Here is a 59,356-nt window from a genome sequence, read left to right as displayed (position 1 = left end):
AATTAGTTACTTTCAATATCCAGTCATCAATAGTAGGCAAAAAGTCCTTCTTCCAGTGTTGTGCTACCAACAATCTTGCTGCTGTTATCAAGTTCAAAATCAATTTAGTCTCTGCAACTGTACAATCCGTAGTTATACCCAGTAAGAACAACTGTGGAGTAAATTTCAGTCTCTTTTTAAGAATATTCTGCATCACCCACCAAATCTTTATCCAAAATGCTTTGATTTTTCTACAAGTCCACCATATATGATAATAAGTTGCATCATCACAGTCACATCTCCAACATTTAGCTTGAATGAAGGAAAATCTAGCTTTTGAGAGCATGTACTATATACCATGTGCACTAATAAAACAGGTGGTAAGGAAGTAGGGGAACTCAGGCACAAAACAGGTTATGCAGAAAGTAAACACATGGTCAATTAAAAGGGACTTAAATGTCTATACACAACACACAGAGTATGAGGAATAGGGTGAATTAGAAATGTAAGTAAATGAGGGCAGATATGATATTGGTGCAGTTACAAAAACTTAGAGGGATGTAACCCAGAAATGGAATACACAGCTAGAGGGATTTAAATTATTTAAAAGAAACAGACCAAATAACAGAGGAGGCAGAGTTGCACTAAGTATAAAAAATAACTAAATGTCTACAGAAATAAAACACAAGATATCCAGCATGCAAACATTAGTGAGCTGGTAGGAAAGGTAAGTGCATTTTACCCCTGATGCAGACCTAGGCTGCATCAATAGAGGGATGGGGTCAAATTGATAAAGGAGAATATTTGTAGCTCGGTGTTCAAGTGACGGTTTCTTGTAGCTTTCTGAGCTTGGTTATTTTCTTGCAGATGTTTCAATACCGAAATTAGGCAAGATCATGAGTGCTAGTAAGAAGTGTGGGGTATGCTCTCAATTTTATCTTCTAATGACTTGCCCTATAAGTGCTGGTGGAAATGGTCTTGGAGGTTTTTTGGTTGAGGTGTTTACTGTTAGTTTGTTTGGCAATTCCTTGATTGGGGTATTGTTTACTTCTTAATTGTTCATCTGATATTAATCAACATCAATTAACATCATTAATTATAGGTGCAAAATGAAAGCTACGGAAACTACAAACTCCCAAAATTGTGTCTGTAAGAACAGACAAAATTTCAACTAAAGACCTCTCAGCTTATACAACTGAGAAATGATATGAGGAACTTTGGTCTTCCTGTCTCTTGCACAACTGGGGAAGAAAGTAAAAAGATGGCTGCACAAAGAATCTGAAATATAAAATCAGAGAAAGATGTAGCAATCTTTAAAAACCTAAATATAATATGACCCTTTATTGGAACAATATACTGTCTGCACATGTGAGTTTAACTGCATTCAATTGTAGGAGTGATCGAGAAATATGATTTGCATTTTGATTGTTATTGTTTTTAGTTAATTTGTTTCTCATTTTCCATTTTTATCTAAAGTCTTCTTAATATTCTGTGTTTAATATTTTAAAAATGGCCAATGAACAAACTATTCTAAGATGTTTATCAAAGCAAAAAGTTGGATTTATTAAAAATTCATATTTTGGAGTTGCCTTCTTCATTGTTTTTCCAGATCAGTCAAAGAATTGTTTCAGAGACTCTGAGTGATAAAAGTAAATTCCCTTTTTTCCACCGGATGCTCTTCAAGGAAGGGTTTCAGTATTCAGCAATTGTCCGAGTGCTCCTGCACTTCAGATGGACTTTGATTGGTCTCCTTGCTCCAGACACAGAGGAGGGGGAGAATTTCCTGAGGACTTTTCCTCCTTTGCTTGTCAGGAATGGAATTTGTGTCGTTATATCACAACAATTCTCAACGAGTGGATATCCAGCACCCTTGAGGGATTCCAGCTTTTCTCAGTGGAAACAAGTCAATGTCTTTGTTCACTTCACAGAACATATTATTGTTTCAAACACATTTCATATTTTTCATCTAACACTTGACATTTTGTCAGAACCCATCAGAGAGAAAATCTGGATCACCACAACTTTGGGATATTATATAATGACTCATCTTGGATATCACAAATACATCCATAGTATTTGGAGCTTTGAATTTCTGCAAAAACTAAGCCCAAAATATGGTGCTTTTGAACCCTTTTCCTTTTTAGACTCCCAGTATGAAAAGAAGAATTTTCACTGTTCTTTTTCAAAGCATGTTTTTTCTGTCAAAGGCCGGAAAAGATGCATCCAGAAAACTCCAGTGGAGACAGAAGATGATTTGAATGGGATATTCGTTGAAAACAGTGACTCTGTTTACATTATCTTTATGACTCTGGCCCACGTCTTGAAGGCTGCATATTCGTCCAGATCCTGGAGGAGAAGGAAGGAGGTCCAAGAGACACTGGAGGCTCCAAGGCTGCAGCCGTGGCAGGTATGGGGTCCCAACAAGGATCCAACTAAACTAAATTCCTATGGAGAAGGAATCCATTAGAGAAAGAGGGGAATCAGATCAACCTCCTTGTGCTACAAAAGTCAAGTAGATTTGGCCAATCTAGTTGCTGGGTTGTGGGTGATAATTTACCAAGGAGTTGGTAGCAGATATATGTTTGATATTAAACATTTCTTGTTTGCAATTTCTCACCACATATTAAGCATACTGGTAAACCAGTCTCGTCAGCAGTGAAAGCAAATGAATCTGCCCACATACCATTAAATGTTCTGTTTTCTTCTGAAACTTTTCTTTTCTTGGATTTATCCATGGTTGGCTTACTGGGGGGTGAAAAGCTCAATAAATCACAGGCTGGCCATTATTGCACATTTGGTGGTTGTGATGCATATTTTGAGTGACAGGTAGCCGCAACAGAAGGATGAAAGAGCCACATGTGGCTCCAGAGACATGATCTAGTCCAACCCCTGCCAAGTAGACCCTACACTATTTTTGATAGATGACAGTCCAGTCTCTTCTTGAAAGCTTCCAGTGATGAAGCTCCCACAACTTCTGAAGGCAACCTCTGTTCCATAGGTTGATTGTTCTCAACCTATGTTGATTGTTTCATCTTGTGATGAAACTTATCCTTATTTGTAGGTTGAATCTCTCCTTGATCAGTTTCCATCCATTATTCCTTGTCTGGCCTTCAGGTGCTTTGGGAAACAGCTTCACCCCCTCCTCTCTGTGGCAGCCCCTCAAATATTGGAACAGTGCTATCATGTCTCTCCTAGTCCTTCTCTTCAGTAGACTAGCCATGCCTAGTTCCTGCAACCATTCAGTATTAAGCATGTTTGCAATTTAAAAAAAAAAACTAGAAGAAGAATTCATACATGAAAATAGCAGGTGGGATAACAAACCATGGTTTCTGCTTTTAAAATTCCGGGATGTTTCCATTCTAGTTCCATCCCTTTCTGGAGAAGAATGACTTCTACAATCTTTCCCTCTGGAATCTTTACATGGACCATAATGGAGAAATAGCTGCAGATATGGACATTGAGTTCATGGTGATTTCGTCTGAGGGGGATTTGATGAAAAGGAAACTGGGGAGTATTGAAAGGCAGAGAATTATTATTAACGAAATTGCTCTTTCATGGATAAATCTGCTCAACAAGGTGGGTCAAATATTGCTGTGTTTTCTCCTTTTTTCTAAAGATTATGACCCATTTCAAGTAGGTTAATTCTAGTCACCATGGCGGATGATCCATACTGGGAATTGAATGTACAGAAGAGAACACTTAACCTTTTGTTAAGTTTTAAATGGATTCAGTCATTCAATATTGGATGCTGGGTGATTATTCTTTAGGATGGAGACCATGGATCAAGCAGGTGACAAATATTCAAATGCAGGGATTTGTGTTCCTAATAGCCTCAAGTTCTTTTAATCAATGTCTGCATTAAGGTTTGGACTGAATCAGATCAAATATAGTAATGACTGGTTAGAGTTCCCATTGGTCTTTGTGCGGAATAAGCCTCACCTTGTCCAGATTGAGGAATATCTGTCTTGAAAGGTCACTGATGTCCTATAATCTTTCAAGCAGCTCAAACCTGGCCAATACTTATCCATATCTCTCTTTCACCCCACTGGGATAAGCAATAGGCTTTCTGCTCCTCTGAAGAAGCTCCAAAGATGTTCATGTATCACATGAAATCATAAAGGCTGTTTTGATGTGAGATGATGCCCATAACCTGGAAAACTGAAGCAGTGAAACAAGACTTTGATCCAGAGAAAAGCCCTTCCTCGTTTTGGAAATAACAAGGGAGAATTTGAAATGAAATGCTACTTAGATTTGGGTTTTGGTTTGTAAGGGGTTAATTCATCTGAAAAACCTAGAATGCATTTTTTGCTACCTATGTTAAATCCCTCTGCCAAAAGGAGGATCCAAATTTAATTAATAAGAACTGTAGACTTCTCTTTCCATGCAAGTTGGAAAAAGACCCAGATACAGAGCTGGACACAAGTCTCCTACTTTTCTCCCACTTGTTAAAGATGAAAAGAACCCTTTTTTGAGGGAAAAGTTCTCATGACCTCTTCTGCATCTCATCTCACTCTAGTTCTAGGAACTAGGCAGCCAGTTTTAGTCTTGGTTGAGAGCCATGTGAATTGAGGAAAGAAACACACAAATAAAGAAAGCTATAATTTTTAAGGATTATTTTCTCTTTCTACCTAATTGGGGAATGGTTTTGGATTACTTTCAAAGGGAAGCAGTTTTGCAATGTTTTTTATACTCCTGAAGAAGCCTATCCAGATCCTATTGGTCCAAAGTTTCTTTCTTTATTACAGTTTTATTTTATTTAATAAATCTAATATAATAAAAAATTAATAAATCTTTTACAATAATTTCTTTTCCAAAATTTAATGCAAGATCATCGTACTGTACTTTAAAATCATGGTGATGTGAGGAATGGAAAAATGCATGTTAACAAGGCTAAGAGGAGGAACCAAACTGGTTGTCACTTAAGGCTGAAATATTTTCAATTCCATCCCTCCAGTCTTTCTTAAGTAGAAAAATCCTTTATTTCAATGTTAGAGGCCAAAAGCAAAGGGGAGTGAATAAATAAACTATCTGTCAGTGTTTATCTCTCTCCTAAATCTGATTGAAATGAGTCGAAGATTTCATATTTATCTAATTGAAGCCCAGGAACTATTTGGCTAATGTTAATGTCAACATCCATTTTCATCCATGCTTCATCCCAATGTATTTTCTTTGGCATTTCTTCTTCTTCTGCTTAGTCTCTGCCTCAGTCCCAGTGTGTGGAAAGTTGTCATCCTGGATTTGTCAAGCGGAAGCGAGAAGGAGAGCCTGCTTGCTGCTATGACTGCATTCCTTGTCCTGAGGGGACCATCTCCATCCATGAAGGTGGGGGACACCAAGGAAAAGGACAGGACTTATGGAAGTGGATTCACCTGAAACACTGTCACGAAAGTGCAAGTTAAAAGACAGATCAATAGTTTTTTTGTTTTTGTTAGCAGTTCAACAGTTTGATTCTCCCCAGCTCAGGGTTGATTCAGCCTTCCACCTTTCCAAGGTCGGTAAAATGAGGACCCAGATTGTTGGGGGCAATAGACTGACTCTAAACTGCTTAGAGAAAGCTGTAAAAGCACTGTGAAGTGGTATATAAGTCTAAGTGCTATTGCTATTATCTTCAAATTGCACAATTTCTTATCTAGAGGGAGGAATAGCAGAAAACCTTGAGGGAAGGCATAGGAAGAGATAGGGGGGTGTAGCAGATTAAACAAGCTTCCCCACTTCCAGGGGAAAAAAATATCTTCTGTTTTTTTTAGTTTGGAATCCAGATTATTTGCAGAACCAACTTTTTTTCTAGCTAATTAGATTTCAAAAAATAGGCATCCAGTCAATTATATTAAGAAATGCCATCTGTCAGGATCCAGGAAATGTGTCTAGAAAGATTAGTTGATTCATTATCTATTTCTAATAATATAGGTTCTGCTAATTACACAAGAAATCATTCAGTTTACAGAACTTCCAATTTCATAAACTATAAAAATATAGCTTTTTTTTTTTTTTTTTTTTTTTTTAGAAAATGATATTCTTCTTACCTTCTCTCTGTAGAGATTTTAAGCAATGCTTCTCAGAAAATGCTGCTGGTAACAAATTTTGTTCCAGGAAAGTATTTCTTGAAAGGTAAAATTACAGAATATATTTTAAAATGTTACTTTTTTGTTTTACTCAGATACAGAAAAATGCACCAAGTGTCCAGATGAAAAATATCCAAATGAGGACCGAATCCAATGTATCCCCAAAGTTATAACCTTCCTTTCTTATGAAGAACATCTGGGAATCATTCTGGTCTCTTTTGCCCTATTCTTGTTCTTAGCCACAGGACTTGTTTTAATCATATTCCTTAAACATCAGGAAACTCCCATTGTGAAAGCCAACAACCGAGACCTCTCTTACATCCTCCTGGCTTCCCTCCTGCTTTGCTTCTTGTCTCCTTTTCTCTTCATTGGTCAACCAAGGAAAGCCACCTGCCTTCTCCGACAAACAGTTTTCAGCATCATCTTCTCAGTTGCTGTTTCCTCTCTCTTGGCCAAAACCATCACAGTGGTGCTGGCTTTCCTGGCCACAAAACCAGGAAACCGAGTGAAGAGATGGTTGGGGAAGAGCTTGGCCAACTCCATCATCCTTTCTTGTTCTAGTGTCCAAATTATGATCTGCTCCATCTGGTTGGGAATTTCTCCCCCATTCTGTGACTCAGACTTTCACTCCCAGCCTGGAGAGATCATCCTGCAATGCAATGAAGGCTGTGTTTTCATGTTCTACATCACTCTCAGCTACATGGCCTTCCTGGCTGCCATTTGCTTCACAGTGGCTTTCCTGGCCAGGAATCTCCCTGGAGCCTTCAATGAAGCCAAGCTGATCACCTTCAGCATGCTGGTCTTCTGCAATGTCTGGATCTCCTTCCTGCCCACCTACTTGAGCACTAAGGGGAAATATATGGTGGCTGTGCAGGTCTTCTCCATCTTGGCCTCCAGTGCTGGTCTGCTGGTCTGCATCTTCATCCCCAAGTGCTACATTATCATTCTGAGGCCAGACGTGAATACAAAGGAGCATCTTACAACCAGAAGAAATGTATAAATGTGAGTTAGAGGAATTTCAACATTTTCCAACAGGCCAAGCATATAAATTGTTTCAAGCTGTTCCCCATACATAAGCTGGGGCAACAATTTTGAGCTGAAATAATCAAAAGGCAATCGGAAGATAGTGTTCTCCATCCATATCCAATATAATTGGAAGATCTGGATAATCTGGATTATCCATCTGGTCAAATTATGTAGAAATATAATAAGAGGGGAGCTGAAATACAGCCATATAAATTGGTTTGCAAAACAATTCATCAACAATTGATAGTATCCATATTTAAATATCCCATAAATGTCCTGTTAGGGAGAGAGGTACAACAATTTATCCATCTTATTCTTCTGATGGTGAACACTCCAGAGTTATTTTGGTCATGACTAATAGAATAACAAAGTTGGAAGGGATCTTGTCTAGTCCAACCATCTGCTCAGGCAGAAAACTTTCTACCATTTCAGAGAAATGGCTGCCCAATTATTATTTTTTTTTTAAAAAAAAAAAACAACCTCCAGTGTTGGAACACCCACAAGTTCTGGCGGCAAGTTGTTCCACTGATTATTATTCTGTCAGGAAATTTCTCCTTAGTTCTAGGTTGCTTCTCTTCTTGATTAGTTTCCATCTGTTGCTTCTTGTCCTGCCTTCTGGTGCTTTGGAGAATAGGTTGACTCCCTCTTCTTTGGGGCAGCCCCTCAAATATTGGAAGACTGCTATCATGTCACCCATAGAAGTAACCAATTCCAGCAATCATTTTTTATATGTTTTACCTCTAGTCCCCTAATCATCATTGTTGCTCTTCTCTGCCCTTTTTCTAGAGTCTCAACCTCTTTTTTACATCATAGTGACCAAAACGGGATACAGAATTCCAAGTGTGGTCTTACCAAGGCACTGAGAGATAAAGGTGGATCCTGACCTGATTCAGAAGACCTGTTCTTAACTTTTGGAACTGGAAGTTTGTAAGGACATCCCATTCAAAGAAGGAATTCCTCCTGAAATTATCACATAGTGTCTCAAATTTAGCAGAAAAGTATTTGGTTGGGTGTATCTCCCTTCTTGGCTTTATCATGGTTGTATTTTTCTAGCACCCAAAAAGTTCCAGCCTTCCTCATCCCTTCTTGGACCTGGATAAAGATGTAGCATTTAAGGACTGTGTCACAATCTGCACCTTTAACCAATGTGGAGAAAGTCTGTTTTTGCTGATGCACCTACAGAAACATGTAGTAACATGGTCAGGTTTTGTACCATGTCTTCTGTTATTCTGTTGATTTGGAGAGAAACTGTTAGTCATATACATGTGCCAATTTTCTTCAAACCATGAATGTGATTAACTAGTTTTAAAAGATTGGTGTTAAATGTCTTTTTTTATTTTGTTTAACTCTAATTGTTCATTTTTAAAATTTGTTTTTCTTCTCCGTGTTCTCCTTTGAATGATGTATTTTGTTGACAGCTGGTCTAAGACTAAATACTGTACATTTTTAATTTTTAATTTACAATCTTGCACAGAACAGTGGATTGAATTCAATTCCAGCAGGCCTCTTCCACATCTATGACTCTAGCTATAATAATTTTTTGTTTGCTTTATTGTATCCCTGGACTTTTTCTTACTTAAACAACATACCAATTTTGTGCATCGGTTGACCAATGTTTGCAAAAAATAGGTAGGGAGAAAGCAATAATCTTTTGCTGTTGTTGTTAGTTGTGAAGTCGTGTCCAACTCATCATGACCCTATGGACAATGTTCCTCCAGGCTTTCCTGTCTTCTACCATCCCCCGAAGTCCATTTAAGCTCATTCAGACTGCTTCAGTGACTCCATCCAGCCACCTCATTCTCTGTCGTCCCCTTCTTCTTTTGCCCTCAATTGTTCCCAGCATTAGGCTCTTCTCCAGTGAGTCTTTCCTTCTCATTAGGTGGCCAAAGTATTTGAGTTTCATCTTCAGGATCTGGCCTTCTAAAGAGCAGTCAGGGATGATCTCCTCTAGGACTGACTGGTTTGATCACCTTGCAGTCCAAGGGACTCGCAGGAGTCTTCCCCAGCAACATAGTTCAAAGGCCTCAATTCTTCTTTAGGAAATATTAAATAGTCTAAATTGTCAAATAATGTTATCAACAAATACCTTCCAATATTCTTCATAGCAGTTATAAATAGAATTATGTTTTAACCTCTCTCTTCCTAAGGTTACATTGCAACTCTTTTTATCTATACTTTCCTGTGTTTAAAAGCCATAAATCACAACTTCATTTTTACACAAAAAATCCATAATGGGTTTCCAGTTATCAATACATATAGGTATTGCCCTTTCTCTATTCAAAGTAGTCAGTTTGTGTTGAAGCGTAAATCAGCTTCGATACTCCCCTGGGGTAATTGCACTTAATTAGTGACGGATGGTTGCCTGGGACAAAACATGGTTGTAAAACATGGTCCTTAGGTGCCCAGTTCTTCTGACTGATATTATCCTATTACTCTGACCAGAACAATGCTTAGTAGGAAATTTTAGTCACTGTTTCCAGAAGAATGTAAGAGTAAAGTCTATTATCTTCCCAGAAAAACATTTTGACCCCCTTGAGGTCAAAATGGGGGAGGAAGACTATGGAGGAATAAACCCACTTCTTATATGAGTGGAATCAAATAAATCAAAATGGTATATAGAGATACAAAGCCAACCTTGCTTATGCAATTAGAACAATCCCATAGATTTGCAATAAGAAATGTTTTATTTTTGAATTTAACATTCTCAAACTAAGCCCTCCATTTGATTATGGGAGACGTTTCCCTCCCTATTTTATTTATTTAGTCTCCCTCCCTTCCTTTTAGGTTTCTGAAGGAAAACAGGTGCGGGAACTGAGTTCGCAAAGTTGATGTGTTTGAAGAAAGCTTCCAATTCCTGTGTTTTAATCTTGACCCATGTATCTCCAACATACCTATACCAACGAATGAGAGGAATTCCTGTGCAGGACTTTAGAGTTTGGTTTCTACTTCCTCCATGTTGAGCAGTAGTGGGTTTCAATTTTGTTTGCTACTGGTTTGCTCGCAGGTGCAGAAGCTTCTGCACATGCACAGAGACATCTGGACAGGTGGGCGGAGCCTACCGCCACCGCCTCTACCAGTTCGCCTGATCTTCGGCAAACCAGTAGCAATCCACCACCGATGTCGAGCTTCGCTACAATTGGGGACACAGGTGAGTCCATGGCACAGCTGTGATTTTGTCTGTAGAAACCTTCATTGTATTTAAAAATTCTCACAGTAGTGAAGAAACAACTGCTACAAGACAGCACATTAGGTGACAGAACCAACCTCAGCCCAGACCACACATGTGCCTTGCTAGATCTCTGCCTGATCACTATTTTAAATACAATGAAGATTTCTACTTCTCTTGGGGTCTTTTTTTCCCCAATCCATTTAATTCTGTTACTTTGCCTGGGTCGGTGTCACTCACCTGGCTTCAAGGTATTGCTCTCTCCTCTTCTCTCCAGCACGATCTTTTTCCCAGTCTGCTGTGGCTTTGCGAAAGCCGCCATGGCTGCCTACCCCCATCTCTGGCTTAGAGGATTTCCTCTGGCCTCCGAGGAACTTGCCTGTTACTCTTGGCCCAACGAGGTGCTCCTCTTCTCCCCCCATCCCTACAGGATGGGGTTGGTCAAAGACCGATCAGAGAATGGATCGTCAGTCGGGGTTTTCGCGGGCTCGTTAGAGCCCGCCATTCCCCCGACTGTGTCACCATGGTTCCAGACCGGAAGTCCACAATGAAGATTTCTACTTCTCATTTGGAGGCCAGTGGATCATGAGGCTTACTTGGATAAGAGACTAATACGTTTTAGCCTGTTTTCTTCCTTTTTTCCTGGATCAAGTTTTCACAGAGAGTGTTAAGTCTTCCAGATATTGTTTTGTAGTGGGGTCAGTAGTTGGTTTCAAGTCCCAGCGCTACCGGTTTGCTATTGGTAGTGCATGGGCACATGTGCTCACTTCACGAGTGTGTTGTGCTTCTGCGCAAGTGCAGATAGTTTTTGATGATGTCTGGGCGGGTGGGCGGAGCCTCCCATCACCACCACTACTAGTTCGTCCAAAACGGGGCAAACTGGTAGAAACCCACAACTGGGTGGGGTCAATCCTTTAGGGACATGTCCAGAAAGGGTGTTGGGAGAGTGATGAGTCAACATTGAAGTCATGGAATTCTGAGGTTCCGCAAGGGTTATGATGTCACCAAACAACTTCATAACAACATAAATATTTTTATGTATTTATTTGTCAGGTACATATTAGTTAATAAGTATAAAACATGGATTGGATACATAAAATAGGTACAAATAGAGAAAACATTAGGACAGGGATGGTAGGCATTCTGGTGCTCTTATGCATGCCCCTAACAGACCTCTTAGGAATTGGGGTGAGGTCAACAGTAGACAGTCTTAGGTTAAAATTTTTATTATTTATTTATTTATTATTCAAATTTCTATACCGCCCTTCTCCTTTCAGACTCAGAGCGGTGAACAGCCAAAATAAAAACATCTATACATAACATTACAGTTAAAAATAGAGTTAAAATAATTTATAAATTTGGCCTGTAATTTAAAACTTGTCAATTTAAAATCAATATCAAAATTTTAAAACTAACCCTAAAATCAAGACAGACCGGCTAACTGAAAAAAGTAAGTTTTTAGGGCCCGACGAAAAGTCCAGAGGTCGGAGATCACTTGTATCTCTGGGGGTAGATTGTTCCATAGGGTAGGTGCCACCACAGAGAAGGCTCTCCTCCTGGGGGTCGCCAGCCGGCATTGTCTGGCCGACGGCACCCTGAGGAGGCCCTCTCTGTGGGAGTGAACCGGCCGGTGGGAGGCTATTGGTGGCAGAAGGCGGTCCCATAAGTACCCCGGCCCTAAGCCATGGAGCGCTTTAAAGGTGATCACCAACACCTTGAAGTGCACCCAGAAGTCCACTGGAAGCCAATGCAGCTCGCGCAGGAGAGGAGTCACATGGGAGCACTCCGTCGCTCCCATAATCCCCCGCGCGGCCGCATTCTGCACCAGTTGGAGCCTCCGGGTGTACCCCAAGGGGAGCCCCATGTAGAGAGCATTACAATAGTCCAGACGAGAGGTGACGAGTGCTTGAGTGACCATGCGTAGGGAGTCCTGGTCCAGAAAGGGGCGCAACTGGCGTATCAGGCGAACCTGACAAAAAGCCCCCCTGGCCACAGCTGTCATATGCCCTTCTAAAGACAGCTGTGCATCCAGGAGGACACCCAAGTTGCGGGCCCTCTCTGTGGGGGCCAATGATTTGCCCCCAATAACCAGCGATGGCGTCAGCTGGCTATACCAGGACGCCGGCAGCCACAGCCACTCGGTCTTGGAAGGGTTGAGTCGAAGCCTGTTTCTCCCCATCCAGACCCGCACGGCCTCCAGGCACTGGGACATCATTTCCAAGGCATCATCGGGGTGGTCTGTCATGGAAATGTACAGCTGAGTATCATCAGCGTACTGATGGAACTCCACCCCAAAACCACGGATGATCTCACCCAGCAACTTCACATAAATGTTGAACAGGAGGGGCGAGAGGACCGACCCTTGTGGCACCCCACAAACAAGGCGCCTTGGGGTCGACTGCTGCCCCCCTGTCAACACGGATTGCGACCGGTCGGAGAGATAGGAGAACCACCGCAAAACGGTGCCCCCCACTCCCAGTCCCTCCAGCCGGCACAACATGATACCATGGTCAATGGTATCAAAAGCCGCTGAGAGGTCTAATAGGACCAGGATAGAGGAATAACCCCTATCCCGGGCCCTCCAGAGATCATCCACCAATGCGACCAATGCCGTTTCCATGCTGTACCCAGGTCTGAAGCCGGACTGGAGCGGATCCAAATAGACAGCTTCATCCAGGTACTGGGGAAGCTGTCGCGCCACCACACTCTCAACAACCTTCGCAATAAAGCGAAGGTTGGAGACTGGACGATAGTTAGCCAAAACAGCCAGATCCAGGGATGGCTTCTTGAGGAGAGGCCTCACCACCGCCTCTTTCAAGGCGGCCGGCAGGACACCCTCACTCAAAGAAGCGTTGATAATCCCCTGGAGCCAGCCTCGTGTAACCTTCTGGGAAGCCAGCACCAACCAGGAGGGACACGGGTCCAATAAACATGTGGTCGCGTTCAGCCGTCCCAAGATCCTGTCCACGTCCTCGGGAGCCACGGGGTCGAACTCCTCCCAGATAACACTCTCAAGGCCTGCCTCAGTCATCTTGTCTGAACTAACCCAGTCGGCGGCCAAGTCTTCCCGAATCTGAGTTATTTTATCATCCAGATACTGTACAAAATCCTCAGCTCGGCCCTGCAAGGGGTCCTCCCGTGCTCCCAGATGGAGAAGGGAGCGGGTCACCCTAAACAGGGCGGCTGGGCAGTTATCTGATGAATAGCTAGATTTCGCCACGTTTATCGCCACTAGCTAGGTCTTAATATGAGACCTTACCAGTGTCAAGTCAGATTCGGAACAACTGGCCCTCCAACCGCTCTCTAGGCGTCTTTTCCGGCACTTCATCTCCCTCAGCTCCTCGGAGAACCAAGGAGCTAAGTGAGTTCGGTGCCGGGTCAGAGGCCGCAAAGGCACGACCCGGTCCAAAGCCCCGGCAGCCGCCCTATCCCAGGCGGCCACCAGGTCATCAGCCGAGTCATGAGCTAGAGTCTCAGGAAATGGCCCAAGCTCCATCTGGAACCTATCAGAGTCCATCAGGCGCCTGGGGCAGAACCACCTGGTCGGCTTGGGGGTTTGGGGAAGAAACCACAGAGTCAGGTAGTGCATTCCAGGCACTGTCCACTCTGTTGCTAAAGTCGTATTTTCTGCAATCGAGTTTGGAGCGGTTCACTTTAAGTTTGTATCTATTGTGTGCTCGTGTATTGTTGTGGTTGAAGCTGAAGTAGTCATTGACAGATAGGACATTGTAGCAGATAATTTTATGAGCTACGCTTAAGTCATACCGAAGGTGGCGTAATTCTAAGTTGTCTAAGCCCAGAATTTCAAGTCTGGTGGCATAAGGTATTTTGTTGCGAGCAGAGGAGTGGTGTTCTCTTCTTGTAAAATATTTCTGGACATGTTCAATTGTATTAATGTGTGATATGCAGTGTGGGTTCCAGACAGATGAACTGTATTCGAGAATTGGTCTAGCAAATGTTTTGTATGCTCTGGTTAGTAGTGTAATATTACCGGAGAAGAAGCTACACAAGATTAAGTTGACAACTCTTAATGCCTTTTTGGCAATGCTGTTACTGTGGGCTTTGGCACTTAGATCAGTGGTGGGTTCCTCCCGGTTCAGTCCGGTTCGGCCAAGCCGGTAGCGGTGACGATATGACGTCACCGAACCGGTTCTCTCCCCCCGCCCTCCCACCCCCCCCACCCACCCACGTTATTCTTACCTTTTTGGTCCCACCCCCAATCTATTGCTGCCTCCTGAGTCCCAGCTGATGACTAGAGGGAAAAAACCTGTTTAAACTCTTGCCGCGGGGCTTCAAAGGGCCATCCTACAGCTGATCAGTGTTAAAAGCAAACAAATGAGTCAGGTCGTAAGTGTGAGGACTGGTCGTAAGTGCGAGGACCTTCCAGAAATGACTCTGACCAGCTAGCCACACCCACCTAGTCACATGACCTTCAAGCCACACCCACAAAATAAGCCACGCCCACAGAACCAGTAGTAAAAAAATTTAGAACCCACCCCTGATTTAGGTCATTAGATATGAGTACTCCAAGGTCCTTGACAGAGTGAGATAACTGGGGAAGGTCATCCAGAGTGTTGCCACTAGGGTCATCTGCACGTTCTTCACATCCAGCTCTACTATCCCCATCTACTTACAAGAATAGGTCATAGAGAGGAACAAGAGCTTGTTCATACAAACTTAGATTTCCATATTCATCCCACCTAAGGAAAAGGACTCCCCTCTTTTGTTCTGCAGCTGTTTTTTGTTAACAAAACTCATTTCTTATCCTGTCCTTCATTAGCTGCATGAAAATTTAATTATTAATTCAGGTATTTTAGTGTTTGAGGATTATGTTGGAATTTAATTTCATTAGATTTATACACTTCTTAAGTTTATTTCCTTTGGTTTTAAATAATTTTAATTGTCAAATGGATGCAAAGGAAGCATAAAGGTAAAGGTTCCCCTCGCACGTATGTGCTAGTTGTTCCTGACTCTAGGGGGCGGTGCTCATCTCTGTTTCAAAGCCGAAGAGCCAGCGCTGTCCGAAGACGTTGCCGTGGTCATGTGGCCAGCAGGACTAAAGGCCAAAGGCGCACAGAACGCTGTTACCTTCCCACCAAAGTGGTCCCTATTTTTCTACTTGCATTTTTTATGTGCTTTTGAACTGCTAGGTTGGCAGAAGCTGGGACAAGTAACAGGAGCTCACCCCGTTAAGCACCACTAGGGATTCGAACTGCTGAACTGCCAACCTTCTGATCAACAAGCTCAGCATCTGAGCCATTGAGCCACCATGTCCCTGGATACATACCGTGTCCCTGGAAGCATACAAGCACATTAATAACTGCAATGAAAAAGTAAATGCCATGAACCTAAACAACTTTAACATTACTTTCCAACTTTTATTTAGTATTACTTATCATAAAATAAATAAATAAAATTGTTCAGATACAATTGTGCATGCTTCTGTTTGTGTGTCATTATGTACGGAAGTTATCAGGTAAAAAGAAATTATTGAATTGTAAATAAATGATGAAGAAAAGATTAAACAAAAATAAACATCATTCTTGGAAATGAGAAGCCAAAACCAAAAGTATTTGTAAAACAGAATAATACATTTTGAGGTCTATTTTTATATAAAAAAATCTTTTTTTTTTTTTTTTTGCTTTAATTTATATGCCGCCCTTCTCCGGAGACTCAGGGCGGCTTACAATGCGTTAAGCAATAGCCTTCATACTTTTGTATATTTATATAAAGTCAGCTTATTGCCCCCACAATCTGGGTCCTCATTTTACCTACCTTTTAAAGGATGGAAGGCTGAGTCAACCTTGAGCCTGGTGGGATTTGAACTTGCAGTAATTGCAAGCAGTAGATGTTAATAACAGTGCATTAGTCCACTGTGCTACCAAGGCTCTTTTGTGTTGAGATCTGGCCTCAGGATAATAATATAGCACTTCGGGATGAAGATGCAGCCCAGCAGTCCTGCACTGGAAGCTAAAATGGAGAAGACCTGAACAGCCACCATGTACTTCCCTTTGGTGCTCAGGTAGGCAAGCACAAAGGAGATCCAGATGCTACAGAAGACCAGTATGCTGAAGGTGATCAACTTGGCTTCGTTGAAGGCCCCAGGCAGATTCCTGGTCAGGAAAGCCACCGTGAAGCAAATGGCAGCCAGGAAGCCCATGTAGCCAAGGGCTCCATAGAACATAGTAACAGACCCTTCACTGCATTGCAGGATGATCTGTCCAGGCTGAGAGTGGAAGTCAGCATCGGGGAAAGGGGGAGAGACTCCTAACCATATGGAGCAAATTAGAGCTTGAATCCCAGAACAAGAAAGGATGATGGAGTTGGCCAGAGTCTTCCCCTGCCACCTCCTCATAGTGTTGCCTGGCTTTGTGGCCAAGAAGGCCAACACCACTTTGATTGTCTTATAGAGATATGTCACTTTTGTAATGGATCCCATCAAATAAGAAAGCATCTCAGGTGCCTTTGAGGCAGCCAAATGATACATTAAAATGTTCATATGTTGGAGATATAGTCATTATTGTGACGACAAAATCCAAGTCAGGAGAAATCCATAGGATAGTCATTACTTAATATTTGTTGGAAAGTCAGAATCGCAGCCTCCAACCAAAGATTGGACATCAGCCATTCTTGTAAGTCAGATACCAATCAAGTTTTGAGAATTGGGAAAAAAATAAATCTTGCTCATTGTTTTCAACAGATAAGTACAACTAAATATGTCCTTGTGGAAAAGCTTAGGAAATCACTCAAGAAATAGGCAGCTTTTGTATTTAATAAAGCAGAAAACATCTTTTTTTTTTTAAATGATTTATATGCCGCCCTTCTCCAGAGACTCAGGGCGGCTTACAATGCGTTAAGCAATAGCCTTCATACCTTTGTATATTTATACAAAGTCAGCTTATTGCCCCCACAATCTGGGTCCTCAATTTACCTACCTTAGAAAGGATGGAAGGCTGAGTCAACCTTGAGCCTTGGCGAGATTCGATCTTACTTTAATTGCAGACAGCTGGTGTTAAATTACAGTGCTTCCGTCTGTTGAGCTATCCAGGCTCCATCTTTAAACAAATCATTAAGATAAATACTTTCATTCCTCAATCATGCTTAGCTTAAGTTTTTTCTCTCTACTTGAACTGAAAATGGAAATTCATGTCTCAAAATCAGTTGAACTGGGGAATCCATAATCATTTCTTAGCTTCAGAGAGGCAATGACTTCTCTGCCGCAAGTAATAGAACATAGAATAATAGAGCGGGAAGGGACCTTGGAGGTCTTGTAGTCCAACCATTTGCTCAAGCAGGAGACCCAATACGATTTGGACAAATAGCTGTCCAGCCTCTTCTTGAAAATCTCCATTGATGCATTACCTTACTAACAATGTTTCCAGCCTACACCAATGTCAGTAGACTCTAGTTGGGAACAACAAGACAAACCAAGAAATGTCAAACATAATATAACCTATATTCATTTTATTAATTTTATTTTCCTTGTTTAATTTCATTCAGTTTTACTGAAATTGCCCGATGTAATCATGCATTCTTGTATTTTCGAGTGACAGTGTCCTGAAGCTGTAAGGTGAAAAGAGATTATTGAATTGTAAACAAAGTACAAGGAAAAGTAAGCATAATTTCTGGGAATAAAAAAACCCCAAACCCAAAACATTTATAATACAAACTAATAGATTTTGAGGCCTACGTTTGTAAGATATCATTTGGAAGAAGTTCAGCCTCTATTTTGTTTTTATCACCATACCCCAAATCTAACCCAGAGTAGTAGGGGAAAAGATGCAAGTTGAATTTTTTAAATGTACAACACAATACAAAATACAATACAAAATAAAATTGTTGTGAAGGTTCCGACAGATGTCGGAATTTGTCATGAAGAATCTTAAATTATCATCTTCAAATACAAAAAGTAGCATCCCCAGCATTTTTATTTTACTTTTAATATAAGCTGCTCCTTTGTGTTGAGATCTGGCCTCAGGGTAATAATGTAGCACTTGGGGATGAAGATGCAGCCCAGCAGCCCTGCACCAGATGCCAAGATGGAGAAGACCTGCACAGCTACCATGTATTTCCCTTTAGTACTCAAATAGGTGGGTACAAAAGAGACCCAGACACTGCAGAAGACCAGCATGCTGAAAGTGATCAGCTTGGCTTCGTTGAAGGTCCCAGGGAGATTCCTGGCAAGGAAAGCCACAATAAAGCAGATGCCAGCCAGGAAGCCCATGTAGCCCAGGGCTACATAAAACATGGTAACAGAGCCTTCATTGCATTGCAGAATGATTTCTCCAGGCAGGGAGTGCGGGTCAGAGTCAGGGAAGGGGGGAGAGACTCCTAGCCAGGTGGAGCCAATGAGTGCTTGAATCCCAGCACAACAAAGTATAAGGGAGTTGGCCAGAGTCTTCCCCAGCCACCTCTTCATGGTGTTGCCTGGCTTTGTGGCCAGGAAGGCCAACACTACTGTGATTGTCTTCGCTAAGACTGAGGAGACAGCAGTTGAGAAGACGATGCTGAAAACAGTTTGACGGAGAAGACACGTGACTTTCCTTGGCTGGCCAATGAAGAGGAAGGAGGTCAGGAAAGAGAACAATAAGGAGATCAGGAGGATGTAAGAGAGGTCCCTGTTGTTGGCCTTGACTATTGGAGTTTCCAAGTATCTAATGAAGATTGCTAAGACAAGCAGTGTGGCTAACGACAAGAAGAGGGCAAAGGAAGTCAGGATCATCCCCAGAAGTTCTCTGTACGATAAAAAGGTTATGATCTTGGGGATGCACTGATCTCGTTTCTCATTTGGATACTGATCCTCTGGACATTTGATGCACACTTTTGCATCTGCAAAGAAGAGAGATGAGATAAATGTGATTTATCCACTTCCTGAAATGTTGGCCTTTTCCCCTTCTGTCTCCCTTGTCCACCATTATCTTCTCTTCCGTAAATGCATTGTATAAAATTGATCAATTCCATAGATTTTGTTTTTTATATTTTCTGAGCAATCAATTTCATTCAGCGCTACCTTTTCTTGAGAACTTTACCAACTTTAAAATATTCTTTTTCATGTGGCTGTGTTTTTAGCACTTTTCCCTAAATATGCCCTCTTGAATTTGTTAAGAAACCTTGCTGAAAGAATAGAATAGAATAGAATAGAATAGAATAGAATAGAATAGAATAGAATAGAATAGAATAGAATAGAATAGAATAGAATGCAATGCAATGCAATAGAATAATAGAGTTGGAAGGGACCTTGGAGGTCTTCTAGTCCAACCCCCTGCCTAGGCAGGAAACCCTACACCACTTCAGACAAATGGTTATCCAGCATCTTCTTAAAAACTTCCAGTGTTGGAGCATTTAGAACTTCTGGAGGCAAGTTGTTCCACTGATTAATTGTTCTAACTGTCAGGAAATTTTTCCTTAGTTCTAAGTTGCTTCTCTCCTTGATTATTTTCCACCCGTTGCTTCTTGTCCGGCCCTCAGGTGCTTTGGAGAATAGCTTGACTCCCTTTTCTTTGTGGCAACCCCTGAGATATTGGAACACTGCTATCATGTTTCCCCTAGTCCTTCTTTTCATTAAACTAGCATTTCATTAAACTAGCAAATATCAGAATTGAATGTGCAAAGTTATATCCTTTTCTCATATAAAGGTGCCAGTGGTGGGTTTCGCTTACCTTTGCTACTGGTTCGCTTGTGCGTGTGCCACTTCTGCACATGTGCAGAAGCTTCTGCTTTTGTGCAGATTGTATTTTATGACGTCCGGGTGGGCAGAGCCTCCCGCTGTTGCTGCTACCGGTTCAAGAACCGGTAGCAACCCACCACTGAAAGATCCTCAATTAACTTTATGAAACTAATTCTGGATTTTAAGACAAGGAGGCAAAAAAAATATGAAAGACCCCCAACAGAGAAATCAGACTTTCCCACTGAATACTTTGAGAGACTACAGTGACCACTCCCACTGGGGAAACCTCCCTTTCAGAGCCACTTAACTTCCTGAGTGGATATGGTTCCTTCCGCACAAGAAACACAGTCGTAGCAGCAAAGGAGTTCCCCTTCCCGAGGTACCTTGACAAATCCTGGACGGCAACTCTCCACACACTTGGATTCAGGGAGAGACTAAGGGAAAACAGGAGGAACATTGAGGACAATGTGTAGGAAATGTGTTGGGTGTATCCTTGTTAATTCTGATAGCCACCTGGTGGCTTTATCTTTGATGGACAGAGATGGGTTATAGCACCATCTGATGATGGTTCTCAAGACAAAGGATTCTGAAACACTTGTAACTCCAGAGCAAGAACACTTGGAAGTGGCTCAGGAAGACACCTCCCTAATTCACTGGAGTATCAGAAGGGGAGGGAGATAGTAGAATCAGTCCTGAAAGATAATGTCATTAGAGTCAGTTTTGTCTGACTTTGTCTGACTTTGGCCTGTGAAATGTTAAAGAATTGGGGAAGAAAAATATGCTTCACCTGGTTGAGCCATTTTGGGGACACCATTGCATCCTGGTCAACAGTAAACATGGTTTCTCCAGATCCTTGTTTTGCTAGGCTCCCAAATTTTGACCGGACAACTGACTTGTTGGGAAACTGGGCTGAACTCATGATATCAAGATCAGCAGCCAGATCTCCACTCTGATCCAGATATAATCTATTCTGTGAGTTATTGTGAACCTTGAACAGGTTTTGCAGGAAATGATGAAGCTGAAATAACAAAGACGAGGGAAGAACACAGAAAACAGGACATGAATTCCAATAGTATAATTCTTAATAATTACAAAGTTCTGGATAGGTTCTTACAATAATGCTTAATATTAGCAGGGATTTCTGTATGGGTGCAATTAACCCAATCAACACTTTCTTTGGGTTACTTAAAACTGTTATCTGAGATCCTAAATTGACTAAAACAGTCCTGGCAAATGATGGAGGTCATCACTTGTGGGATAATTAATCCTTCCAGGAAATGCCTCACTGAATGTCTTGAACACTTTCTCCTTATGAAGGTAGTGGAAGGAACCAATAAAGAGGAATAATGTGCAATCCGGTTTTATAAAAATCCATAGGGAAATTGATAAATTAGAGTCACAGGAATATTGGAGGAAAAATAGCTTGTTACTTTGGAGTTCTTGATTTTAGGTACTAACGGAGAACATAGCAAACACTTGCCTTGGGAATTCAAACAACAAATACTAATAAACTCCATGGCAGAGGTGGGTTTCAGCAGGTTCTGACCAGTTCTGGAGAACCGGTAGTGGAAATTTTGAGTAGTTCAGAGAACCGGTAAATACCACCTCTGTCTGGCCCCGCCCCCATATATTCTCTGCCTCCCAAGTCCCAGCTGATTGGGAGGAAATGGGGATTTTGCAGTAACCTTCTCCTGGAGTGGGATGGGAATGGAGATTTTACAGTATCCTTCCCCTGCCATGCCCACCAAGCCATACCACGCCCACCAAGCCACTCCCACAGAACTGGTATAAAATTTTTTGAATCTCACCATTGCTCCATGGCATTGGGAAGAGATGCATATAAGGAATTTCCTTTATTATTATTTTTTTTTAAATAAAGGAAAAGTCTGTGGCAATAAAGTGAAGGACCTCAGAAAGTTTATCAATTTGTTGAATTTTTTCTAAATCTAAATGAATTCAAATTCATATAATACCTGGATATCAGGATAAAGCAATCAAACTTAAGAGCAAATTTCAATAAAGCAAAATTAATGGAAAAAAGAGCTCAGGATGTAACATTAAAAAATAGGATATTACAAGAAAAATCACAAGAAACTCCAATAACGCAAAGAGGAGAGGAGGAGAGGAGAAGCTAACTCTCTATATTAAAATGAAGAGCTGAAAAATAAAAGTAGAGGAAAATTAATAGCAGACGGAAAGAGAGATAGCCGGAAAGTGGGAAATGCATGCAGTTAGTCCAGGACTACAGTCAGGAAAACTGAAGCTCTGGACAAAATAATGAACTTCCAGTTAAAAAAAGAGAAAAGTGTGGCATTACAGGGTTGTACAAAAGGAAATACCTGCCATGGCTGTAAATGCTGAGCAGCCAACCTATTTTTTTCATCCTTCACTTTCCTCTTGGATCTGGATGAATAGGCAGCATTTAAGGCCCTGGCTACACTCCAGATGGAGCGATGGATGAGGAAGCTGTCCAGAGACAGGATTCCTTCAATCTCCTCTTGGGACAGACTTTCTACATCCTTAATCTCTGGGCATCTTGTCCAGCCTTTCACGGACAAGCCATGCTTGGAATAAGAACAAACAAACGCTTTGTCCATAAAGTCTATGGCAGAATAATAAATAGACCTAACATCCTTATATTTGGTATTTCTGCCATTCTGGTTTAAGAAGGAAATATAGCCATAGATGAATGGAATAATCTGTGAATTATACTGTAAATCGAAAGTAATATCCCACATAGCTGAAGTGAGCCAGACCTTCCCAATTGTGGCTTTCGTGCAGAATTCAATTATTTTCTGCATAATCATTATTCCCATTATGAAGGTATCAATCGCTGCGAAATAAACAAAGACATTGACTTGTGTCCATTTGCACAATTTAAAAGGTTCAAGGCGTACTTCATTGACAGCTACAGGGATGTTTTGGGATAAAACAACACAGATGCCATTCCTGACCAGCAGAGGAGTCAAACTTCTCATGAACCTCTCTCCACCATCAGAGTCTGGTGCAATCAGATTGATCATCGTCCACCTGAAATGCTGGAGCAGTTTGATAATTGTGGGGTACTGAGCTCCTTCTTTGGGGACCACTCGGTAGAAAAAAGGGAAGAGAAATTTATCACTCTGAGCCTGTGACAGAAAAGTATAACTGATCTGGAAAAAAAATAAGTGTGGGTTATATGCTGAGTCAAATCCAAGCCAAAATAATAGCAGATGAAATCTGTGGTAAAAAATGGTGTTTCTTATACAATGGTGGAAGGCACCTCAATATTTCTTGGTAGGTTATTTTCTGGAGGCAGTTTGTATACTTAGTCTATTCATAGGTTGCACCTCCTCCCAAACAACCTTGAATTTGAAGTGTTTCTTCCTGTGTCTTATGGACATGAGCACAAATAGGAGGAACATAGCTAGAAGAGTGTTTTCAATCTGGCTGCTTTGACCCTTTGTTCTCTGGCTGAATCCAGAGCCACTTCGATTGCAATAAGCTTCATATTTCCGTGATCAAAAGCTTTCCTTGAGATTCATGGAGGATTCAGAGTAGATTTAGATTGCAAAAACATGCAGACTCTGAGAGGCACATACAAACCTGTGGAATTTTATAAATTCCCAGCATATTTGGTATCTGGATGGAGATATCAGCACTGGACCCATCCAAAATGACCAAGGGTCTATTATGACTTCCACATCTGTAGTTTGGAATATTTGCCTCTCCAGTAGATAGCAAATCGAGCAAGGCATCTGAAGTCATCATTGGGTTGAAATGGTTGTCATGGAGGTTGTAGCCCAGGGAGATGTTGGGTAAGACCTGGAGATCCTGGTTGATCTCCCTGAAGGTAAATAGAAAGGAGGCAATTTTCCAGCGAAACAGAGCTGCTTTCCTGCAAATATATACATTTTACACCATCATTAATGATTAAGCATTGAAGATTTTTCTGCAGTGGCCCCTACTCTATGGAATATCCTCTCCTCAGAGATCAGAATGGCCCCGACCCTGTTAGTCTTTCATACGGACCTGAAGACCTGACTATGTCTTCAGGCTTGGGGGTCTGAATGTATTAAGGGCCACACTTCCTGACTGGTCAAGTATTTTGCTCCTATGTATCTTTAATCTGGATGCTTCTGTTGTTTTTGTTGTTTAAAGATTTTTTTTGGGGGGAGGGGTATTTTAATTGTAACATATGAATGAATGAATGAATGAATGAATGAATGAATGAATGAATGAGATCTCATGTTTATATCCCTTTAATTACATAGGGTTTTTCTGTTTGTCTACATCTTCCATATCTCACCAACCAACATGTCAAACTTCATGTCTGCATATACAGTAGTAAACCATCAGCCCTACGGTTTAACATCATCACAATCATCATTTACCCAAAAATTTTCTGAAAGAGCTTTCTGAGTAAGAACTATGGAGTTACAAAGAATAGCGAAAATAACAATGAAATAAAATGCATTTTAGGTAGCAAAGAAAGTGCATTATAAAGCAGGAAGAAACCATTGTAATAGAGTTCTTTCACATCAGAAAAGGTGAAATGTATCAATGTTGGGACGTTCAGTCCCAATGATGTTCTCTGATGGAGTAAGAAGTCTAGCGAGGGGCATCCAGGGATGAAAGGTCTGGAGGATGTGATGCCAGGAGCGTTGAAGACAATGATTCCACTTTGGGTAAGGGAGATCCAGCAGGTCCTCAGGATTCCTTGCCTGATTCTAGAATCCTGAAGTTCACCCACCCATCCAGTCCCAAGCAGAGACAGGCTTTTAAGGCTCTCAAGAACTGAGGGATAGCTCTGTGCAGAGTTGCCAAAAGGCAGCCCAGCAGAAGAGCTGACTCTAGTGTGTAACACACCTCCATTGTGCATTGGGGTAGAGTCCCAGCTGGTTCATTTTTGGGCTCCTCTCTGGGCAGAAACACTGAGAACAACTTCTCAAGATTCAGCATTGCTGCGTTTGGCTTGCTGTTCCAAACCTGGATTCCATCTAGGCAACTGCTGTCTCCACCCCATTCCTCCTTGCATATTTTGCCTGTTCACTGGAGGTCTTGGGTTTTGACTCAAGTCCAGCCTGTTGACTACAGTTTCAGTCACTGCCTTGAGATGCTGTTAAAAGCATCTCTCTCTCTCTCTCTCTCTCTCTCTCTCTCTCCCCCTCCTTCCCTCCCTCCCAAAAAGCTTTCTTATCACTAAACTGTTGGAAGCTTGCTTTCTTCTGTGCAAGTCTTGGCACAGAAAATCATAGATGTCCTTTCAGGTCCTTTCTCTTCCAGAAAAGATGGTGCATGACATCTAATGGTTCAATGTCTTATTTACAGTGCAGGGTGAAAAGAAAGAGTTTTTTTGACAGGTGCTAATCTAGACTTGATGGGCTGCTACCAGGGAGCTAATCTATCTGACAGATGCTAATCTAGCTGAGGTGCTACCAGGGAGGGAGGTCACCACTTTCTGAGCTGTGAAATAGCTTCTGTGCTTCCAAAGCTTTTCCTAATGGTTGCCTTCTCCTTCTCCCTTTGAAATGTCCACCCCTTCCTCTTGGTTCTGCAAGGCTGTCTGTCAGACACTGGGAAGCAACTATCCCAAGTCTCCATCACCTTCTCGGTTCCAGAAGAAAGGGAGGTCACTTTCAAATCTCCCCCACAGAATTTAATGCCCACATTGACAATACTTCCTGTTTAATGATCAATTATGGGTTTGTGTGTATGGGCAAGGAGGGAAGACCTGCTCTGCTATCTCAGTTAAGGTTTCTCTGTTCAGATAAGGTAAAAGAAAGAGGGTGTCTGGTTCTCCACTAAAGGGAGAGAGAATTCCGTCGCCCTTGAAAAGAGACCTCAAAAGACAGGAGGAGGGCTGATGCCTTTGCAGTGATGCATCCCAAACTTTTATCCTCCAAGAGCAACCAACTGGGGAAGCCTATTCTAACCTGAAAATGTACACAAAAGACGTCGCTTCCAATGCTATTATTCTCTGATTCTGGGATTTGAAGACAGCAATGGATGAAGGATGACAATGAAACAATGCAGTGACACCTGGGGTTGTCTGGAAGCCTGGAAATGAGCAAAGACCAGCAGAAAAACAAGCCTCATTGTAACTGAGATGACCTACCCGGAAACTTTTATGGAAGGGGTCCTGCTGAAATCGTAAGGTTGCAATACTGCATTCGTTACCCCGATGACCCCGCCCAGAAGAAGGTCTCCCTGCTTGTAATAATTCAGTGGATCGACCTCATTCCTCTTCAGATTCAGAGGGCATTTCCAAGTGAGCTTCCCGTTGGCTGTGTGAGGAAGCAGCATGAGAAGGAGAAGCAGAAGGACCATTTGTCTGCCTGAATCAATCCTCTGCCTTGCAGCTTTTTTTTTTTCTCAAAGGAAGCAGAAACCAACACCTTGTTGTAAAAGGATTGGAGATTTTCCCTATTTTCCTAAGTCAAATGGGGTCCTGTGGATGCACCAAAGGGGAGGGGGGGTCAATTCACTGGCACAGAACATGCTTGCTCTCCAACACTCATCGTGGTTCTTTAGGCATGTAGCATTTCTCCTCTAGTATTCAGCTCTTGTCCTTTAGGCTGATGTTTACATCCATAACTCTCTTTGGGGGCCGTTCCTTGGAGTCTGGCACAAGGGAATGAGCAAACAACTATGATTTTGATAATGGGAAGGAGAAGAAGCATCACTCTAAACTCTGCCCAATGCTATGGTGCCTAAAGGTAAAGATTCCCCTTGCGCAAATGTGCTAGTCGTTCCCGACTCTAGGGGGCGCTACTCATCTCTGTTTCAAAGCCAAAGAGCCAGCACTGTCTGAAGATGTCTCTGTGGTCGTTTGGCCGGCATGACTAAACGCCAAAGGCACACAGAACGCTCTTACCTTCCCACCAAAGGTGGTCTGTATTTTTCTACTTGCATTTTTTTTTAATGTGCTTTCGAAGGTTGGCAGAAGCTGAGACAAGTAACAGGAGCTCACCCCGTTGGCAGAAGCTGGGTTGGCAGAAGCTGAGACAAGTTACAGGAGCTCACCCCATTACGCAGCACTAGGGATTCGAACCACTGAACTGCCGACCTTTCAATCGACAAGCTCAGTGTCTTAGCCACTGAGCCACCGCGTCCCATTTTATGGTGCTTAGGAAGAAATTAAAACATTCTAATGAGTAAGATAAAAGAGCTTAGCCAGCTTCTTAGAATCATAGTATGGATGAGTTGGAAGGGATCTGTAGATCATCTAGCTTGACCACCTGCCCTCTTCCTCAGTCCCACCATCTGGCATTGCTTCATTGTTGTGTCCCAGAGCATATGCTGAGTCTGTCAAACCATATGGGACAGGCAAAGACTGCAGGAGACAGGCATTCCTTCAAAGGAGCCTTGGTGGAGCAGCGGACTAAAGCGCTGTTAAATAGCACTTAGCTGCCAGCTGCCTGCAATTACTGCGAGTTCAAATCTCACCAGGCTCAAGGTTGACTCAGCCTTCCATCCTTTCAAGATAGGTAAAATGAGGACCCGGATTGTGGGGGCAATAAGCTGACTTTGTATAAAAAACAACACCGCTTAGAGGGGGCCGAAAGCCCTACTAAGCAGGTATATACAAAAGTATGAAGGCTATTGCTTAATGCATTGTAAGCCACCTTGAGTCTCTGGAGAAGGGCGACATATAAATTGAACCAATAAATAAACAATAAATAAATAAATGACCAGACTACATGCCAGAGAGGATTTTGTACATGAAACTGAGCACCTTAAATCACAACCAGAAGCCAGATGGCACCCAGTGCAACTCATAAAGCACATCCAGGCAATGCCCATAACCGCCAGTGCCACTGAATTTTGGTCTGTAGGTTCTGAGGGATCTTCAAGGGCAGCTCCATGTAGAACCCATTGCATTAGCCTTCCAATTGTATGGTTAATTTTATCCCCAGAAGAAAATCTTGTAAGCTTAGTTTGCCTGAAGTCATTCAATGAGTCTCCACACCAAAGAGTGGATTAAACCTGAGTCTCTGCAGTCCTAATATACCGTATTTTTCAGACTATAAGACGTACCTCCCCCTCCAAAAGTGGGTGAAAATTTAGGTGCATCTTATAAACTGAATATGAGCGTTTTTGGCCTCCCAAGCCCTCTCTGTGTTATGTTTTTGCCCTCCCTGGCCCCCAGAACATTCTGCAATGCTCTGCACAACCTGTTTTTCCCAAAAATGACCTGTTCTGGGGCTCCCAAGCCCTCCGCGCATCACATTTTTGCCCAAAAGCACTCTGCAGGCCAAAAACGGGTGTGTTTTTGGTGAAAATGGGCCCATTTTTGGCTAACACGGGCTGTGCGGACCACTGCAGAGTGCTTCTGGGGGCCTGGGAGGGTGGAAACGTGACACACGGATGCCAAAAAGTATTTTTTCTTCTTTTCGTCCTATAAATTTAGGTGTGTCTTATAGTCTGGTGCATTTTATAATCCAAAAAATACGGTAATACAAATATACATACATACATACATACATACATACATACACACACACACACACACACACACACACACACACACACACACACAATATAATGATAGATAGATAGATAGATAGATAGATAGATAGATAGATAGATAATATAATTATATAATTTTATGTATGTATGTAAATAAGTAAGTAATAGAATGTTTCAGCATTGACACTGCTTGGGTGATTTTCCCAGCCAGTTGGGCTAATTTTGGAGATACATTCTGGAAAATTTCAGACATATCTCTACTGTGGTTTGTGGGCTATTTCGAGCTACTTTCAAGAGCATAGAGAGTTTCTGGGAAATATATAAAACTGCCATGAATGATAATTGCAAAATGCATCACAGTGACACCCATGACATGGCATGATGAGTCAGGTCGACTTGTCTCCTCCCATCTCACTGCACCACCAGAATCTCATTCCCTAAATCCCAGCTTCTCCTTTCTCAGACCACTTTCCACCTCATCTCCCAAGGACCCCTTTTCAAAACTGGAGGGGGGCTCATGGCTTGCAACCTCCAACCTCCTTCCCCTTAATATTCAGACTCCCCAATCTCTCCTGAACATTTCACATCCCAACGTCAAAGCCTCCACACCATTTGTCTTCCTCCCACCTGTCTCCTTCCATTTCACCTTTGTGGGTGGCTTTTACAGATGGAGAGCTCTTCTTCTGTCAACCAGCAGAGGCCACACACCAACCAAAAGGCTTTTGATTTTTTTTCTTTCATAGAAACTAGGAATATGGGATAGGCTAGACAGTGCTAGGGCAGACAGTCAGCTGAGAACTGGCAAAGAGTAACAGTTTGCCAGTCCTGTCATGAAGGGTAAGACTATAAAAATGTCTGCTGCAGGAAATTCCTCACCAGAATATCAGAATAACAGGAACCTTGGAGGTCTTCTAGTCCAAATCCCTGCTCAGACAGCAAACTCTATACCATTTCAGACAAAGGGTGGTCCAGTCTCCTCTTAAAAACATCAGTGTTGGAGCATCCACAATTTCTGGAGGCAAGTAATTCCACTAATTAACTGTTCTAACTGTCAAGAAATTTCTTCTTAGTTCTAAGTTGCTTTTCTCCTTGATTAGTTTCCATCCATTGCTTCTTGTCCTGTCTTCTGGTGCTTTGGAGAATAGGTTGACTCCCTCTTCTTTGTGGCAAAACCTTAAATTTTGGAACACTGCTATCATGTCTCCCTAGTTCTTCTTTTCATCAAACTAGACATACCCAATTCCAGCAACCATTCTTTACATGTTTGGTTTCCAGTCCATTAATTATCTTTGTTGCTCTTTGCACTCTTTCCAGAAGTCAGTATAGCAACACAGCCCACCCAAGCTGGAATTGGAGGCTAAGACAAACTAAGCCACAGAGAAGATGGGGCCTGATTTGGAGCATAACTAAGAGGAAATTACTGAGAAAGAGTACACCAGAAGAAAGAGAAGGTGCACCAAAACCAATCGGAGCTGTTGAAGCTGCAGTTCCACATCATCCTCCAACCTTCTCCAGCTAGTACAACCCAGATCTTGGGGGAATGTATATCTCTATTCCAGGGGTGGGTTCTACTTACCTTTACTACCAGTTCACATCGTGCGTGTGCTCTCTCCTGCGCATGCACAGATCACCTATGATGATGTCTTGGTCAGTGGGCAGAGCCTCCCATTGGTTTTACAACTGATTTGCAAGAACCAACCTATTCTCCAAAGCTCTTGAAGGCAGGACAGGAAGCAATGGATGGAAACTAATCGAGGAGAAAAGCAACCTAGAACTAAGGAGAAGTTTCCTGACAGTTAGAACAGTTAACAGTTAACTTGCCTCCAGAAATTGTGGATGTTCCAACACTGGAAGTTTTTAAGAAGAGACTGGACCACCCTTTGTCTGAAATGGTATAGAGTTTGCTGTCTGAGCAGAGAGTTGGACTAAAAGACCTCCAAGGTTCCTGTTATTCTGATATTCTGGTGAGGAATTTCCTGCAGCAGACATTTTTTATAGCCTTACCCTTCATGACAAGACTGGCAAACTCTTACTCTTTGTCAGTTCTCAGCTGACTGTCTGCCCTAGCACTGTCTAGCCTATCCCATATTCCTAGTTTCTATGAAAGAAAAAAAAATTCAAAAGCCTTTTGGTTGGTGTGTGGCCTCTGCTGGTTGACAGAAGAAGAGCTCTCCATCTGTAAAAGCCACCCACAAAGGTGAAATGGAAGGAGACAGGTGGGAGGAAGACAAATGGTGTGGAGGCTTTGACGTTGGGATGCGAAATGTTCAGGAGAGATTGGGGAGTCTGAATATTAAGGGGAGGGAGGTTGGAGGTTGCAAGCCATGAGCCCCCCTCCAGTTTTGAAAAGGGGTCCTTGGGAGATGAGGTGGAAAGTGGGCTGAGAAAGGAGAAGCTGGGATTTAGGGAATGAGATTCTGGTGGTGCAGTGAGATGGGAGGAGACAAGTAGACCTGACTCATCATGCCATGTCATGTGTGTCACTGTGATGCATTTTGCAATTATCATTCATGGCAGTTTTATATATTGCCCAGAAATTCTATATGCTCTTGAAAGTAGCCTGAAATAGCCCACAAACCACAGTAGGCATATGTCTGAAATTTTCCAGAATGTATCTCCAAAATTAGTCCAACTGGCTGGGAAAATCACCGAAGTAGTTCCAATGCTGAAACATTCTATTACTTGCTTACTTACATACATACATACATATAATTATATTATCTATCTATCTATCTATCTATCTATCTATCTATCTATCTATCTATCTATCTATCTATCTAGCTATCTAGCTATCTATCATTATATTGTGTGTGTATGTGTGTATGTGTATGTGTAATTTAATGCAGTAAAATATCTGTTGACACAGGCAATGCTGGTAAATTGAATCCACGTCTCCCCCTTCTCCCAATTGAATGGCAATATCACTTTTAAGGATCTGACAGCTTCCTTCTTTTCTTTTCCTTTTCTTTCTCTGCAGTATTATTTGGTCCTTGGATTCACATGATAGACTATTCTTAACTTGGGAGGGTTACCTCAGGAGTGGGTTTCACTTACTTTCACTCATGCACACGAGCTTACTTCGCTCATGCACAGAAGCTTCTGTGCATGCACAGAGCGTATTTAATGATGTCCAGTTGGGTGGGTGGAGCCTCCCACCGCTGTTGCTACCAGTTCGCCTGAACTGGGGCAAACCAGTAGCAACCTACCACTGGGTTACCTCTTTATGAACACTTACATTTTCATACACTGTCTCTCTCAAAGGGAGTTTATATTGCCTTACCTGCCAAGTAGCAACTAAGACAACTTCATTCAAAGAGACAGCAGGATAAAATTTGAGTTTGAACAGAGCCTCAGGACTCGTTTCAACACAGAGGGGACACAATCACTCCCCCAATAGTCAAATTCCCCCTGTCAGACACTTCCAGTCATTACTCAGTTGAGTTCTCTGCAGGAAAGCTGACAATTGAATGAAAAAGGGGGCCACACACATTTAACAATCACATACTATTTATTTATTTATTTATTTATTTATTTATTTATTTATTTATTTATTTTTGAATTTGTATACTGCCCTTCTCCCTAAGGACTCAGGGCGGTGTCCAGCCACATAAAAACATAGACTACAAATATTAAAACACCATTAAAAGATATATATAAATTTGGCCCCATAATTAAAAACAGTAACAAACCAATTAAAACATTTAAAAAGTGTTAGGCCAGCCCGGCTTGCTGGAAAAAGAGAGTTTTAAGGGCACGGCGGAAGGCACCGAGGTCTTGGATTCTCCTTATCTCTGGGGGCAACTGATTCCAGAGGGTAGGTACCCCTACAGAGAAGGCCCTCCCCCTGGGGTCACCAACCTACATTGTTTGGCTGATGGCACCCCGAGGAGGCCCTCTCTGTGGGAGCGCACGGGTCAATGGGAGGCTGTCGGTAGCAGCAGGCGGTCTCGAAGATAACTAGTTCCTATGCCATGGAACACTTTAAAGGTGATAACCAACACCTTGAAGCGCACCCGGAAGACCACTGGGAGCCAGTGCAGCTCACGCAGGAGAGGTGTTATATGGGAGCACCAGGTAGCTCCTGTGACTACCCTACTATTGCCTGGCACACGCTCCTAAATTGTGCTCTTTATTGGAAGCAGGAAAGGACATGGGATCAAATTCTTCCCAACAATATAGGGCACCCTGCTATTGTCCAGGGTCCCAGCTCAAAAATTGTGAATCCCATTTCTGACACCAGTTTCCGTGGAATCAAAACACACGATCCAAAGCAAAGCAATCAAAGCTCACTGCAGTCCTTATTACATAGCACATACTGGGAGTGGATCGGGGTGGGTTTCATTTACCTTTGCTACCAGTTCGCTCGTGCACACACGCTTGCTTCACTCGCACGTGCACCACTTTTGCGCATGCGCAGATCGTATTTGATGATGTCCAGTTGATGGGCGGAGCCTCCTGCTGCTGCTGCTATCGGTTCGCCCGAACCAGGGCGAACTGGTAGCAACCCACCACTGGAGTGATCTTGTCAAAAAAAGAGAAAAAAAATAGTGAGAAACTCCTTCAAACAAGGAATTCACTCACATCCAACTCACAGAATACAATTCTTTATTGGGATGGGATTTTAATGAGTGATCCTTAAAGTTGTAAGCTGTCCAGTGGCACCTATGGGTGAATGTGGCAGCCTTACGAATTTATTTAATGAGGATATATAAATATTTATACATTTCAGAAAGGAGGGCGAAAGGATGCAAAACAGGAGAAGAAAAGAGGGCATACATACATAAATATTAACACGAGAAAACTCAGATTACATCTTGCCCTTCTATTATCTACAAAGTAAAAATGGCCTTAGTTATAAGGAGCATTTTCATCTTCAGATTCCAGGGTTGCTATGAGAACATTTGATAGAACTTATCACTCTCAGCTGCAAGGCCACATTCCTTACATCTCCATTTGCCTAATAAAAAGTCCCATTCATCCAAAAGCTAAATTTATCTACACTATTGTGACTAAAATTAAGATGGAGTATTGGTTCCTTTGGGATTATAAAGGGATATAAATAAGAGTTCATTTAGAAATAAGAGGGATGGCTCACCCCATGGGCATCTTGAACCTTTCCTTCACATATTTGTTGATTTTAAAACAAAGTATTATTTATTGCTTTAATTTCTGACCTTTTTTCTCAGTTGGAAGCAATCTAGATTCATCTCTACCCAAGATGGGCAACATTTAGGTTTAATAAATGAATAAACCAACAAACATTAAATGATCAAACCTTGACATTTTTGAAAAACAATAGATTTCTAAAAGTCATTTTTTACAAATTTTATTTTGACATCAAATGTTCTTTGGTATTCAGGTCAGATCTAAAAATAATAATGTAGCACTTCGCACTGAAGATGAAGCCCAGCAAAGCAGCACTGGAGGCCAAGATGGAGAAGACCTGAACAGCCACCGTGTACTTCCCTTTGGTGCTCAGGTAGGCAGGCACAAAGGACACCCAGACACTGCAGAAGACCAGCATGCTGAAGGAGATCAGCTTGGCTTCGTTGAAGGCCCCAGGGAGGTTCCTGGCCAGGAAAGCCACTGTGAAGCAGACAGCAGACAGGAAGCCCATGTACCCAAGGGCAACATAAAACATGGTGACAGAACCTTCATTGCATTGTAGGATGATCTCTCTAGGTTGGGAGTTCATGTCAGAGTCAGGGAATGGGGGGAAAGTGCTCAACCAGATGCTGCAAATGACAACTTGAAGGCCAGAACAAGAAAGGACAATGGAATTGGCCAAGCTCTTCCCCAACCATCTCTGCACTTTATTCCCTGGTTTTGTGGCCAAGAAGGCTAACACCACTGTGATGGTTTTGGCCAAGATTGAAGAAATGGCAAGTGAGAAGACAATGCTGAAGGCGGTTTGTTTGAGGAGGCAGGTCACCTTCCTTGGCCGGCCAATGAACAGGAAGGAAGTCAAAATGGAAAGCAGGAGGGAGACCAGGAGGATGTAGGAGAGGTCCCGATTGTTGGCTTTGACAATTGGTGTTTCCATGAATTTAATGAAGATCCCCAAGCCAAAGCCTGTGGTTAAAGAGAGGAACAAGGCAATGGAAGTCAGGATGATCCCCAGATTTTCCTTATAAGAAAGATAACTTTTCATCTTGGGGATACAGTGAACTCGACAGGTGTTTGGATGTTGATCTTCTGGACATTTGGTACATTTGTCTGCATCTGAAAAAGAGCAAGAGTAGAGTCTTCCTTCAACATGTCCTTTAATAAACTGCATTGTTTAGGTAAACCTGTTGTTAGTATGAATGACTGTGTGTAGGTGAAGTCAATATATTTCTTCATTCCCCTCCAGCTAGAACAATTTTTTTCTTTTCTTTTTATGGTTACCATTTCAGCAACTGAATTTGTTGACAGAGAAGAAGGGAAGAAGAAAGGATTCAAGGAAGGTTGGCAGTTCCACCATCTTATCTTTTCATTGCTAAATCTCTTGAAAATTGCAGCCCAGCCTTTTGTCAATGCTTTAAGGCACCAATGGGATCCATCTTATAGTGGAATTAAGTACATGTGAAGGATCACTAAATGTAGCTTATGCCAGCTAAAATGAATAAACACTGATTTTGCCATGGAGAAAGAAACGTCCGGTGGAGTGGCCCTTGAAGAAGAGTTGGATATGGAGTGAGGACATCAAAATGCATTCCTCATTTTTTTATTATCAGAAAGAGGAACATCTTTCAATAATATGAAGGAGGTTTGTCTCAACCCCAACTCATGATTCCTCTTCTCCCCTGCCCTCTTCTCCCCTCTCCTCCCCTCCTCTCCTCTTCTCTCCTCTCCATGGGCCATGAGTTTGAAAATTACTTTAAGAGAAGCCTCCAGCAGAACCTCTTCAATGTCAAACTCAAGAAGTATAAACCCAGGAGTCACCTGAAGCAGACCCAAAAAGGCATCACCTGAACAGATGGAACAGTCAACAGATTATGACATAAGGCTACCAACTCCCCCCTGCCAGCAAGTAGAATGAAGAGCCCATCAAAGACACTCTGTGAGATTCCTGTCAACCCTGAAGCTGACCTGACTGGAGCTATCTTGGAGCTTCTGTGCTGTCACACTGGAGCTGAGGGATAGGGAGGGGGGATTAGAGATAGCTGGGGTTTTGTAGCCAAAATAAAATACTTTCTCTTGGGAACAAAGGACATTCTACCACCTGGCCAGAGGAAGGAGTGATGTCAACAGGCAACCAGACAGTGCCTTGATTGTACCATGTGACTGGTTGTTTTGGGTTTCAGGGAAACCTTTTACTTTTAATTAGGTGAAAACTGTGGGAACTTTCAGTCTGTTTTCTCCTGATCTTTGCCAATATGATATATCCAAAATTCTATCGTTAAATGTAAACGGCTTTAACTCACCATCCAAGCGACATCAAACATTAAAAAAAAAATTGGAAACAAAAAACAGATATTGTGTGCCTCCAGGAGGTACACATAAGAAAACAAGACGAAAAATATGTACAATACAAGAAGTTAGGCAAAGCATATGCAGCTTTGGCTGAAGAAAAAAAAAAGAGGGGTTGTGGTATATGTGTCAGCCTCCGCTTTTGCTGCTTTGGTTGCCCGCTATCGCCTTTACTTTTTATTTTGACTTTGGAAAACTTATTAATTAGGATTAGGTCAAATAAAGAAATAAAAGGATTAAACATAAAAAAAGAAGAATACAAGGTCCAAGCATTTGCGGACGACCTTGTCTTCTTCATAGAAGACCCAATAAAAACAACACCAAAATTAATAAAAGAGATAGAGAAATTTGGAAAGGTAGCGGGCTTAAAAATCAATAAAGAAAAGACTAAAGTGATAACGAAAAACATGATAGCAAAACAGGTGGAGAAATTAGTAAAAGATTCAGGATTACAAGTAGTTAAAAAGGTGAAATACCTAGGGATACATTTGACAGCCAGAAGTGTAACGATAAAAGAAAATAATTATGACCCTTTGGTTCAAAAAATAAAAGAGGATTTGGCAAAATGGGGGAAATTAAAATTGTCATTGCTGGGAAGAATTGCAGCAATAAAATCGAATATACTGCCAAGACTCCTTTATTTATTCCAAACAATCCCAATAAAATTAGATAAGAAATTCTTTATTAATTTGGATAAAATAACTACTAATTTCGTGTGGGAGGAGAAAAAATCAAGAATTAAATTAAGTATATTACAAGATGATAAAATTAGAGGTGGATTCGGACTTCCAGCATGGGAGAAATATTATAAAGCTTCAAGTTTAACATGGATTAGAGAATGGGTAACATGGGAAATCAAAGATTATTACAATTAGAAGGCCACGATTTAATGAAGGGATGGCATGCCTTTCTATGGAGCCCTAGAAATAAAATATATAAACATTTCAATAATCATGTAATTAGGAAATCATTAATTAGTACATGGCAGGAAACCAAATGTAAACATTATATGAAAGTACCCGGTTGGATATCAACAATAGAAGCAATAACATACCCTAATACAGTATCCAAACAAAAATTGTTAAGATATAGAGAGATACTAGACCCACAAGGAATATTGAAAACAAGAGAGGAATTAAAAGAGCAAGGAATATTAATAAACTGGTGGCCCTACTCACAAATTAAGACAAGCTATAGAAAAGACCAGGAGGAGGGAGGAATAGACCCAAAACCAAATCGATTAGACAAATTATTAGAATCCAAAGAAGAAAAATCAATTTCAAAAATTTACAAATATCTACTAGAATTCGATTTGGCAGAAGAATTGGTTAAAGGACAGATGATAGCTTGGGCAAGGAACATTGGGCACAGTATAGAGCTAGAAGAATGGGAAAGGGCATGGGAAAACAATTACAGTATGATAAAATCAGTAGCATATAAGGAGAATCATTATAAAATGTGGTACAGATGGTATCTAGCTCCTTCGAGGTTAGCGAAAATGTACCCGAATGTAAATTCAGCTTGTTGGAAATGTAAGCAAGCTCAGGGTACTTTCTTCCATTCATGGTGGCTTTGCCCAGAAATCAAGAAATATTGGAGGAAAATAAAAACATGGATAGTAGAAATAACAGATCAAGAAATTGAATTAGAACCAGAAATCTTTTTATTAGGCATGATCAAAAGGAACATTAGACAGGACATAAAATACTTAACACTACACATAATTACGGCGGCAAGATTGGTACTAGCACAATTATGGAAAACAGATCGTTTGCCAACAGACCAGGAGATAATTCAAAAAATTTACGCATGCGCAGAAATGGATAAATTAACCTTAAAATTAAAAGACAAGGAAGACTCAAAATATTTTGAAGTATGGAATAGATGGTATAAGTGGATAAATCAAAAGAAAAAAGGGTAAAGACTAAATTTAGGAAAAATCAAAGGTAACAAATAAGCACCGTTAGGTAGATAGAATAAGAAATAAATCACTGTTTATATATGTATGTATATATGTACACACAGGTACATATATTTAGCTTGTCAGTGGAGTTGTGTATTGTATATGCAATTTTACGATTGAGAAAAATTTGTATAATTTTGTATTTTTAAATTTTTAAATTCAATAAAGTTTGTTTTTTTTTTAAATTAAAAAAAAAGATATATCCAATAAAGCTATTCTTTGAGGAATTTACCTGCCTCGGAGTTTTGCTTTCTATGGGTCTATTACTTGGAACCCAGACAACTCCTTTAGCAAAGAAATACATACTTTGATTAAAGGCAAGTAGCTACAACCTGAAACTGTGGCTGCCCAAAATGGACACTTGCAAGAATCTGATCAATCCTCTTTCAAAGATCTCTCTTTCAAATAGAGTCATCTCTCTCACAATACTCAACCCTCACTTATCCCATATATTCATCTATGATCTGTATCCCTGTTTGCTTGACCTACATATCAGATTAATCTCCAAGATATTTTCTTTTTTATATATATAAAGGTTTTTTTTTATTTTATAGACAAACATACAACATATAGTCAATCATTCAGTGTATCATCTGAGTACATCTTTGGTGTCTTCTTCTTATTCCTCCAATCTTTATTGTATCTTGATATTATCATTTCATTTATTGTAACATTTCTCCCCCATTTAATACATATTATCTATCCTATATATATATATCTTCTCTAACCAATGATAAAATTGCCCCATATCTTAAAATAATATATTTTCTTATAATTCACTATGACATAAATTTATATATCTTGATCACGACTCAAAGAGGTGGGAACCCTCTGGCCAAGCCTTCCAAAATGCATGTTAATGGAGAATATCAGGATCTCTGATCCTCCCCAAAGTCTGTCCCTTTCTCCTGTCACCCACCTTCCATGGTGGAGATGGATCCTTCTGCACAAGGACGACAATTGTAGCAGCAGATGGACTTCCCTTCCTGAGCCACCTTCATAAATCCAGGAGGACAGCTTTCCACACACCTGGAAGGAGGGAACGGCTGGCCAGAGAGAGGGGGGGAAATAATATCCAGAACATGAATTATTTTATTTCCTAAAATATGTATAAGGAAAAGTTTGGGGATCGCCAATTCAATTCATTGCTAAATTTGAAGACTACAAGAAACTTAGAGCTCCTCAAACTGCTGTGGTTGCTTGCTGTTTCTCTATTTACCTTCTCTTCTAATTTTTCTCCCACTACAATTTTAGATTAAATTCTCAATGTACCTACTGAAAAGAAACTTGAATGGATTTTTGTTTTGACAAAATCAATCACTTTGTCCCATGATATAAATCCAGCTTCCTTCCAGAAGTTTGATGAACAGTTAACTGGAATAGTTAGGAAGATTTTTCTCATAGACACCTGGACATCTAACGGGAAGATGTTTCCTCTCTGGGAGAACTCCACCCCTGCTCCAATTCTGCAATTGTGTTGGAAAGACCTTCAGAAAGAACAGAATAAAGTCTTTTCCCCACCTTGTTCAGCATCTCCATCTTTGCAATAGCATTCAGGTTCCTCATGAACTTGAAATCCAAGGATCCCACTCTTTCTAGCCTCCCAAGTGTCATTATGATAAAAGTCATATTGGGGAAAATCACCATGTTCTCAATGTCCAGGTCTGCTACCAGCTTTCCATTCTCATCCAAATATACCCCATCTATGGAATTATTATAAAACTCAGCAGTTCGAAGGAAAGAATGAAACTGGAATGGAAGAGAAAATGGGCAACGTTACACAGGACATAGAAAGCTCTTTGGTAAGATGCCCCCATTTGAGCTGGCATGAAGGATCTACATGAGGATATAGAATAAAAATCTTGTTAGAAGGACCAAGAACAACATGGAAAATAAGAAGAGTGAAGAATGTTCTTTATCTCTTCCATTTGTAGTTGTCACTGCAGAGTTTGGAAAACCAATGGGAAGTAACCAAAGCAAAGGATAGATGCAGTATGAAGTATTGAGGTCCAAAATTAAAACCCTAAAGGAAATGGAAGTTGTGCTCAACAACACTGAAGGAATGTTGCCAATAAAGCCAAAATGAAATCAGATGCCCCACACAGAAACAATGTTATAAAAAAACTGGTTTACAGGTCAATCGGCAGCTAGGAAGAGAAATTTTTTTGCTGAGTTTGGGGATGAATGTGCGACCTTTGCTCTACTAGTAAGTTGTGGTTATGAAACTCTCCATTGAGGTGACAGATGGGCAACTTGCCATGGAGCAGAGACCCCAATATCTTCATGGTGAAAGATGAACTCTGGTACCAGTTAAGGTCAACTCCTTCAATTTTATGGAACATCTTTGGAATATTTTGTGGAATATTCTTGTTGCTTCCAGACTTTTCCCAGTCCAACCTTCATCTTCTCACCTGACCTTAGCCTGCTTAGCTTCTTGGCCCAAAGAGGCTTCTACTGGGAGCTTTGAGCCGGGGAAGGAAAATCAAAGGGATTCTTAGCCAAAGAATGAGTCCCACTCTGGGTAAAGCCCAGGAAGTGAGAGAGTGACAGATGTTAGACAGCTTAATATACAGAACACACATTTTTAGACTGTGTGCAACATGGTAATGGTACTGCTTATAAAAAAAAGTCAAAGAAGAAAGAGATGGAAGAATAATATTTTTACAAAGAAGCATGTAAAAAACAATCGGAGAAGAAATGAGCAGGGTGAAATTAATTGCAGAAAGGAGAGCAGTGAAAAATTGAAATTTCACATAATTTTTATATTCCAAATACAGTATAATTATTGTCAATGGTAACATAGATTCTCAAGTGCAATGGAGAGCTATGCAATAGAAAATAAGTACCTGCCATGCCTTCAGCTTTGGAGTTTTCACGTTTTTACCAGTTTTAAACGTGTTCCTGGATCTGGATAAATAAGCTGCATGTAAGGCCCTTGCCACAGCCCAGACTGTATTGTAAATTAAATAGCTGTCCCGAGTCAGGATTGGATCCATCTCCTTTTCCCTGAGAGCTTCCAGATCTTCTCTTTGCCTGCACCGTCTCCAGACTTTCACCCAAAAGGCATCATTGGTGTAGGAACACAGGAAGGAAGTCTCTACATAGTATCTCATAAAAGAATGAAACTTCAACTGCCTACCATACTTTGCAAATTGATTTTTCTGCATAGGAAAGGAAAATATGCTATGGAAGTATTTGACTGGAAAAGATTGTTTTTTCAAATAAATAGTGAAGTCCCAGCGGATTGTGGTGAGCAGGACTTTTCCTCTAGGAGGTTCTGTAATCCTTTCAAATACTAGATTCAGAAGCAAAATTCCTACATTGAATGAACTCAAGTCTGCAGCAAAAATAAAGACATTGATCTTTCTCCAACTGCGGAATAAATGCCACTCTATCTTCGCTTCCTGAGAAGCTGGGGAAAAGGTTTGTGATAAAACTGGGCAAATGCCATTCCTGCTCAACAGAGAAGCCAACATCCTGATGAATCTTTGTCCGTTCTCAGTGTCTGGAGCAAGGAGACCCACCAAGGTCCACCTGAAATGGAGGACCAGCTTCACCATCCCTGGATATTGGGCTCCTTCGGCAGGGAGCATTGGGTAGAAGAAAGGATTTTCATCACTCAGAACCTGGGAGTCAAAACCGTGACTGATCTGAAATTGAAAAAAAAAGTTAACTTTATTATTTTTTTTTGAGAGAGATCATAAAAACAATATCCAGCCCAAATGGAGGAATTGTTCTACTCCTGGTTATTCTGTTTACATTGCCTCTCTTCTCACTTCAATAGCAATAGCAAAAATACTTAGACTTATATACCGCTTCACAACCTCTCTAAGTGGTTTACAGAATCAGCATATTGTCTCCAACAATCTGGGTCCACATTTTACCCACCTCGGAAGGATGGAAGGCTGAGTCAACCTTGAGCAGCAGTCAGCAGAAATAGCCTGCAGTACTGCATTCTAACCACTGAGCCACCGCAGCTCTTCAATGAAGCATTTGGCTATTGCAAATCACTAGCAGAGATGCATCGTCTGCATTACGAGTGTGCCAGAGAGAGGATTTTTTGCTTCGATCCTTCTCTACTATCTGATAGAACCGTCATCCTTATTCCATGCAATTCCCACAATAGAACTTTGCTCTTCATTTACAGCAGAGGATGTCTGGCTGTAAGTTGCATGTCTAAGAGGGCTGGGAAAATATCTACAGAGTCCTCACATCCTGGATATAAATTGTTTCAACTTCTACCCTCAAAACGACACTATAGGGCATTGCACAGCAGAACAACTAGACACAAGTACAATTTTTTCCCGAATGCCATCACTCTGCTTAACAACTAATTCCCACAACACTGTGAAATAATTTACTAAGACTGTTGTCAGCTTTGGAAGTCATATTTGGACGGAAGCTTCCACGTTGCCACCTGTGTGGGAAAGTAGGAGGGGGGATTTTTGTAGAAGGATTGGTTTTAGACAAAATAGCATTCTTCCTTTCGGTTAAGGTCAGGACAATCCTGCATCTGGAGAAGGAGTGGTTGGAGTGCTGTCTTGAGATGGGACGGATGGTGATTGGAGCATGTGATCATCTGAGGAGTGAGGGGATGGTTTGGGGGTTTTGATTTACTGAGGGAAAACCCAGACCTCTCAGATTCAGGTTTTCCCAGATGTGCCAGTATACCTACTCAATTAAAAAGAACTTTGAGAAATTCTTGCTTCAGAGTTTTTAATGGGGGAGGGGTTGTTTCTATTATTCTTGTCTTCCTTACTAGTATCTATCTCTTTCCCCTTATTACTATAACCATGTCGCTTGTATCTTTCAATTTATATTATTTTTATTTGTTTCCCTGTACGATTTGATAGTTTATCAGTAACCTTGACTATCACTAAGTCTTGTAAATTTTTATTCTTGATGAATGTATTTTATTCTCCTTATGTACACTGAGAGCATATATACCAAAGACAAATTCCTTGTGTGTCCAATCACACTTGGCCAATAAAGAATTCTATTCTATTCTAAAAATGGTCTTCAAAAGAAAGGCAAACCTGTGGGACTTTGTAGGTTTCCAACATGGTTGAAATCTGGATGGAGATGTCAGTACCAGCCGCTTCAAGGACAGCCACCATGTTTTTCTGCTTTCCACAGCTGTAGTTGGGAACGTTGGCCTCCCCCTCTGAAAGCAGGTCCAGCAAAGCCTCTGAGGTCATTTGTGCTGTGAAATAATTGTCATAGATGTTGTATCCCAGGGTGACATTGAACAAAATGTTGGGATTCTTGTTGATTGCTTGGATTGCGAAAAGGAAGGATAGCATTTTCCAGTACTCTGATGATGGTCTCCTGAAAGTATGAATGTATCAGGACATAATCAATGGAAGCAACATTTTATTGAACTGTTAAATTTAACAGTTGTATTTTTAATCCACCTAAGCCTCAGAGGTTTGGAGGCATTTTTAAATCCCATCCACCCAAAAAAATCTCACTTATTGAATAGAACTCTGGGATACTTTCCATTTTTCTTTTATTTTTGGATACCGAATGCATATTATTTCTGAGTTAGCCTTGTTATTGTTAGCTTTCTCTAATTCTTTTTTAAATTGATATTTATAAAGAATTGTTTAAGAAAATGAAATATTAATCAAAAGAAAAAAGGAAGAAAAAATAGAGAAAGGAAGGAAAGGTCCAAGAATTCTTTAAAAAAAAAAAAAAACCTGATTTCCCACCTTCTTTACAACAGATATTTTTTTTTCATTTCTGCAAATTCTACATTTTTCACAATCTAATCCTCCACTGTGAGAATCTTGCCACAGTTACCATTTATAAACACTATGAATGTTATCTCATTCTTTGCTCAGAAGTCCCAGTAAAAAAGAATTTTAGTTTCTTCGCAATTTTTAGTCTTACAAGTTCTTTGCATTGTGTCAATTTGTATCTAAAATTTCTGAGCTTTCTCACAAGTCCACCCTGCATGAAAAAATGTTTCCCCATTCTTTTCACAAACCTTACATTGGTTTGAAATATGTTTAGCCATTCTTTATTATTTCTCTAATTTCCTATACTAAGAATACATCATCTTATGTCAAAAAAATTCTCTTAACCTATGACAGAGTGTAAACCGAATATCAATTACCCAAATTGTCTACATCTTTATTTAAAACCTGAATTTAACAGTGAATTCAGTCATACAAATTGAGCCTGTTCATCCTCTGTTTCAAATCTTTAAAACTTTATACATTTTTGTTATTACATGTTCACCATTTTTACATAATTCAGTTTCAAATTCAGTTTAGCTTATTCTTCATATTGTCCTTTTTCTTGCTGTTGCATTAAGATTTCAGACTGACTTTCAATCACTTTCTATGCCTTTGCCTATTTATCTATCCAATAATTAATCATTGGAAGTGTGACCTATTATTCCACATGAAATATAAAATCATTAAAGGACACATTCAGACACAGACACCCACAATGTCACATAAAACAAGCAACTATGACTGTTAACAAATGCAGTAAGTGCTAAATTTCTGGAGGTGTTTATAGGACCCACATGTCTACCATAGAGACTTAGCTGACAAACAACTCATTGTATGATTGGGATGCTGGCATCCCCTCAAATGAAATTCACATATTTAAGAAAAGTCCATTCTAAACTGGGACCCATTCATTTAATTGGTGGTACAGAATGAAATCATCAAGCTTATCTCATTTTTACTTCAGAGAAAAAATTCAACATTTCTACATTTTTCTATCCATTCTGATGACCTTATTGGGCATGAGAGTGTTAGAAGAGAAGAACCATCCTCTCTTCTCCATCCACAGTCCAGCTCTGCTGAGAGAATGTCAAGAAAAGCAAATGCTTCTTCAAAATCAAGAAAAACAGATCTCTACTGATTACTTCTTTGAGAATTTCAAATCAGGCTCATCAGCTGAAAAGGATGAGCCAAGGATGAACTGAGACAGAAAGAGAGAAAAACTAGCAGATCAAAGAGATCATTCATTGTAAGAGAGGGAGCTGAAACTTTAGAACTTAGGGTGGAATGGAGAGGCTCTAAGTCTGTGCACGAAATTTGACATACCAAGCATGAGTCAAAGGAGATTTGTTGAAGCTTAATGGTTCAAATCGCATCCTTGTTGCAGAGACAATGCCACCAATGAGAAACTCTCCTGGCTTGTAATAGTTCTCTGGATGCACCTGGTCCCTCTTCAGAGTCAGGAGGCATTTGGCTCTGAGACTTGCCAGAACCTCCTGTGGCAGCAGAAGCAGCAGAAGCAGCAACATGACTCGTGTTCCTGATGGAGTTTCCAGCCTTGCTTTGAAGACACAGTGATAGGAAGAGGTGGAAGAAACCAAAGCCCTCTTTCGAGACAGAAGCTCCAAAGATTTCCTAATCCTGACAGAGTCTGTGCAAGTCTTCATATCTGTATCCCCTGCCTGTCATAAAAGCTTTCAAGGTTCTCTATTTCTTCAGGGCCATTTATGCACCCAAGATTTTCCAGTGCAAAGAGATCAGCCAACAAGGTGTTGATGTGATATCAAAGTGGAAGCCTGTTATGGCTGTGTTTGTGCAATATCTGAAAGTAATCCAAAATGTCTTTTGAGATTTAGCCCCAAGAGAATAAATAAATCACTATGATTTGGATAATGAGAACAAGGAGAGACTTCATCTCTCTAAACTCTGAGTCAACAAGCAGGTGCCCAATGGGAGGAGTCACAAATGGGGTGAAACTCTGAAAATAAGACAAGAGGTGAGACAGGAAAACTTTCTCCCAAACATCTCATTCCTACCATTGCATCATCATTACAGCATTACAGCATCATGGCAGCTGTTCAGCTCTTAAAGTATTTCCCTGACATCCCTTAGAAAAACTCTTGATACATTCCAGTCTCAAGAGAGAATTTTGGCTTGAGTCTGAAATGTTAATCCTCAATATGGATACAGTTGATTCTGGTTTGCCTTTGTTAAGAGATGGGTGGCTGTTTTTGTTCATATGACTTTATCTTCTCTCTTACACAGTTCCAGACCAGGACAAAATCCCTGAAAAATCACTTTTATCCATTATAGTCATCGAAAGTTTGACTTTGGGCTCTACTGTTGGGACATTTCAATTGTGAAAAAGAGTAGACATTTTTCTTCATTGGAGAAAAAAAGGTGTTCTTTGTTTGCAAAGGTGGAGCAGTTAAGGCCAACCTGTTCAATACATTCTTCAGTTCAATCTTTGTCAACAGAAATGACTCATGCCCCACATTTCCTAGTCATGCCACATCTAATTGCAATGATCTCTATCTATTGGCCCTGATGGATTATGTGCCTACTTCTTGAAAAAGCTTTCCACTGCCATAGCCTAACCACTAAGCACAATCTATGAGGTTTCTTTCAGAACCAGCTCCTTGCCCGACCTATGGTCATTAGCCACAGTCATTCCTATCTTCAAAAAGGGAGACCCCAGCCTAGTTAAAAATTACAGACCAATCTCACTGTGATGTGCCACCTGCAAAGTCATGGAATCAATTATAAACCACTCCATTACCCTCTATGTAGAGACAAACAACCTATTCTCTAACAAGTAGTTTGCTTTCAGGAAAAAAATTGTCCTGTAATCTGCAACTCCTACACTGCAGAAACATTTGGACTACACAACTCAACCAGGGTAAAGCAATAGACGCAATTTACATAGACTTCTGCAAAGCCTTTGATTCGGGTCTAGGACTTTTAGTCCCTGACTTTTCTTTCTCCTCGGGCGATTCTCCTCGGGCGATTCTCCCCCGACTTATCTCCTCAGATAGGGTCCCAGACCCTTCAACACAGCCTATTCGCAGAAAGGGGGTTCATCCTGGGTGTTCCACCCTCTGTGACAGTTAGCCCCCAACCAATTGGCTAGAGGGGGTGTAATAGAAATCCAGCCAAAGGAGAGAGGTGTGAAAGAATTTGCCAAAATGCCTTCCTTCCTTCCTTCCTTCCTTCCTTCCTTCCTTCCTTCCTTCCTTCCTTCCTTCCTTCCTTCCTCTCCCCCCCCCAATACAGGGAGGAACAGTTGGTTTACTTGGAAGTAAGTCTCACTACATTCAATGCTAGGATTTAAATCCAGTGAAAGAAGAGAGGTGTAAAAGAATTTGCCAAAATGCCTGACTTCCTTCCTCCCTCCCTCTCTCTCTTCGACATGGGCCATGTCAAAGGGTCTGGGACAAAGTGTGGCCTTACCAAGGCATTATAAAGTGGTATTAACACTTCACATGATCTTGATTCTGCTGAACTGCCAACCTTTCAATCGACAAGCTCAGTGTCTTAGCCACTGAGTCATTGCGTCCCTGCTCACATGGTATTACATAATGCAAAATAAATGTTTGTTCAACATGGGATGAATCTGGCATGGAATTAACAATAAGAGCAAAGTACTTTGCAGTCTTCCTGTCTGCCAACATGTGTTGCTTTACAAGTGAGGAACATTCAGCAATTAACTAGTTTTGGGAATTGGCACTGAGATAATGTACTTGAAGTCGTCCTCCCTTTTCTTGTGACTCTTTTAGCTTGCAACACATGTTCTTTTAGAATTGGATCCCAATGAGACAACAACTCTATGACTCTGTTTATGCAGCCTAGGACTGTGTTTGCTTTTTTGGCAGCTGCTGCACACTGCTGGCTCACAATTAACTGGTTGTCCACTAAGACTCCAAGACCCCTCTCACAATTACTGCTATTAAGCCTGGCTTCACCCAGTCTATATGTGTACTTTTGGTTTTTCTTGCCTAAGTGTAAGAGAAATTTCCTAAGGGTGAGACCAGTCAACCAATGGAATAGCTTGCCTTCAGAACTTGTGGGTGCTCCATCACTAGAGGCTTTCGGAAAGATTGAGGGAAGTACACCCCAAAAGGACAGTGCCAGGAATCACTAAAACAATGCAGAAAACTTAAAACAGCCATTTCCCCTTTTTTAAAAAGCTAAAACCCCAAAGCAAAAGCAGCAGCTGAGAGGGAAAGTACGAGGAGCAATTCAGGCTAATTGAAAGCCTTGGTGTGCTGCCAAAAGCCATTAACCCTTCCAACTCTATTATTCTTTGTTCTCTATGTTCTAAACTGGGTTCTTCACAGAAGAAGCAATTCAGCAGGCTGGACCACACACAGTGGTGGGATTCAGCCAGTTCGCACCACTTCGGGAGAACCGGTTGTTAACTTTCTGAGCAGTTTCGTGAACTGGTTGTTGGAAGAAATCATTAGGGCAGAGAACCGGTTGTTAAATTATTTGAATCCCGCCACTGACCACACATGCATTAAATTCATGACCTGTATGATCAAGGTGCACCATTATCCCCTTCTGTATCTTTTTCCCCCAGGAAGAAACAAGAAGTAGCCAACACTGCAGCAGCTATAAAAGGTCTTGGGGAACTCCAGGGAGTATTAGCTGATCAGAGAAGTGTTACTTAATACCCTTTTATAATGAAAATGTTTGTAATCTTGTCCTTCTTCCTGAAAAGAAGAGATTAATTCCATCCCTAGATGGGTGATTGATGGGTTTCCTGGGGGTTTCCCTGCCCTAATCCTATCAGTTTCTGTTGTATTTTGACTTTATTCAAGGTGTGTGTTGGCTGAATTCCAGTTACAACTAGGTAGCCTGTTAAGTGGTTCTTGGCTGTCTACCTGGAGCTATTAATTGAAGGGAGAAAGAAGAAAAAAAAAACATTCTTGCACTTTATTTTCAGCAAGTTCTCCTAACTGTATAAGCAGTTAGCTACCAGTTTGGGTGAATGGGGTGAACCAGCTGAATCCCACCACTGGATGTAGAGTCGTAGACCCATTAAGGACTAGTCATTGAGTACGGTTTGTCAGCCAGTTACAAATTCATCTGGTGCTGATGCTATCTATCCCACATTTTTCTAATTTACCAAGAAGTATGTTGTGGTCTACTTTGTCAAATGCCTTTCTGAAGTCTAAATGTATTGTTTCAAATATTTCAACAATAAATCACCCAGATAATCCAGGAACATAGGTCTCCCAACTGCTCCTCAAAGCACTTGTGTGTGGAAGGAGTATTAGGCACAAAGCCTGAGAGATGGGAATGTTAAATGGGGCCCATCCCACTGAGTGCATTCATAGAAGCAGAGAAAGGGCCACTGTGTATCTCTAAACCAGTTTTTGGGTAGGTCTGGCAAGAAATCAACTCACACCATCCACTATGCTGTGAGCACCACCACCATCTCAGTTGCAGACTTCACACCCACTCTTTATTTAATAAACTATGAACCTTCAAAATATAAAGGATTTCAATGTCTTCCATGAATATTGAAGGATAACAGAGTGTCAAGGAAAATAAAAATTTCTATCTCTTCTGTAAATTTTTCCCCATTTACCCAAGAATACAATCTACAGACTATAACTTTCCTAACCCTTATTCAGCTCTCATCCAAAAAATTATGCTTCTAGAACAGATGGAAATGAAATGTCACTTCAGGCACAAGGAATTTTTAAATCAGATCCAAATTAGGATCAGGAGGAGGGAGGAATAGATTTAAAACAACATCGATTGGGCAAATTATTAGAATCCAAAGAAGGGAAATTAATTTCAAAAATTTATAAATATTTACTCGAATATGATCTGGCAGAAGAATTGGTTAAAGGGCAGATGATAGCCTGGGCAAGGAACATCGGGCACAGTATACAACTAGAAGAATGGGAAAGAGCGTGGGAAAATAACTATACCATGACAAAATTGTTGGCCTACAAAGAAAATCACTATAAAATGTAGTATCGATGGTATCTGGCCCCTGCAAGGTTAGCAAAAATGTACCCAAATGTAAATCCGACCTGTTGGAAGTGTAAAAAAGCACAGGGAACTTTTTATCACGCTTGGTGGCTCTGCCCAGAAATTAAGAAATATTGGAACAAGATAAAAACATGGATAGCAGAAATAACAGATTATGAAATTCATTCATTTCATTTTTCATTTTATTAAATTTGTATACTGCCCTACTCCCGAAGGACTCAGGGCAATGAACAGGCACAAAATAAAACACATAAATACAAAAGTTAAAAAACATAATTAAAACCAAATTAAATAATTTTGCCCGAGACAATTAAAATTCCCAACAATTTAAAACAATTTAAAATTTCAATTTAAAAATTTAAAAGAAGGGGAGAAAATTAGGCCAGGCCGGCCTGCTGGAATAGGAGTGTCTTCAAAGCACGGCGGAGGGTGCGCAGATCCGGGATCCTCCGTATCTCCGGGGGGAGCTCATTCCAGATAGTAGGTGCCCCCACAGAGAAGGCCCTCCCCCTAGGGGCCGCCAGTCAACATTGTTTGGCTGACGGCACCTGGAGGAGCCCCTCTCTATGAGAGCGTACCGGCCGGTGGGAGGCTGTTTGTGGTAGTAGGCGGTCCCGTAAGTAGCCAGGTCCTAAGCCTAATTGAATTAGAACCCGAATTTTTTTTATTAGGTATGATTAAAAAGAACATTAGGAATGACATAAAATATTTAATACGTCACATAATAACGGCGGCTAGACTAGCAGTAGCACAACTTTGGAAAACAAATAGATTGCCAACTGATCAGGAGCTAATACAAAAGATATACACATGTGCAGAAATGGACAAATTAACCTTAGAGTTACAGGATAAGGAGGACTCAGAATATTTTATAATATGGAATAGATGGTACCAGTGGATAAATCAGAGGAGGCCAAATGGGTTGAGATGAAATTTAGAGGAAATTAACATAATTAAAAAATGCACTGTCAGATAGATAGAAAATGAAATATGTCACTGTAGGTTTGTATATATGTATATATAATTATAGAAATTAGTTAGTAGTTGAAGTCGTTTATTGTATATGTATATGTAAATTTGTTTCTTGATTAAGTTAACTCTTAACTTAATCAAGCTTTTGTATGTTTTAAATGTTTTTTTAAGAATGAATAAAGTTTTGCTTTTTAAAATAAAAAAAAAAAGGATTAATATCTGGAGATGTCATAGAAACAAAAATCACGAAGAAGACCTGCTTTTAACATTAGGCAGGGTTCAAGGGTGCAGAAGGTGTCATAGAGCAGTAGAGTTAAGTGTTAAGAACCTAGATTGCACCAAACTGCACAGCTCCAGGCGACCTTCTTTAGCAAACTCTGGAGACCATATGACACAATGGTGGAGAGCAGAAGTCAATTCCTTGGCTATTGAAGCATCTTCCTCCAGCATCACTTTCTGGACATGTCCTGACAGGAAGGATAACAGCCATTATAGAAGAGTGTCTCCAGGGGTGTATCTGCAACAGGGCAGAAAAATACTTTTTACCAGCTGTCCCTCAGTACATGGAGCCCTGGAAGAGGACAAATTATCACTCACAGTAATTATCACAATCCCAGACTTTGAGACATTTACTGCTACTTTTTCAGTGTCTGCCTTTGATATAACATCAGACTGAAGCAACATGGAACGGATCTTGCATCAGAAAAAGATATGAGCCTCTACTCATGCTGAATGGTTTGCAAAAGATTTAGGACACAGGTAGGGGCTGTGCTGCTGAATGTATCTTTCCCTCTTTTCCAGATAAAGCTCAATTTGTTTCTGTTTGAATAAGGAAAGCTCCTGGATATTCCATTTTCTGAGAGTGCTTTAAAATTATCTAACTCTTCTTTGGAAACAGGCGATTGATTCAGCTCCATGAATTATGGACCTCTTGCTTCTGCTTTCAATGCTACTGGTGTCCCAGGCAGTCTCTGGGAAGCTTGTAATGAAGTGTCCACTGAATATGGTGCACCTGGATAGAGAAAGACCATGGAGCTACTACAGCCCAGGAGACCATCTCATCGGTATAGTCACCAGTACAGTAACACTAAACCAGAAAATGTTGTTTTTCAACCTGCTTCCTTATAGTCGGTCTTACTTGTAAGTTATTCAATGTGATGAAATTGTATTCCTTCCATCTGCAGTTCTGACACTGATTAACTTTTTTGATTGATCAGTTTTCCATGGGTTTCCTCTTTCGTCTTATTTAGTGGAAGAGACACAAATACAAAGTTGGAGCAGAAAAAAAAAAGACCTGAAAGAAGTCCACATTATTTCCCTCTCTATGTCCAATCTAGAATTCATGATTTGAGTACTGACTTCTGTTTAAAGCAGTGATTGTTGTAGTTAACCTTGAGCAGCTTATTTCTATATTTTTATAACTGCTCCTTCCGATCCTTATAGGAATAATGGATGACTTGTTTTTAGAACAGCTTTTCTGGGTTACTTATGAAATATATTCTTCCTTTTATGATGGTTGAATGACTTTAAAAAAGGAATTATTTTGCCGACTGGGTACTGCGTTGATGAAAATTAGTGCTGCTATAAATAATAGATTATTTGTGATTCTTATGTGTTTCCCATTTTCTCAACATTTACAAATATTAAATGTTGAATGTGTGACCATTGTTTTTTATCAATATTGGCTTCAGATTCAATAGTCATGTATTGATAAAGAGGATGAAATTGGAAAAAAAGGTATTTTATTACTGCTGTTGATGATGCTTGTATTAATTAAAGCATTTTTTTTACACTAGTGAAACTTATACTTCCAAAGGAATAGAACGCTTTATTTTCACCATTCAAGAGATCAACAAGACTATCCAGCTCCTGTGCAATCTCACACTTGGCTACAATATCCATGACAACTATTTGCACACGCGTGGCACTTCAGATGTCTTGCTGGACATGCTCTCTACTGGAGAAGCCAATGTTCCCAACTACAGCTGTGGAAGGAAGGACAACATTTTGGCTCTTCTTGATGCAGCTGACAGGGAGTTTTCCATCCAGATGTCAACATTAGTAGGAACCTACAAAGTCCCACAGGTTTGTGTGCATGTTTCTCTATATAGTAAAGTGAGTAGGGTGGTAGTGGGTGCATGATAGATCCATCCATATCTTCTCTATGGAATTCAAGAGTTGCTTTTCACTATGTCTATTGTATGTGTCATGGCTGGGAACTGGGATTCACATTAGGATGGGAGTGTCAGGGTTCCAAGTAACACCCCCAATGAAAGAAGACTCTGAGGCTAGAAGTGCCTCAAAGTTCCATTTTATTAGAGATGTCATATCGGCACATCTGGGAAAACCTGAATCTGAAAGCTTTCACCCAAAAGGAAGTCCAAGTCCCTTCCCCTGCACCCACGTGTCCATCACATGGTCCAATCAATGCACCGTCCCAACTGGAGATGCCTCCCAGTCACACCACTCCAAGTGCAGGGCAGCATGTCCTTGACTCTCAGAGAAAAGAATGTCATTATGACTATATACCTCCCCAACTCCATACAATCCCCCCTCACAGTTTCCCACAGCACTCAAAGTGGCAGCCCTGAAGTTCCAAAGAAAAGATGGCTTCCAGGGCTGACAGGGAGCATGTATCAAAACAGTCAGATCCTTTCTTGTTAGCATCCCCATTGCTTTCGGGGCTTCTGCTGCATAGTTGTGAAGGTGAGGAGGGGCTCTGTGTCCAATCAAAGGGTCTTCTGTACAATAGGAAAGTGCAGCACTGATGGAAAGCTCACATTTTGTGCATGATCTTAGTTAAATGATGACAATGCTGAACAAATGCCATATTCATGAAAATACATGAAGTACATCAAAATACATCAAAGAAAATTTACTTGGCATTAAATTCACAGATTTTCTGGGGAAACATTTAAACATCTCTGTCCTCGGCAAGCTAAAACTAATCAGTGCTTATAACATCGATGTTTGTGCAGTTAAGAATATCAACCTTGCTGTGAAGGAAAATCAAGCTTTTAACAGATTAACAAATTAACAGAGTTGGAAAGGACCTTTTAGGTCACCTAGTCCAACCCCACACCCAAGCAGGAGACCCTACACCATTTCTGACAGATGGCAGTCCGGTCTCTTCTTGAACATTTCTGGGGATGAAGGTCCTACAACTTCCGAAGGCAACTTTTGTTCCACGGGTTGATTTTTCTCACTGTCAGAAAATTTCTCCTTATTTCTAGGTTGAATCTCTCCTTGTTCAGTTTCCATCCATTATTCCTTGTCTGGCCTTCAGGTGCTTTGGAAAACAGCTTGGCCCCCTCCTCTCTGTGGCAGTCCCTCAAATATTGGAACACCGCTATTGTGTCTACCCTGGTCCTTCTTTTCACTAGACTAGCCGTGCCCAGTTCCTGCAACCGTTCATTGTATGTTTTAATCTCCAGCCCCCTAATCATTTTAGTTGTTCTTCTCTGCACTTTTTCTAGAGTCTCAACATCTTTTTCTAGTGTGGTGACCAAAATTGGATGCATTACTCTAGGTGTGGTCTTACTAAGGCTTTATAGAGTGGTATCAGTACCTCCCTTGATCTTGATTGTATCCCTCCTGTTAATGCAATTTAGGATTGCATTGGCTTTTTTGGCTGCTGCCGCACACTGCTGGCTCATATTAACCTAGTTAACCTCTCACTGTCACTGCTATTAAACATGGTTTCAATTGTCTTACACTTACAAAAGTATGTATAGTCAAGGCTATGGTTTTCCCAGTTGCAATGTATGGCTGTGAAAGTTGGACCATAAGAAAGGCTGAGTGCCAAAGAATTGAAGCCTTTGAACTCTGGTGCTGGAGAAGACTCCTGCGAGTCCCATGGACTGCAAAGCGATCAAACCAGTCAGTCCTAGAGGAGATCAACCCTGACTGCTCTTTAGAAGGCCAGATCCTGAAGATGAAACTCAAAATACTTTGGCCACTTAAAGAGAAGGAAGGACTCAGGGAGAAGAGCCTAATGCTGGGAACGATTGAGGGCAAAAGAAGAAGGGGGCTTCAGAGAATGAGGTGGCTGGATAGAGTCACTGAAACAGTTGGTCTGAGCTTAAATGGACTCCAGGGGATGATAGAGGACAGGAAGGCCTGGGGGAACATTGTCCATGGGGTCACAATGGATCAGACATGACTTCACAACTAATGACAACAATGTGTAGGACTTTACTTTTCTCTACATTGAATTCCATTTTGTTAAATAGGGCCCAGTGTTCAAGTCTGTCAAGAGCCATCTGGATCTTGAGCCTATCATCTAGGGTTTTGGCTATTCCTGCCAGTTTAGTATCATCCACAAATTTGGTAAGTTCCCCTTCTATTCCCTCATCTAAGACATTTATGAAGATATTGAAGAGTACTGGGCTTAAGATGGAACCTTGTGGTACCCCACTGCTTACTTCCCTCCATATAGATGTAGTACCATTAAGGGCTATTCGTTGAGTATGATTTGTCAGCCAGTTGTGAATCCATCTGGTGGTGAAGCTACCTATCCCACTTTTTTCTAGTTTACCAAGAAGTAGGTTGTGCTCTACTTTGTCGAATGTCTTGCTGTAGTCTAAGTATATTATTGTCCACAGTATTTTGCCGGTCTACTAATTTAGTCACTATGTTGAAAAATGAAATAAGATTGCTTTGGCATGATCTGTTTTTAACAAACCCATGCTGACTTCTAGTTATTATTTTACTTGTTTCTAGATGTTCGCAGAGCTGTTTTTTTATTATCTTTTCCAGTATCTTCTCGGATATTGATGTTAGGCTCATTGGTCTGTATTTTCCTGGGTTTGGTTCCCCCCACTTTTTTGAAGATGGGAACCCCATCAGCTCTTTTCCAGTGCTCTGGTACTTCCCCAGTGCTCCAGGATTTTTGGAAGATATGGTACAATGGTTCTTAGATGATATATGCCAGCTCCTTTAAAACTCTGGGATGTAATCCATCAAGTCCCAGTGATTTGTATTCATCAAGATCAGACAGGTGTTCTCTTACCATTTTTTGGGTTTATTTTAACTTTTATTTCTAGTCTGTCTTTTACAGTTATGTTATGTTTTTGGTAGATTGGACTATTGTTTGTTTTTGTGTGAAGACTGATGCATGAGTTAAGCAGCTCTGCTTTCTCTCTGCTACCTGTTACTTCTTTGATGTCTTCTCTCTTTAGTTGACCGATTGCATCCTTGATTTTTTTCTTGTTATTTATATGTTGGAAGAAACTTTTTTTATTACCTTTGTTGCAAGTCTTTGTTCATTCTGAGCCTTTGCTTTCCTGACTTCGTCTTTGCAGATTCTGGTTATCTGCTGATATTCTGCCTTAGTTATGTGTCCTTCTTTCCATTTTTTGTACTTGTCCTTTTTGTCTTTTAATTTGTCAGAGAGATATTTGTGGAGCCATGCTGGTTTCTTCTTGGATATCTTGTTTTTCTTTTTCAGTGGTATTGTGTTGGACTGGGCTTTTATGGTCATATTTTTCAGAGTTTCCCAAGCTTCTTGAGTTGTTTTCTCCTTAGGGATTTTCATCCAAGGAATATTTCCTAAATTCTCTTTGAGCTTGTTATAATCAGCTCTTTTAAAATCTAGGACTCTGGTATCATTGTGTTCTATTGCGTGTGTTTGTGTTATGTTGAATTCTAGTATGACATGGTCACTCTCACCCAAGGTTCCTGCTGTTTCAACTCCCTCTATCACTTCTTCTCTATTTGTAAGAATTAAGACAGTATGGCTGTCCCTTGAGTTCCCTCCTCTACCTTTTGGACAACAAAGTTGTCAGCTAGGTTGGTCAGGAACCTATTTGAGTTCTCACTTGGTTGTGGAATTAGCCTTTCAATTCAGGATAATTGAAGTCCGCAATTACTATTGTAGTGTGTTTCCTACATATATTTGTTAGTTGGTTGGCAAAAGTACATCTAATTTTTCTGCTTGGTTGGGTGGCCTGTAGTACACACCTATGGTGATGTCATTCTTTTTTCTTTTATATTGACTCATATGCATTCCAGGAGGTTTTCGTCATTAGTTCCATACCTTTCTGTAGCAATGTAGTGGTCCTTTACATACAGTGCAACTCCACCTCCTCTTTTGTGGGGTCTGGTTTTTTTGAACAGTTTGTATTCTTCTATCAGTATGTTCCAGTCATGGGTTTCATGAGACGAAATAATGTGTGCTACATTATGTGATAGTGTGTGCTGCACTATATTAAAATTGAAAAAACTACAGAAAAGCATACTTGTAATAGCCTAGGGACACGGTGGTTCAGTGGCTAAGATTTGTTGATCAAAAGGTCGGCACTTCAGCGGTTCGAATCCCTAGTGCCTTGTAATGGGGTGAGCCCCCGTCACTTTGATCTGTCCCCGTCCCCATACACACACAACACAGCCAGCCGAGGGTTAAGGAAACACTTTGGAATGCACCCGTTCTTATCTCCCTCTTGGCAGCGATAGACACACCGTCTGCCAAGGGACTTTATTTTCACAAACAGACAGATAAGATACGAACGTTCAAGAAAGTCCAAACAGAAATAATATTCCTCCCAGCAGTTCCGGACGAGGCTTTAGTGACTGTCCAAGGTTTACTTTGTTCGTCACAAGGATCCTTTGACCACTACCCTCTATTATATAGTCTCTGGGGTGTGGTCCAGTGACTCAGTTCTAATCCCTAGCACGCCTCCTAAGCTGCTGCAAACGTTTATCACGCCTTCGGAGGCGTGCGTCCAGGAATGATATTTCATTATCACTTTGATTCGAATCAGCTGTCTCCTCTCCCTCGACCGGCACTTGAGACAATGCCAGAGGGGAGGGGCCTGGAGAGGGAGGCCTGGCTGACTCCTCTTCCTCATGCTCGGAGCTTTCTTCCTCCGATGGGACAGGCTCAGAGGGCGGGGCCACAACACACTTGTCCCAGCTTCTGCCAACCTAGCAGTTCGAAAACAAATAAAATAATGCAAGTAGAAAAATAGGGACCATCTTTGGTGGGAAGGTAACAGTGTTCCGTGCACCTTTGGTGTTAGGCACGCTGGCCACATGACCAGGAGACGTTTTTGGATAGCGCTGGCTCTTCGGCTTTGAAACGAAGATGAGCACCGCCCCCTAGAATTGGCAACGACTAGCACATATGTGAGAGGGAACCTTCACCTTTACCTTTTAATAACCTAAAACATGGGGTGGGAGGGAGTAGATGAGCAGACTTGGAGGTGGGATCTGCAATTGATCAATCAACCAACATAAGACTACCTATTTGGGGCCTCAAGCCAACTATCTTCAGGCTCTTGCAGAAGGTCAGGAGATTGGGAGCTGTCCTCACTCTGTAGGACAAGATGTTCCAAAGGGCAGGAGCAATGACAGAGAACATTCTTCTCCTGGACCCAGCCAACCAGAATTCCCTGACTGATGAGTTCTGCAGCATGCCTTCTTTGGGGTGAGATGGTTCCTCAAATTTTAGACAGAGTTTTGACTAACCAACCACATTCAGCGTGTAGTCCACAATGGAATTGCATCTACATGGAGGGAAGAATGCACTGTGGTACCCCAAGATTTTGTCTTAGGCCCTCTTCAGGCCTAAGTGTTCTTCAACTTCTTCACAAATGATCTAGATGAGGGGAAATTCATCAAGTTTGCAGATGACACCAATTCAGGGGAAATTGCTAACACTTTAGAAGATGGACTCAAGATTCAGAAGGATTTTTTTAGTATTTTTTTTTTATTTTTAAACAAACAATTCATCATTAATCAGTGTAACATCTGGATACAAATTTTTGTGTGTCATCACATTCAACATTTATCATCATTTTCTTTCTTCTTTCATTTAAATTTAATGTATTACAACATATTTTCCCATGCTTCTTTTTTTTACATTGTCTATTGTCTATATTCAGTCTCTATCCATTGATAAAATTGCCCCATATGTTGTAATACTTTGATTCTTCCTTCCTTCTAATCGCTAATGCTAATCTACTCATTTCTGCACATTCTAATATTTTCTTAATTAGCTCTCCCTTTGTAGGAATTGTTTCTGCTTTCCAATTTTGTGCAAATACCATTCTTGCTGCCATTATTACAAATATGTATTTTCTTTACTAAATTTCTCTGGTAAGATACCCAACAGGAACAGCTCTGGTTTAAGATCAATGTGTTGCCTTTATCATTTTCTCTAGCCATATTCAAATTTTTGCCCAATAATTTCTTGCTTCTGGACATGTCCACCACATGTGATAATTTATTTATTTATTTATTTTATTTTATTTTATTTTATTTTATTTTATTTTATTTTATTTTATTTTATTTTATTTTATTTTATTTTATTTTATTTTATTTTATTTTATTTTATTTTATTTTATTTTATTTTATTTTATTTTATTCGGCTTATATGCCGCCCTATCTCCCAATGGACTTAGGGCAGCTCACAATAACACAATAAAGCCACAATACAAAATAAAATCTAAAATCTAAAAAATTTAAAATTTAACCCTTAACCCCCCCCCCCCATCAGACCAGGTCAAGCGATTTAAAAAGCCAAGTTTTTAATTCATGATGGAAGGTGCGAAGGTCAGACGCTAATTGGAGCTCCAAGGGAAGTTGATTCCAGAGGGTGGGCGCCCCCACCGAGAAGGCTCTATTTCTGGGGGCCGCCAACTGGCACAGTCTAGCTGACGACACCCTGAGTAGGCCCTCTCTATGGGCGTAAACCGGGCAATGGGATATCATTGCTGGCTGTAGGTGGTCCGCCAAATATCCTGGACCTAAGTCATGTAGGGCTTTATAGGTCATCACCAGCACCTTGGATCTCACCCGGAGGGCAACTGGCAACCAATGCAAGCCGCGCAGGAGGGGTGTAACATGGGAGTATCGGGGTTCTCCCATCACAAC

General features: G+C 40.9%; 1 protein-coding gene across 1 annotated transcript; it reads right to left on the bottom strand.

The window, feature by feature from the left end:
• Positions 1 to 16,111: 16,111 nt before the first annotated feature.
• LOC139309822 (vomeronasal type-2 receptor 26-like) lies at positions 16,112 to 45,033 on the bottom strand. The gene is made up of 10 exons (XM_070934025.1): positions 44,831 to 45,033; positions 42,803 to 43,094; positions 39,288 to 39,515; positions 38,686 to 38,812; positions 25,998 to 26,166; positions 23,486 to 23,726; positions 22,240 to 22,464; positions 20,238 to 20,334; positions 18,170 to 19,062; positions 16,112 to 16,459 (listed from the first exon to the last, which is right to left on the bottom strand). The coding sequence occupies exons 1-10, from the start codon at positions 45,031 to 45,033 to the stop codon at positions 16,112 to 16,114; spliced, it is 2,823 nt and encodes a 940-aa protein (XP_070790126.1).
• Positions 45,034 to 59,356: the final 14,323 nt, after the last annotated feature.

The sequence above is a fragment of the Pituophis catenifer genome, unplaced genomic scaffold (genome assembly GCF_029215685.1).
Source record: "Pituophis catenifer annectens isolate HBS135680 unplaced genomic scaffold, rPitCat1.0.hap2 SCAF_2, whole genome shotgun sequence".
In the NCBI taxonomy this organism is placed as follows: domain Eukaryota; kingdom Metazoa; phylum Chordata; class Lepidosauria; order Squamata; family Colubridae; genus Pituophis; species Pituophis catenifer.
This window is presented reverse-complemented; position numbering and strand designations above follow the sequence as displayed.

What these genes read in the sequence shown, in the direction of transcription:
- LOC139309822 (XM_070934025.1), bottom strand. Translation starts at nt 45,033, where the DNA reads ATGTTGCTGCTTCTGCTGCTTCTGCTGCCACAGGAGGTTCTGGCAAGT. An exon ending in AGATGGAGATGCTGAACAAG is followed by an intron (nt 38,813 to 39,287) that starts GTGGGGAAAAGA and finishes CTCTCTGGCCAG; the next exon opens with CCGTTCCCTCCTTCCAGGTG. An exon ending in CTGCTACGACTGTGTTTCTT is followed by an intron (nt 19,063 to 20,237) that starts GTGCGGAAGGAA and finishes TCTTCTTTGCAG; the next exon opens with ATGCAAAAGTGTGCATCAAA.